The sequence below is a fragment of the Trichosurus vulpecula genome, chromosome 3 (genome assembly GCF_011100635.1).
Source record: "Trichosurus vulpecula isolate mTriVul1 chromosome 3, mTriVul1.pri, whole genome shotgun sequence".
NCBI lineage: Eukaryota > Metazoa > Chordata > Mammalia > Diprotodontia > Phalangeridae > Trichosurus > Trichosurus vulpecula.
Genome location: NC_050575.1, coordinates 46,301,620 through 46,373,708, shown reverse-complemented (window position 1 = coordinate 46,373,708; position 72,089 = coordinate 46,301,620). Strand labels below are relative to the sequence as shown.

The following is a 72,089-nucleotide window of genomic DNA, read 5'->3' as shown; positions in this document are numbered from 1 at the left end:
CTTCCCTAATCCCTCTTAATTCTGGTGCTTTTCCTCTTTAGCTATTTCCTATTTATCTTGTATAGCTTGCTCTATATATATTTGTATGTTGTCTCCCCCATTAGATTATAAGCTCCTTTAAGGGCAAGAAGGGTCTTTTGCCTCTTTTTGTATCCTCAGCATTTAGCACAGTGCCTTAAAAATAGTAGGCGCTTAAATGTTTTATGATTAACTCAGTGCTGATCTGTGAAGGAGAAGTGACACAGCATGACTAATACAGTTGAGAGGCAACATCTAAAAGGGTGGAAGAAAAGGTATAAAGAGAGAGCAAAAGGCAAATAACTGATGTGGTAAAAAAACAGATTCATTAGAGAAGCAAAGCTTGGGTTAATACAAATTTGTCCTTGGAAAAATTAAGCACTCATATGAAGACATAGTACTGAGGATATATAGTAATGTGTGCTTCAAAAGTAAACGAAATAATTTACCTCGTGCAATTCAGCAAATGTTTATTGAAAACGTACTAACTGTAAGGTTAGTAGTTACTAGGTTCTAGGAGTACAAAAAATAGTAATAATGGCAATAGGTAACATTTAGTGTTTTACATGTTATCCCATTTGATCCTCCCAACAATCCTATAAGACACCTGCTACTTAATACTCAAATTTTGCTGATGAGGAAACTGAGACTGAAAGTGGTTAACTGATTTGTACAGGTCACAGTAAGTACCTGAGGCACAATTGGGACAAGTCTTGGCTTCAAATACATCATGCTATCCACTGAGCCACCTAATAAAACAGTGCCTGTCCTTACGGAGATTGTAGTTGATTTGTGGACTTTCATAGAAAGTCATTCTTCTGTAGTTGAGGGTAAAATATCCCTCTTTTACATACAGAAAAACTAAAGCATACAGTTCCAAATGCTTCACTAAATGAACTGAACCAGTGACAAAGCTAGAAGCAATCATGAGTTGGCCTTACTTGCCCATAGTGAAGCCTCCTCTTAGGGATAAGTGATGTTCCTAAAGTGCCAGTCTGACCGTATCATCCTATCCCTTCCCCCATTCAGTATACTTAGCCACTCCAGTGGCTGGCTCCCTTTTACCTCCAGGAGCAAATATCAATTGCTCTGTTTGGCTTCTAAAGCCCTTTATAACTTGGTCCCTACCTACCTTTCCAATTTTTTATCCCTTCCTCCTCATCACAAACTACTTTGTGGTGACATTGACCTCATTACTGTTCTTCCCACATGACATTCTATCTCCAACTGCATTTTCACTGGCTGTCCCTTAGGCCTGGAATTCTTTCCTTCACCTCCACCTTCAAGTCTCAACTAAAATCCCTTCTGCAAGAAGCCTTTGCTGATCTTAATGTTGTGCCTTTCCTCTGATTTAACCTTCTTTGTACATAGTTTGAAAGCTGTCTCTCCCTTACACTGAGTTTCTTGAAATGCAAGGAAAGTTCTTTTGCTTTTCGTTATATTTCCAGGCTCAGCTGTGCCATTATTTTAACTGTTAAAACTTTGCAAAAGTAAAATCTAGCATTGTGCCTGTAGGATATCAGTGCTATTTTGGGTGGCATTTTAGCTGAACCTTCAAGGAAGCTAGGGAAACTAGGAAGCCCAATGCAAAGGCACAGGAAAATTGGGAAGAAGGTAGGGTTTGGAGAAATCTGGCTTCTGGTTGGAAAGTGTTATTTTGGGATACCTATAGAAGAGCCAAAAGGCAGTCAGTTAGTCAGGACTGGAACTCAGAAGACAGACTCAGGCTAGATAGTCAGTAAACGTTTATTGAGAGCCTACTGTGTTAGGGACTGTGCGAAGCCCTGGGAATAAAAAACATGATGAAAAATAGTCCCTAATATTAAAAGTAAGACATTCATAGAGTGCTTTAAGTTTTGCAAAGTGCTCTGTAAACCATTTCGTTTGGTCCTGACATTCCTCAGAACACTTTTGAACGTCCATTTTGAAATTTCTTTGAAAGATACTTTATTAGCCACATGAGAAAACCAGTGTCATTTTATAGTACCTGTGTATACACACAGTCCCTGGGTTAGATGCCTTTTTCTCATCCTCTTCCAAAGAAGGGAGGAAAAAGCGAAATGTGTGTGCATGTCTGAATGGGCCCATGGGGAATTAGAGAACACCATAGCCTGAAATGAAAGAATACTTAACCTAGGAAAGTATTAGAAAGTAGAATAAAACAACATCTCATCCAGTATAACTCCAGAATATGTCGTGTAGGTTAAGGGGAAATGATTGTCAGTAGCTCACTCCTGACTCAGTCAGCATTTATTAAGTACCTACTGCGTGCCAGGTGGTGTGCTAAGGGTTAGGGATACATAAAGAGACAAAAGACATTTCCTTCTCTCAAGGAGTTCACAGTTTAATTGGGGAGTCAACAGGCAAACAAATATGTACAAACAAGCCATATCCAGGATAAATAGGAGATAATTAAAAGGGAGAAGGCATTAGCATGAAGAGGGATTGGAAAAAAAGCTTTCTGCAGAAGATGAGATGTTAGTTGGGACTTAAAAGAAGCCACTAGGTGGAGATGAGAAAGGAAAGCATTCCAAGCATGAAAGAACACCAGAGGGTAAGGTATATGAAGACTTGAAAGGTAGGGTATGAAAACCTTTGAACACCAAACAGAGGATTTTACTTTTGATCCTGGAGGTGCTAGGGAGCCCTGGGCATTTGAATAGCCTGGTGACATGGTCAGACCTGCACTTTAGAAAATCACTCCAGGGGCTGAATAGAGAATGGATTAGAGTGGGGAGAGACTTGAGGCAGACAGATGCACCAGGAGGCTATTGCAGTAGTTCAGGTGTGAGGTGATGAGGCCCTGCGCCAGAGGAGTGGCAATATCAGAGAAGAGAAGGGGGCACATTTGAGAGATGTTGCAAGAGTGTTACCTTTTTTACCCTCATAAATACCTAGAAGTTTATTAGGCAACAGATTGGACATGGAGGAGGCCAGTGAGAAAGAGCAAGGAACTGAGAATGATACCTAAGCTGTGAGCTGGAGGGGCCAGGGAAGGTATTATCTACAATAATGAAGGTAGTATGGAGAGAAGAATTTAGGGGGAAAGATAATGAGTTTGGTTTTGGACACAAGTTGAAGAGGTTTACTGGACATCCAGTTCCACTGTCTTTTAAAGGCAGGTGGAGATAGGAGATTGGAGGTCAGCAGAGAGCTGGGGACAAGATAGGCAGATTTGGGAATCATCATTGTAGGGATGTTAATAGTATCCATGGAAGCTTCTGAGATCACCACTAAAGTAGCATAAAAGGGAGAAGAGAAGTGCACCCAGAGTAGAACCCTATGGGACACTGGGAGTTAGAAGAAGTGATCTGGATGAGGATCCAGCAAAGGAGTCTTGAAAGAGAGAGGCCATATAGGAAGGAGGAGAACCAGGAGACAGTGATGTCTTGAAAACCCAGAGAAAAGAGAGTATCAAGCAGAAGAGGTTAGGTTGATCAGAAGTATCGAAAGCAGAAAAGAGGTCAAGGAGAATGAGGACTGAGAAAAGGTCATTGGACTTCACAGATCATTATGGAAAGACTTGCATGAAATAATGCAGAGAAAAGTGAGCAGAACCAAGGGAATGTTGTATGTAGTAACAGCAATACTGTTCAAAGAGCACTGTGATTGAGTAAGCTATTCTGAGTGATGTGATCATTCAAATCAACATCGAAGGACTCATGAAAGAAAATGCTATCCACCTTTAGAGAAAGAATTGATATATGGAAGTATGTATTGTATGGTTCCACAAATATATCTATGTCAAATGTTGGCCTTCTCTGGCATGGGCGTGGAAGGGAGGGAGACAACTCAGAGCTCTAAATATAACCCAAAAATAATAATGATAAAATGAAAAAAGATCATTAGTAACTTTGGAGAGAGCAGTTTCAATGGAATGATGAGGTGAGAAGCCAAATTGTAAAAGGTTAAGAAGAGAGTGAGAGGGGAGAAAATAAAGCCACCTATGGTAGATGACAACCTTTTCAAGGAATTTAGCCCCACAGGATAGAAGGACAGTGGCAGGGGGGAAAGCATCAAATGAGGGTTTTTTTCAAGGGGGGAAGGGTGGACACGTTTGTAGGCAGCAGGGAGGGAGACAGTAGACAGGGAATGATTGAAAACAAATGATAAGAGTAGAGATGACAGAATGGACAGTATTGGAGGAGATGAGATGGATTGAGATCACATGTGCAGGTAGAGGGGTTAGCCCCTGGTAAGGAGTAAAGCCACCTTTTCATTTGAGACAGCGTAAAGGCAGAGATAGTGGAGGAGGCATATGAGTGATATGAAAGGAAGAAGAAGGAAGTCATGGAGAACACCTTCATTTTTTTTTCCCTGAAAAATGGAGTCATAGGAGATTTGAGGAGGGATAAAAAGGTTTGGGACAGCCACTGTGGAGAGTGGGAAAGTGGGCTGAAAAAGGAGGTGTAGAAGGATTGCCTAGTGGAAGTGAGGGCCCAGTTGAGGTTATGTAGTATTAATTTGTAATGGGCCCATTCAGAACAGTTGTGTGACTTTCTTTACCAACATTCAGGTGCCAGATGGTGGGAATCATCCAAGTCTGAGTGTTGGCAGGGTACAATTGGTGATATAATGGAGGTAGGGACTCAAGAGAAGAGGTCAATGTAAAGAACTGGTTCGCTAAGGGGTCAAGATGGGAAAAAAGGAGAGAATGGCTAGTGCAGGGAAAATGGACTGGGAGACAAGTTGAGGGATCAAGGCATTTGAGGTCACAGTTTGGATGAAGAGTAGGGTTTGGTAAGGGAAGGCAGAGGGAGAGGTGAAATGCCAATAGATTATTAATAGATAAGGGGATTGGGAAATACTTGAACAGGGATGTGGGTAATGGAAAGGTTGGAGGTATGGCTGAGATGGGGTGGAGGAATAGGTCATGGGAAGTGAATAGGTTAAGGAAGTAGTTTAAGTGAGAGGATGTCAGTATGTATGTTGAAGTTCCCAAGTGTGAGGGCAGGAATTAGAGAGGAGAGGAAAATTGTGAGCCAGGTACAAAACTCATTGAGCAAGCAAGGGGAGTAAGAAGATTTGTCAACAACAGCTGCCAGAATTTTGATTGGGTGGTAAATATGAGTTGCATGAACCTCAGAGGAGGAAAAGTGTTACTGAGTGATGGAAGTAGGGAGAGAACCAGTAAGTGGCAATGGTGGACAAGGAGTACTCCAACTTCCTCATCTGAACCAGTGAGCCAAAGGGTAATGAGTGAAGGTATAGCCAATACTGGAAAGGGTGGCCAGAGAAGGTGAGTCACTGAGGGAAGCCTGCTTTCAAATAGAGAACGGAAGGAGTAGGAGAGGAAAAGATCCATATAGGGAACTTTATTGCCTGTGGAACAGACATTCAGAGGCCATAGTAGAAGTGAATGGTGTTTGAGATGGGATGGTTGAGGGGAATAAGAATAAGGAGTGGTGGGGGATGGGAAATAGGGTTTGGAAGATTACCTACAGGGGTTCAGAATCACTAACATCTATAGGATTTGACCAGGTGTGAGAATTTTCAACTTTAAGCAGAAGGTACTACTTCTCTTTCCAGAGGAGACTGGAGTTCCGGCTGGGGAGAAATGCAGCATGAGATGGAAGGTGCACAGTCAAATGGGGGGACCTATTTTACTACTCCTCTACCCTCCAAAGACTGGAAAATAAGCCCAACATAGCCCAATTGGAAATGGAAGTTGAACCTGCATAACAAATTTCCTCTTTTCTCTTTCTCTTCCCTCCAGGGATGGACACAGCAGACGCAAGGCTGAGGTCCAAGGGTCCTCTTCTCTGTACCAGATCAGGCCTGCAGCAGGTGGTAGAAGTTGTCTTGTCCTGGCACAGATGGAAGTCATTCCACTAGCCTGTAGCAACTTCTCCTAAGGAATCACTCAGAGCAGGAATCAGAAGGCTCCTGGTTAGAGGAAATTCTTGGTCTTCTCACCTGAGGAAGTAGAAGTCTCTCAAGGGGGAAGTCACTATGGAGCAGATAGAAGTTGGTCTGTTGTGTTTATAATCCCCTGAGTTTTCCCTATCCACTGTGTTCCCCCAAAACTTAGCAGGCTCGACCCTGGACTTTATTAGACTTGATTGCCCAGTCCTGGACCCTGATATGGGCCAGGTACCTTCCTTTCTAGGGCTTCAATCATTGTGGCCTTATCTGGTACAGTCAACATTGTCATCAATATAATGGTGTACATCAATGCCGTCATGAAGGGAAGCCTCCCACCTTAATGGATCAATGAGAGGCACAGTTCAAGTTGTCCTATAGAAAGATAGCCAAAGTATACTTTCAGGTGAAAACAAAATGCTCCTGATTTGTCTCAGCCACAGAAATGAAGGAAAAACGTCGATGAGATCAGTAATTCCATGCCACTCATCCTAAGCTTGAGCTACTTGGTCAGTGACATTGAAGAGGTCAGGAACGACTGTTAGTTGTGGTGGACATGACTTTGTTCTGTTCCCTGTGGCAATATGCCACCTACCTTCCTCATGGACCACACAGTATTGTAGTGTGGGGAATTAGGAGGTGCTTCTGTTTTCTTCATCTCCATCACTAAAGAACAAATGTTTTACCACAAACCTCCACCCAGACAACACCTAGAGGTTCCCAAAAAGGGCTCATTACAGATGCTGACTCCCAAGAGCTCATGATACCCCTTCCCTTGAGGTTAGATGAAACTGCAGAGCCTTAACGCCTTGGTGTTACATTTCCTAGTACGGTTTTACTGGTACCTCCATAGGCTGGCCATCAGTTACTTTATCAGCCCTGTTTTAGGAACCTCATACCCAAAGCTCCCTCCCATAGAGGTTATCACCAGTCTTGGCAGTATGGTGGACTCTTTGCCTCCTCTCATGCCCAGAGTGTTTACCTGAATCAACTATTTCTAGGTCACATCTGGCCTGACCTGTTCTTCAGATTCTACTAGTTTATCAGACTACTCCTCTATGTATAGTAAAACCTTAAGTTATCTGAGTGGTATTCTACCAAGAAGGCAATATCTACTTGGCCCTGAGTTAGACTAGTTGCAGGTTATGGCAGGCCATATTAGGGCCTGCATAAATCTGATTTATCAAGCCCATTTCTTTCAGGTACTTAACCTTTTCCTGTGCAGAGCCTCATTGGTAAGCAAGGTACAGCAGCATGTTATCTTTATGGGGCCAGGTGTGTATGATACCCCATCTTATCTCCCTATAAAGGGATAAAAGGTAACTTCCATGTGGATTGGGTAATGATTTAACCAGCTTCTCTAGTCCAGTCTTCTGAGAGCTTCCCTGTGGATCTCTCTGAGGGAGAGAAGCTTCTCATTAGCTCTATTTGACCATCTCTCAGCAGCCATTTCTCCAGTGACTCATTAGGTTGCTACTTGAACTTCTCTTCCAACCTCCTCAGTTGCATCATCATCATCACATTTTAAGGTTTGCAAAGCATTTAATATACATTACTTGATCCTCACATCATTCCTATGTGGTCAGTTCTATTATTATTCCCAATTAACAGATGTGGAAACTGAAGCTGAGAGAGGTTAAGTGACTTGCCCAGTGTCACACAGCAATTTCGTGTCTGTGATAGGATTTGAACTTAGGTTAGTGGTGAAACCCCTAGTCCCTGGGTAGAAGAAGATACCCTTGGAGAAACAGTAAGTAGGAAATACCAGGAACTTTGTTACCACACTCCCAAGTCTCTGCCTCACTCCTATTCCAATTCTCCCCTCTGATGATTCTGTTTTCAGTTCAATGCAGTGAAACCTCTGAGGTTGGAAAATATACTTGCCAGTCTCAGTCCATCAGTTGCTCTTTTGTTTTCTGGTGTTGGTCCCCACCCCCATCAACAGAGCCCCTTTTATTTGTACTGTTATGGACCGCATTAGCCCCCTTTCAGCTTTTTTTGGATTCTTAGAAGCCAAGGGCTCTGTCTTCAGTTGCTGAATGCATTGAGCCAACGTAACTTTTAGTCTTACTGTGGTCGTTTACCTTTGTTACAACAAAGGAAAATCATCTGGAAGAACAAAAGGCCAAGAGTGTAAAAGGAAACAAAAAAATGTGAAGAAAAGTGGCCTAGCCATATCAAGATCTCAAACTGTATTTATTATAAGGTGGTAATTATATCATAAAATGTTAATTATCAACACAGTCCGGTACTGGCTAAGAAAGAGTGGAATAGATTAGATACACAGTGCATTGTAGTAAATGACCATAGTGAACTAGTGTTTAATAAATGCAAAGATTAAAGCTTTGGGAGCAAAAGCTCATTATGTGACAAAAATTTATGGGAAAACTGGAATGCTGTTTGGCAGAAACTAGGCAGAGAGTAAGATTTCACACTGTATACCGAGGTAAGAAAGTCAAAATGATTAGACATAAAGGGTGATAACATAAGCAAAGAAGGGGAGCATAAAAAAGTTATCTGTAAGACCCATGCATAAAGGAAGAGTTTATGACCCAACAAGATAGAGAGAGGGAAGCCAAAGAGGGAAGAGACAGGAAGCAAAATGGCTGACTTTGATTATATGAAATTAAAAAGTGTTTTTAAAAATAAAATCAATTCAACCAAAATTCTAAGGAAATTGGGGATAAAACGTTTTACAGCAAGTGTCTCTGTTAAAGGCCTCATTTCTCAGAAAGCAAACTGAGCCAAATGTATAAAAATAAGAGCAATTTTCCAATTGCTAAATGGTCAAAGAACACAAACAGGCAGTTTTCAGAAGAAGAAATCAAAGCTATCAATAGCCATATGAAACAATCTTCTTAATCACTAATGATGAGGGAAAATGCAAAGTAAAACAACTCACACCTGTTAGATTGGTTTGCATGACAGTAAAGAAAAAGGACAAATGCTGGATTAAATGAGGGAAAATTGGGACAATAATGTATTCTGGTGGAGCTGTGAACTGGTGCAACCCCTTTGGAGAACAATTTTTAACTGTATTCAAAGGGTATTATAAAAACTGCATGCATTTTGACCCAGCAATACTATATCTGTGGGGATACTGTCTGTATCCCAAAAGGATAAAAGGAAAAGGAGCTGTATGTGCAAAAATATTTGTGACAGTTCTCTTTGTGTCAGAAAGAATTTAAAAGAGAGAGGATGCCCATCATTGGGGATATGACTAAACAATCTGTGGTATATGATTGTTACGGAAGAAATTATGCTATATGACAAGCACTATGTTTATATGAACTCATGTCCTGGGGTAGAGGGCCCATCCCTCAGCTCCCAGCTCAGCTGGCTTGCCAATTGTTGTGATAAAAATCTGTAATAAAGAGAAACTGAGACACAAAGTTCTGAGCTGATCAGGCTAGCAATTGCCAGTAAAAGGGATCCAAAGCTCCTGAGTAGCCAAGGATACATCTGACAATCAAAGCATCTCTTTTATACAGTTAGCTACATAAGGCACCAGAAGCAGTCCAGTGATGCAAACTAAACTAAGACTGTGATCAGTCACACAAAGGTGAAGGGTGGACGTTGCTTCACTTGATTCAGTGGGGTGATATTTATAACCCTGCGCAACAGAAAAACATTTCGCTAATATCCTCTGAGATGTTTCCTGGTGGGCAAACATGACTAGATTGCCCACAATGAGACTTTTTAGGGGATGTGAGTCAAATATCCTGTGACCAGGTTGACTTGTCTCCCCCCATGGTCAGCATAAGCTCACATATTTGAATCTTTGTGGTTGGATTTAGGCCTATAGGAAGTTAAGCTCTTACAAGTTTTACCAGTGAGGCCTATACAATTAAGTCTATGTTTGATCCACAAATATTGATTCCAGTAATCAGATACAATTCTCAGTAACTAACAAATAATACAAAATAAAGTGGGCTATTATTTTTCAATTTCACATGGGCAAAGGTGGCAAGTGTTATATTTGCTAATATGGCACTACTATTGACCATGATATAATGTGAAAAGTCTAGTTACCTCTCAGTGTAGTAAGTCTCTGAATTTTGAAGGATCTTCATTCCATGTAGCTTAGAGATTATAAATATTTGGTATGGTGGCATCTTTTTAAATGTTCTTAAGTTGTTACGGATCTTTGCTATGGCATGGTAGCCAACAAGTCAAGTGTTTGATAATACTCAGATTTCAGTATGGTTTATTGCTTCAGTTCTTAAGTATATTTTGAGGCTTGTATTTGTAATATGGGCATTTATTATTTCTAAGTCCATGAAAGATAGTGAGCTTCAGATGTATAATCCTGATCACCAGGTCATATCTGGCTGGGTTTTCAGTAGGGGCAATCTGTAATGATGTGTTACACAGCTTCTACTTTTTCTTTGTGTAATCTTCCTTGACCACGAAGTCTAGGGTCCTTAGGAACAAACTTTTCTGCAATGCATATTGTTAGCTGAGTCCATGTAGATGCCACTCAGGAGCACCTTTTTAGTTTGCTTTTGAATCTTAACTGTTTCATAGGCTGTGTCATAGAATGCATTCGTAAGCCTTTACTCCTCACCATTTCTCACTCCCCATAGCCAATCTGTTGGCCTGTCAGTTTCACCTTTGCAACATTTCTTCAATATGTCCCCTTTCCATTGATATTGCCACCCCTCTGGTGTAGGCCCTTATCACCTCTCACCTGGATCATTGCGATGTTGTTGTTTGTCCTTTGTTCTTTTTGAAGAGGACCAGTGATGTCATGGGGTGATGTATTGACTGATGTGTGAATTAGAGTTAAATGAAGCAGAGTTTCACATAGTCAATAGTCACAATCTCTATGGAAGCATAGTCATTAAAGTCCAGTGACAAGACAAAAGTCAGGATGACTGGTGATGGCCTCCGCCTTCATGGCTATTGGAAAAAAAAATTGTTCTCATCTGTCCATACCACTGTGGGAAGTCTTCACATGCTGGGGATAGACAGCCCCACCTCCCTGATGGGTTTGAGACTTCTGCATTACCCTCAACCTGGTTTAGCCTATCTGCTGAGACAGTTTACTAGGGTGTAGCCACTGTACATGCTAGAGCTTTTTGGGGCCACAGGTGAGAGTTTAATACCAGGTAGACAATGAAGGTGGATGAGCAACCCAGAAAAGGGCTCGGAAAGCCCTCAAGCCAGAGGTACTATTCCTCCTTGAACACCCAGGATACCCCATTATTGCAATAATAGCCTGCTAATAGGTCTGCCTGCCTCCTCTCCCCCCTCCAATGCATCCTGCATTATGCAACCAAAATGATTTTCCTAAAGTGTAGGTCTAACCATGTCACTCCCCTGCTCATTAAACTCAAGTGACTCCCTATCACCTCCAGTATTAAATATAAAATTTTCCATTTGGCATTCAAAGCCCTTCATTACCTACCCCACCCTACCCTTCCAGTCTTCTTATACCGTAAGCTGACCTATCCACCACATACTCTTTAACTGACTCTGGGAATTTTCTCTGGCCTGGAATGCTTTCCTTCCTCATCTCTTTCTTGTGGCTTCCCTGGCTTCTTTTAAATACCACCTAAAATGCCACCTTTTGCAGGAAGCTTTCCCAAACCCTGTTAAAGTTAGTGCCTTCCTTCTGTTGATTATTTTCTGTTTATCTTGTATATACCTCATTTGTACGTAGTTCTTTGCATATTGTTTCCCCCATTCGATTATGAGCTCCTCGAGGACAGTCCTGTCTTTTGCCTTTTTTTGTATCCACAACACACAACACAGTGCCTGGCATATAGGAGGCACTTAAATCCTTATTGACTGACTGACAGGCAGGCCAAGCTAGCTTTTCCTCAGAAGATGTTAAAACCATCTCCAAGAATTAGTTGTGACATGACTAACAAGAAGGAGAACTTAACACTCTCCAAAAGCAATATTAGCATGAGAAGTAAAGCAGGTGGAGGTATCTACGTGGGCTAAAACACCAAAACAAAACAATAGCAAAACTAAGGAGATAGCCTGATGAATTGGAAGAAGGCTAATCCCTAACAGGCTCACTCACCACTACATACTCCATCAACCTCAACATTCTGGTAGGGGTGGTACAAAAGGACTCATGGGCTTGTGCTCTAGGATTCACTCAGCAATTCCCTTGCTACTCTTTCATTCTCTGCCAGCATACCCCCATGCCCTTGCCCTCACCCCACCATTCTGTGACATAAGTAATAGAACGCAACTGTGCCCTAACCCTGAACACCTGCATTTCAGAAGAGGTAAAGTTTTAGAAAGGTGAAGGCATGTTGTGCTTGGGGTGCCAGCATATCCACTGTGCTTGTGGCAATGATCAGGCAAATAATTTAAAAACAGGGAACTGAAGCAGAGCACCAGTTTCTGAGATTTGGGGAAAAGAAACAATACTAGGATTGAATAAAATGGAACTGTGATTCAGCTGGGACCAGTTTTGTCCCCTCTGAAGTCACAGGGATTGGTGTCAGTTGAAAGTGAATTCTCCAGCATGAGAGGAGGCTGAGATAGCCTTTAGGTCCAGCCCATGGGGAATCTACAGGAAAAACAAGAGAAAGAATTTTAGAAAGCGAGTGATTGGGGAATATAAGAGGAAAAGACAGAAGTTTCCAAAGATCTCTGAAGAGGAAATAAAATGGTCAAAAACCTTGAGCCTAAGCAGTCAATCAACAGCGAAAATGAAATCCAAGTATCTCTGAATAAATATTATAAGACAAAGGAAAATTAATCAATACCTGACAAGTAAGATGACCCTGTGGATTGCTAAGCATATGGATCCCCAACAGGATGTTCCTGAGTAGTTCAAGATAGAAATAAGAATTACAAGAGAAGAATTTATGACCTGCACAGCAAAAATAACTTGAATCCATGGTGGCAAAAACTCATTAAGAGTTTTCTTTCTAAAAGTGCACAAAGAGATATGGAAAAGTCGAACTTCAATAGAAGTGATGGTGGAGGAACAGAGCTGAAATACTGTGGAGGGGATCTCCCAACATCTACAGGTGAAGTGTTATCTGTGGGATTGAACAGCATAATGGGAGGGCATATAAAAGGAGAGGGGAGGAAGCAGGTAGAGGGCAATGTACAATTCAAAGTATAATTAAGTCAGTGGTAAATAAGGAACCTTAAAATGTGTATGACCTGCAGAGGTTTAGTGCTTGGAGAGATTCTGAAAGAGTGTTGTGCCTCCATAGACAGTATCCTGCCATAGGAGAAGAGGAAGCAGAACACCTTAGAGACACTGGTGTTTAGAAGAGTAAGAAAACATGATCCTAGCAAGGAGATTCCTTGGCAACTGGGGAAGAAATTTTCATGATGAGAGTAAAGGTTAGTAATGTTAAAAGGAAAATTCTAAGTTTGGGCCTTCACCCTGATTAAAGAGGCAAAACTCAGAGGGTGAGAGTTAAAAGGAGTTCATTAACACACCAAGGCAGCAACTGTTGATGGGCCAGTGGACCCAATTCCAGCTATAGGCAGAAGTAAGAAGCCTCTTGATAAGGGTGAAAAAAGTAAAAGCTGCCTTGAATCTAAAATTTTGAAGGTGTCTGGTCACACATTACCTGGCAAGTAGAGGGAGAAGAAATAGAAGATTTTATAGTCTTGGGCTCAAAAATCACTGCAGAGGGCAACTGCAGCCATGAAATTAAAAGAAGTTTGCTCCTATACCCAATTTTTGCCAGATTTCTTTACAGTTTTCCCAACAATTTAAAAAAAAACTTTTTTCTAATTTTCAACATTCACTTCGATAAGGTTTTGAGTTTTAAATTTTCTCTGCCTCCCTTGACAAGTTGGTGTGCAATCTGATAAAGGCTCTACATACATACTATTATTAAACATTTTCACTTTAGTGATGTTGTAAAGAAGAACTAGAATGAATGGAAGAAACCACGAGAAAGAAAAAAGAGAGGAAGAGTAAAAAGTATGCTTCGATCTACATTCACACTCCATAGTTCTTTCTCTGGATGTGGATAGCATTTTCCATCATGAGTCTTTTGGACTTGCTGAGAAGAGCTAAGTGTATCAAAGTTAGCCATCACCCAGTGTGCCTGTTACTGTGTACATTGTTCTCTGGTTTCTGCTTATTTTACTCAGCATCAGTTCATATAACTCTTTGAGATTTTTCTGAAGTCTGCCTCCTCATCATTTCTTATAGCACAATGGTATTCCATTACATTCATATATCACAACTTGTTCAGCCATTCCCCAATTGATGGATATCCCCTGGATTTCCAATGCTTGGCCACCACAAAAAGAGCTGCTATAAATATTTTTGAACATGTGGGTCGTTTTTCCCATTTTTGAAATCTCTTTGGAATACAGCCTGAGAAGTGATATTGCTGGGTCAAAAGGCATGCACAATATTTATAGCCCTTTGGGCATGATTCCAAATTGGTCTCCAGAATTTTTCCCAACCATTTTGACCAAATAGTGAATTCTTATCCCACAAGCTTAAATCTTTACATTTGTCAAACACAAGGTTACTGTTATAATTTACTACTGTGTATTGTATGTCTACTCTGTTCCAGTGATCCAACTTTCTATTTCTTAAGGCAGTACTAGGTAATTTTGATCATTACTGCCTTATAATACCGTTTAAGATCTGGTACTGCTAAACCTCCTTCCTTTACATTTTTTTTGCATTAATTCCTTTTGATATTCTTGACCTTTTGTTCTTCCAAATGAATTTTGTTATTATTTCTAGTTCAATAAAGTAACTTTTGGGTAATTTACTTGGGATGGCATTGAATAAACAGATTAGGTTAGGTAGGATGGTCATTTTTATGGTATTGGCTCTGCCCACCCATGTCAATTAATGTTTCTTGAATTATTTAAATCTGACTTCATTTGTATAAAAAGTTTTATAATTATGTTCATGTAGTTCCTGGATTGTCTTGGCAGGTAAAATCCCATGTATTTTATACTGTCTGGAGTTATTTTAAATGGGATGTCTCTTACAATCTCTCCTTGCAGGGTTTTGTTGGTGACCTAGAAATGCTGATGATTTATGTGGTTTAATTTTATATCCTGCAACTTTGCTAAAATTGTTGATTGTTTCAACTAACTTTTTAGTTGAATCTAGGATTTTCCAAGTATATTTCATATTGTTGGCAAAAAAGGGATAGTTGTATTACCTCACTGCCCATTCTGATTCCTTCAATTTCTTTTTCTCCTCTTAATGCTACTGCATTTCTAGTACAATATTGGTGACAGTGGGCATCCTTGTTTCACTCCTGATCTTATTGGGAAGGCTTGTAACTTATCCCCATTACAAAAAATGCTTGCTGATGGTTTTAAGTAGAAGCTTCTTATCATTTTAGGGGGAAAATCTCTTTATACTTATGCTTTCAAGTGTGTGGTTTTTTTTTTAAATAGGAATGAGTATTGTGTTTTATCAAAAGCTTTTTCTGCATCTATTGAGATAATCATATCTTGTTATCAATATAATAAATTATGTTAATAGCTTTCCTTATGTTAAACCATCCCTGCATTCCTAGTATAAATCCCACTTGGTCACCATGTATAGTCTTTGTGATATATTGTTGTAGTCTTCTGGCTAGCATTTTATTTAGGAATTTTGCATCCATATTCATTAATGAAATTGGTGTACAATTTTCTTTCTCTGTTTTTTCTCTTTCTGGTTTAAGGTATCAGCACCATATTTGTTTCATAAAGGGAGTTTGGTGGGACTCCTCCTTTACCTGTTATTCGAGATAACTTATGTAATATTCAAATTAGTTTATCTTTAAATGTTTGGTAAATTCACTTGTAAATACATCTGGTCTCTCTTATTGCCGGTTGAATAATTTTAATCCCCATATTAATGGTGACCACAAAGGGACAGTGATGTGTGGCCCCCTTCTGCCCAACTTCTTTAGGCCAGCCCCTTCAAGGGACCTAAAAAGGAAGTGCACACCAGGTTGAATTTTTGCCAATGGCTCCCCCTTGGATGCCAGCCCTGGAAGGTTGGACTCCCTTTGTTGTCTGTACCTAAATTCTCTGAGCCTGAGGTAAGACCTCTTCAAGAATGGTAAGTCTGCCTTGAATTACCCTACACAATGAATGAATAGTTGGTTCAAATAATAGCATTAAAAGATACAATTACATGAGTTTCCAAATGATATCCACTTATTATTAAAAATGTTTCCTTTTTCTGTTTTGGCTGGGAGAGGCCCTAGTGCCTCAAATGCTGTCAAGTTTCACAACACCCTGTCAGTAGGGTTCATCCCAAGGAACCTCACAGAAAAAGATCCCCTAAGAGGATTTTCCCATGTTTTTCTCCCAACAGTATGTCACTTACTACTACTACTACTATTATTTTCTAGGGTTTTTAAATAAAATATACTCCCATAATCATATAACAGATATATTTATAATGTAACGAAGAGGAAGAAAAGAGAAAAAAGAGGAAGAAACTTGCTTTAACAACTTCTCTTAGCCTTCTTGTACTTAAAACATCACCAATGAGGTGATATGTTTATTCAAATAGCTTTCAATCTTATGAAGTCATAGAATGTCATTTATCTTATTACCTGTGGCATTTTCATGCTAATCATAGTAGTTTATGTAGTGCCTACCTGTATTGGTAATTAAGGTGAGACTTTTTACTGTTTTAGAATGTTAATTAATTGTCTTTGATTTGCCTTACTAGGTGCAAAGCCCCAGGCCCAAACCCTTAACTACTGGGTGCTAAGCCCATGTGGGCATGAAGCCCTCAGGGTCCCAAGGGGAGTTACTAAGACCAGAGCCAATAGTATGAACCTAAGTTCTGGTCACTCAGATGACATTTGATCATGTCCAAAGACTGTATAAAAAGAGAGAATGGAGTTATTTGCTTGAGGCTCTCACTCCTGGAAGAGTGTTGGCATGGAACTCTGGGCAGCTGCTGTAAGAGCCTCCTCGCTCTTTAACCCAGATGTTGATGGTTTCTTGGTAACTATGAATTGTATTTGGTCTGTTTATATTTGCTCTGAAGTTAAGGGTGCTGGCTTTTTCCCCTGAACCAAGTGAATGGTATTTGTATGTTGAATTGAAATAAGATTGTTAACCCCTTAATGTTGCTTTCATTAGTAAAGTAGATCAAAAGAACCTGTGCTGGCAGTGTTCTTGTTGTTGGGCTTGTTGGCTATTATGACAGATAAGGAAAATGATAAATGTTGTAAGGGATGTGGGAAAATTGGCAACTGATCTGACCAGAGGGCTATAAAACTCTGCAGACCTTTTCATCCAGCAAAATTACTACTCTATCCCAATGATATATAAAAAAGGGGAGGGGTGGCAGGGAAAGGACCTACTTGTACAAAAATGTGTATAGCAGTGTACAGCAGCTCTTTCTGTGATAGCAAAGAATTGGAAAGGGAGAGGGTACCCATTATGTGGGGAATGGTTGAACAAGTTGTGATATCTATAAGAAATGATGAGTACAATGATTTCAGAAAAACTTCGAAAGACCTAGATGAACTGAAGCAAAGTGAAGTGAGCAGAACCAGGAGAATAATAATAGCAATATTGTATGATGATTAACTGTGAATGACTTAGTTTTTCTCAGCAATACAATGATCCAAGACGGTTCTGAAGGACCTAGGATGAAAAATGCTATCCACCTCTAGATAAAGAACAGATGGAATCTGAAAGCAGATCCAAGAATACTATTTTGCATAATTTTTTCTTTTTCTTAAAATTAGTTATTATTTATTACAAAGGAGAATATTTACTAAAATATGACGGTTTGATTCTTAATGCATTAGCCGGTAAGAGGCATGACAAAGAAACTCACAACAGCAATGATACAGTACTGTGTTCAAACATATAACCCAAAAGAAATCAAAGTTTGGCAGAGAAAAAAACAAAACTAAAAATCTCTAAACAGACCAGCAAGATACTCAAAACCAATTTTATATGCTGGTTAAAATAAACTTTGAAAAAACCCATACCTGTCAAAAATTTGATTACTGAGACAAGTGAAGTTCTCTCCACCTGTTTTTTTTTTCAGTATCTGAATACTGAAGCCACACAATCCTGATTTAAAAAATAGTCCATTGATAAATTCCATTGGATCTAAAATTGTCACTTCAGGGAAAAATGTTTCTAGAAAATATTTACTGCTATAAATTGATAATGTGGTCACAAAAAAGCTATGAAGTGCATACCCTAACACAAACCAGCACACACTGAGCAACGTAGTCCAAAAATAGCTAAACTTAAAGCTAAAAGTTCTGGCCCATTCATATCTCCTAAGGGTAATTATTCAAAAACCTTTTTATACATTCTGAAAATTTACACCCATGAGCAGCATTTCAGTTAAAATTATTAGAATAGATATACTAATGCTACAAATCTCAGCCTCAACATCTATAAAGTAAAAATGATAATTTTTTTTATAATTTAAATGTATTTATTTAACATATTTAGTTTTCAGCATTGATTTTCACAAGAGTTTTAATTACAAATTTTCTCCCCAGTTCTACCCTCCCCCCCACTCCAAGATGGCATATATTCTGGTTGCCCTGTTCCCATTCAGCCCTCCCCTCTATCACCCCCCTCCCCTCTCATCTCCTTTTCCCTTCCTTTCTTGTAGGGCAAGATAAATTTCTACACCCCATTGCCTGCATATCTTATTTTCTAGTTGCATGCAAAAACTTTTTTTTTTGTTTTTGAACATCTGTTTTTAAAACTTTGAGTTCCAAATTCTCTCCCCTCTTCCCTTCTCACCCACCCTCCCTAAGAAGTCAAGCAATTCAACAAAGGCCACATATGTATCATTATGCATAACCCTTCCACAATACTCATGTTGTGAAAGACTAACTATATTTTGCTCCTTCCCAACCCATCCCGCTTTATTGAATTTACTCCCTTGACCCTGTCCCCTTTCCAAAGTGTTTGTTTTTGATTACCTCCACCCCCATCTGCCCTCCCCTCCATCATCCCCCCCTTTTATTTTTTTATCTTCCTCCCTCTTCTTTCCTGTGGGGTAAGATACCCAATTGAGTATGTTTGGTATTCCCTCCTCAGGCCAAATATGATGAGAGCAAGGTTCACTCATTCATCCCTCACCTGCCCTCTCCCCTCCTCCACAGAACTGCTTCCTCTTGCCACCTTTATGATAATCCACCCCACTCTATCTCTCCCTATCTCCCTCTCTCAGTATGTTACTCTCTCATCCCTTAATTTCATTTTATTTCTTTTAGATATCTTCCCTTCATCTTCAACTCACCCTGTGTCTGCTCTCTCTCTGTTTTATATATATATATATATATATACACACACATATACACATACACACAGATATATACATACACATTCACTTATACATACATAAACATATATATATATATATATGCATATTCCCTTCAGCTACCCTAATACTGAGGTCTAATGAATCATACATGTCATCTTTCCATGTAGGAATGTAAACAAAACAGTTCAACTTTAGTAAGTCCCTTGCAATTTCTGTTTCTTGATTACCTTTTCATGCTTCTCTTGATTCTTGTGTTTGAAAGTCAAATTTTCTATTCAGTTCCAGTCTTTTCACTGAGAAAGCTTGAAAGTCCTCTATTTTATTGAAAATCCATATTTTGCCTTGGAGCATGATACTCAGTTTTGCTGGGTAGGTGATTCTAGGTTTTAATCCTAGCTCCATTGACCTCCGGAATATCGCATTCCAAGCCCTTCGATCTCTTAATGTAGAAGCTGCTGGATCTTGGGTTATTCTGATTGGGTTTCCACAATACTCAAATTGTTTCTTTCTGGCTGCTCGCAATATTTTCTCCTTGATCTGGGAGCTCTGGAATTTGGTGACAATATTCCTAGGAGATTTCTTTGTGGGATCTATTTGAGGAGGCGATCGATGGATTCTTTCAATTTCTATTTTGCCCTGTGTCTCTTGAATATCAGGGCAGTTCTCCTTGATTATTTCTTGAAAGATGATATCTAGGCTCTTTTGTTGATCATGGCTTTCAGGTAGTCCAATAATTTTTAAATTATCTCTCCTGGATCTATTTTCCAGGTCAGTGGTTTTTCCAATGAGATATTTCACATTGTCTTCCATGTTTTCATTCCTTTGGTTCTGTTTTATAATATCTTGATTTCTCATCAAGTCACTAGCTTCCACTTGCTACAATCTAATTTTTAAAGTAGTATTTTCTTCAGTGGTCTTTTGGACCTCCTTTTCCATTTGGCTAATTCTGCCTTTCAAGGCATTCTTCTCCTCATTGGCTTTTTGGAGCTCTTTTGCCATTTGAGTTAATCTATTTTTTAAGGTGTTGTTTTCTTCAGTGTATTTTTCAGTATTTTTTTGGGTCTCCTTTAACAAGTCATTGACTTGTTTTTCATGGTTTTCTTTCATCCTTCTCATTTCTCTTCCCAATTTTTCCTCTACTTCTCTAACTTGCTTTTCCAAATCCTTTTTGAGCTTTTCCATGGCCTGGGACCAGTTCATGTTTTTCTTGGAGGCTTTTGGTGTAGGCTCTATGACTTTGTTGTCTTCTTCAGGCCATATATTTTGGTCTTCTTTGTCATCAAAGAAAGAATCCAAAGTCTGAGACTGAATCTTGGTGTGTTTTCACTGCCTGGCCATATTCCCAACCAACTAACTTGACCCTTGAGTTTTTCAGTGGGGTATGACTGCTTGTAGACTAATGAGTTCTATGTTCCACGTTTAGGGGGGAGGTGCCAGCTCTGTCACACCAGCACTACTCCTTCCCCAAGAACCCCCAACCCGGACTGGGCTTAGATCTTCAGCAGGCTGTGCACTCCTGCTCTGATCCGCCACTTAATACCTCCCACCAGGTGGGCCTGGGGCCAGAAGCGGCAGCAGCTGTAGCTGCCCCACCTCCGCTGCCCCCGGGGCTGGAAGCCGAACCGCAAACTCCTTCCACTCCACAGCTTTTCCCACTAACCTTCTCCGCAGTCTTTGGTGTTTGTGGGTTGAGAAGCCTGGTAACTGCCATAGCTCACTGATTCAGGGCGCTAGGGCCCCCTCCTCCCGGCTTCTGGTCTGTTTGGTCCACGCTTCTCAGGCTGGGTTCTGCTCCACTCCGTTCCCAGCTCCCAGCTCCGTGTAGGATAGACCTCACCCAGAGACCATATAGGTTGTCCTGGGCTGGAGCCCTGCTTCCCTCTGCTGTTTTGTGGGTTTTGCAGTTCTAGAATTGGTTCAGAGCCATTTTTATAGGTTTTTGGAGGGACTCGGTACGGAGCTCACGCTAGTCCCTGCTTTCCAGCTGCCATCTTGGCTCCGCCCCAAAATGATAATGTTAATAATAATAAATTACACAGTTTACTAGATCTAATTTTGGTTGCTTTGATAAAAGCCTTACCAAAGTAATCTTACCTGCATTTTTGTAAAAGAAATTGAATTTACATAAAATTTAAGACCACAAAATGCATTCATTGGATGTTAAACAACTCATATTTTATACCATTTAGAAAGTCTTCCACTTAGCCAATTTAGGAAAGAATTTTTTTTTTGCTACATCTAATTTCTTATGTAGTTAATTTTCTTCAGGCTGTTCAGTACTAAAGTCAGCTTGTTCTTCTGTTCCTTCTTCCTCCTACTTATTCTTCTTCCTCCATAGGCTCATCAATCTTTTCTTCCTCCTCATCAGATTGTTCTCTGTGTTGCTTCCGACTTTGATCTGCAGCCTCAAAAGAATTCTTACTCATAACAAAAAGTTCATGCCATGCTTTTACCATTGGATTATACAAGATGCTGGCAGCAGTTAAGATGCTCTCTCTTTTTATTTGTTCCCTATAGGCTTGTTTCCCCTTGGTGTGGTTATCAGATTTTAAGTGCTGTTGAAAGAACCTGTGTAAAGCAGGTACATAGACCCTGCAATCACTGTAGTGAACAGTCTCTATTTTCATTATTTGGTCATCTGCAATAACCCTTTCCATTACACCTTTCTCAATTACTTTAACAGATTCTGAATAACTAGTAGTCTGTTGTTTACATACTGATGTTTTCTTGAATTTATTAAACATATATTCATGCAAAAATTCCATAACTATTTTATCAAATTTGATTTGTTTCTGAATATAATCTAAGGTTTCCTGGTGAAAAGAACTTTCTAGATGAACTTCAATTTCTTTTTCTTCAAATGCTTGGAATGTGCAAAGTGAACACTGACTGATCTCTCCTCTCTGCCTTTGTTTCTGTCTTTCTATTTCAACTAGTTTCTTCTCTTCTTCACTTTTAGGGGCCATTTTAGTAGGTGTTTTTTTCTGGCTCATTGTCTCAATCAGTTTTGCCAGTTTAGGTTTCTTGATAAACACCACTCCAGGCTTATTAGATGGCTGCATCAATTTTCTCTTGATTCCTCTTGCAGCAACTGCTATTTTACTGAGTTTGTTATGATAGTCTATAACTACTCCAGGTCTACACTTGCCTCTAAAATTGCCCATATGCTGCTGCTACCCCCTTCACTACAACTCCCACCACCACTATGACTGTCCATGTCATGTGACTGGTTTAGGTAGGAGATCATGGATCTTGGACCCCCATAAGAGCCATGGCCATAGTCACGATCCATCCCTCCATAAAATTCATGGCCAAAGTAGTGAATCCTGCTCTGGCTCAGGTGGCTGAGGTCTATTTTTCATATTATTTATTTTTTATGTGTTTGTTTGTTTGTTGGTTTGGTTTTGGTCTGTATTTTTTTTTCAGAACTTGACTGACATGAAAATTTTCTTTTAAAAAATGAAAAGGTTCTTTTTTATTTGTTGATTAAGAGAGCATTGGTGACTTGGAGTTTTGGAGTAATGAAGACATACTGCAGTTAAGAAGAGAGGGAGAGAAAACAAAGTGGAGCCACTAGATGGCCTTCTCAAGGAATTTTACCATGGAATGGAGAAGAGATATGGCATGATGAGCAGTTGGGATGGAGGGTTTTATGAGTATGGTGGGGGCAGGAGAGGGGAAGATATGAGCATGTTTGTAGCTAGTACATACAAAACAGAAAAGAATACAAATAAAAGGATTCTATATGAAACTGAATCTCCATTTCACACTCTCTGCTTTTTAAAAAAAAATCTAATAAAGTCTACATGTTAATTTTGAAATTTCCTGTTTGTCTTGGCCTTCTATCTGGACTTCCATCTGTTCTCTTCTGTGCATTTAAAAATATAATGACAATTTTGTAGGCACCACTGTTAATTTTTTCGAATAAAATTTCATTTATATCTTTTGTTTTTACAGTCAATTAAATTTCCTCAAGAATCCATCCCCACTCTCTCTCTTCCCAGAGGGAGTCCATATGACAATAATTTTAAGAGGGGAAAAAAAGAGAGGAAGAAGAGAAAAAAACTAGAAAAGCCAATCAATTTAAAAAAAATATGAAAACCTGAAATGTTCCACATCAGTGGATGTCTCACCTCTGCAAAGAAGTTGGGGAAGACGTTTTCTCATATCTCCTCTAAAATTTGTTTTATTTATTTATTTTTGCCACATTCACTTTCACTTGCTTTGCAGTGGTTGTTCTTTCCATTTACATTATTGTAGTCATTAAGCATATTGTTTTCTTGGCTCTGCTTATGTCACCCTATAACAGCATCTTTAGCTGATTCTCTGTATTTGTCATGTTCTTTATTTCTTACAGCACAGTAATATCCCATGAACCACAATAATATTCATGTACCACAATTCACATTCGACAATCAATTGTCATCTCCTTTGTTTCTACTTCTTTGCTACTACAAAAAGTGCTGTTATAAATATTTTGATATATGTGGGGACTTTCTTTTTATCCCTAACCTCCTAGGGGTATGTATATGTATAGTAGTGAAATCACTAGATCAAAGAGTATTTTAGTCATTTTAGGGGGATGATTCTAAACTGTTTTTCAAAATTATTGTATTAAATCATAGCTCCAATCAATCAATCAATCAATATTTATTAAGTACCTACCATGCCAGGCATTATGCTCAGTACTAGGGATACAAAAAAGACAATCCTTGCTCTCATGAAGCTCACTGCTTAATGGGAGACAACATAGCCAAGAGATCCGCTGTCTTGTTACTGGAATAGTCAGGAAGCTAGTGTCACTGGATCAGAATATGTGTCAGGGAGTAAGGTAGTGTGTGTATATGAGTGTGTGTGTGAGGCTGGGGGCGGGGGTTGTCATAGTAGAACTTGCATTTTAAGAAAATTATTTTATATTTTTGCAGAAAATTCTGGAATGCATCTGCCTTTTGATTTATTTATCGCTTAGGTAATGTAGCTTTAAAAATATTTTTGTATTCCAATTTATATTAAAGCAGTTACAAATAAACCTTGAAATTTCTTAAAACTGGTATCATTGTCCCATTAATCTTGTTCCAATCTCTATCATGCATTAAATACACATATGGTGTTAAAAATATCCTAATAAGTCTCTCCCCTAGCCAAGCATGGGTAGCAGGGCTCCTACAGATGTGGCAGTGATTCAGGGTTGGTTGTCTGTGCTAACTTGCCCTTTGAAACTTTATGCATATTTATAAGGAAGAAACACTTCATAATTTCTGACTTGACTGCACAGAAGCCATGAGGTGGTCTTCTCTCAGATGGCTGCTCTCTAGAACTACACTTGAAATTTCTATCGTGTGTGACCTGTAAACACTTTACTAACTTATTTTCATTTCTAGATTACTAAGAATTGGGGCAGCTAAGTGGCGCAGCAAGTAGAGCACCAGCCCTGGAGTCAGGAGGACCTGAGTTCAAATCTGGCCTCAGACACTTGACACACTTACTAATTGTGTGACCTTGAGCGAGTCATTTAACCCCAACTGCCCTGCCTTCCCCCTTCCAAAAAAAAATAAAAAATTTAGATTACTAAGAATTTAATTACTTAAAAAAAAGATAGCTAATGACATGATTTGCTTTATTTTTTAACCACAAGATACAACAGGAAATGATCAATGGCAAAGGTCAAGACAGGAGACAATAAAGCATTCATACCAAGATTCCTCAGCAGGCATAGGCTTTGGCACATGTAGACTCATCCCCTTTTTAAAGGGGTTGTGTTAACATGAAGTATGATACTGAGGCCCAGCAATTACTGGAGTGACCTTGGCAGTCTTCATTGTGTCACATGAGAAAAGGATCCAGGGTGTTAAATAATAAAGGGACAGCCTTTAACTAAGGTAAACCCGATGATGCCTGAAGGGAGAGAGACTATGTAGAAGATGTAAGAACTATGAGTAATAATTCAAATAAGTTAGCCCATACTACTACTATAAAGCTTGGATTTAATTGTGAAATCTAGTTGTGTAAAGTAAATTAGCACTCGGGGCAATAACTAAGTCTTTCAAAAAATATATATGTTAATGCACATAACACATACATCCTAATGAGACAATATATTTAGGAACTGTCAAATTTCAAACAATTTCATATTCTATGAATTTTTTTAAATTACCCAGTACTTATTTTTATAAGATTATTTGAGAATTACTCTAGCTTAATGAAACCAACCCTATTTGTGGAAAAGTACATATATGCTCTCATGGGATACAAAAATATTCCATAAGCCTTTTAGTGTCCAAACAGTGTCCTAAATTTAGTATCTAAATAGTGTCCTAGTACAATTTAGTATATAAATTTAGCATCTAAATGGGGGGGGGGGGAAAGAATGCCATATTATCCTATCAGGCTTCAGGCCATATGCAACCAACCCCCAACTGCAACAATTAAGGAAACATCCCTTACAGAGTCAGATCTTTCTTACCCCCACTATTCATGAAATCCTACTTTGCCATAGCTAAAAAACAACTAGGAAGAAGAACCTTAATTGTACTTGGGGTCCATGGATTTTTTTTTGAGGCCCAGGCTTCAGATTTCATGAATTGCATTGCTCTCATTGTGGAAACTCCACCAATGCTGATGTGCAACTCATCTGCACCTTGAGATCTTAGAGAATTGCCTGGGGATGCAATAAAAGGTCAGGTAATTTGCCCAAAGTCACACAGCTAGTATATGTCTGAGACAGGGCTTCCCAGCTTCAGAGCCAGCCACTTAATCCACTCCTCCATGCTGCCTCTTGTGTTTGAGATGTTAATACAATGTTCACCAACTTTTTTTCTAAAATGTATGATTCTATTAAATAAATAATTATCTAGATTTCCTACTTATTTGAGGACAGTTATTTGATTTTCTAATGGGTAGCTAGGTGGCACAATAGATAGAGGGCTGGACCTGGATCTGAGAAGACTTGAGTTCAAGTCCTATCTCAGACATTTACTAGCTGTGTGACCCTAAGCAAGCCACTTAACCCTGTTAGCCTCAGTTCCTCATCTATGAAATGAGCTGGAAAAACGAAATGGCAAACCTCTCCAGCATCTTTGACAAGAAAACCCCAAGTGGGGTCATGGAGAGTCAGACATGACTGAACAAAACAAGTTGATTTTCTTCTGGTTTCTCCCTTTTCTGTAATCCCATATAACAATAGCATCAAGAAAAGGAGAAGTTGCAAACAGAAAACAAGACACACCAGCCCAGGAAAGATGTCCAGCAGCTTATATATGCAGGCTCCACAGTGCTGCTCATCAGAGTAATCTCATTACTGAGATTAGAAAACAACTTTTCACCAATTTAGCAAGAACTTTAAAATTGGGGATGTGCCTCTGAACAGAAATAGAAAATTATTTTAATTGCAGTTCTTCAAGTATGTTTTTAAATTTTGAAAAAGAAGTTGTACTGGCTACTGAAAATGCTAGTGTGTTCACAACTGGGGCTATCGCCAGCCTGTTTTTCAAAAGATGAAGAAGCATGCTAAAAGTTGATACAAGTAAAAACCATATTGACATAGAAGATACTTCATTTAGAATTAAGCAGACTTGTAATGAGACCAAAAGAATGAATTTTTCATGTGCTTGGAAGGAGAATAAGAAAAATGACAACACATAGCTAACCAAAGTATATTTAAAGCTTCTGAGACTGGGCTGAGGAGTTAATTTTACACATGCAGGAAGCAGGCTCAGGAATGTAAAAGCAAAGCTGACTATCAACAGGGTGCAAGATGAGAGAAGATCTTTTACCTTCAGAAGAACATAGAAACTACACCGAATATTAGCAATGCTGTCCTCAAATAATAATCAACTGGGAAGTCTTCTTACTATTTGCAAAGTTTCTTCCAATTCTGTAAAGAATTGCAGCCTGCAAAAAGCAAAAGAAATAACCACTGTAAGAATCAGTTTAATGAATAGTAACAACCCCTTTCCTTTTAGACCTTTCTTCAAGCATTTGTCTAGCAAAAGCAAAAAAGAAAAAATGGCAAAGAAAGGCAAAGTTCCAAAGTCAAGCTGAAACTCACAGAATCATATTGGAAATATCCATACTCAAACAGAAGAAGGCCTGGAAATGCTCTTGCAAGAAGTAGAAGAAGGCCTGGAAAAGTTCTCACAAGCTTCGTTTTGGTTGGAGGTGGTTTTTTTTTTTTAGAAAAACAGTACATCACAACTGAAGGTATGTAAATCATTAAAATGACAATAAAAACTGTTGTACATGTGTAATTAACTTCTGTTGATTACTCTCATATCCCTATGATGTACGTAGTGAGGAAGATTAATTTTAATGCTGCCATTTAGTTATTAATATAAATTTGTAATATTCCCTTCTCTGTCAAAAAGCCATCTCTTACACTGGCTTAAAGAGAAGCCCCTGGCCAACTCTAGCTAAGGAATGTATTAAGTGTTTCCTGAAGGCATCTGCTCATTATCTAGGTTGGTCTGGCCCCAGCCCAACTGGGAACCTGAGTTCTGTTTGCTAGAGGGGGCTCAAAACTCGTAACTTAGCCTCATTCCTCAGCTGACCTCCCCCCTTGACCATGAAACTCTTAGCCCACTTCCTCATCAAATGTCTACCAATGTGGGGTCGCTTTTCTCTTGTCAGGGGAGTTCCCAGGAATTTGCTGTCAGGAAGACAGACTGATGTGGTACTCTCCCTTGGCATCTTTGGTTACCTATCATTACTGATCATCAATTTATTGATTATTGGCTAGCCTAGTTAACCAATTGATTGTTAATACCCAGACACTTTGTCTCAGAATTTTTATTTGTCACAAGAGCAATACAGCCTGGATTGATAAGTTCTGCAAGATAGGCTCATAAAAGACTGGATAAAAGACTCATAATGGAGCATGCTATCCACATCCAGAGAAAGAACTATGGAGTCTGAATGAAGATAGAAGCATACTGTTTTCTCTTTTTTTCCTTTCTCATGGTTTGTAATGATTCTTCTGTCACAACATGACTAATGTGGAAATAAATTTAATATGAAAAAAAAGACTGTGGTAAGCTGTAAGAGGTGGATAATCTAGTCCCCAGTATTGTATAATTTTATTGCTGCTATTGAAGTACCATTGCTTGACTGGTAAATTAAAAGTAATTTCTTGCTAGTGCCTCTGCTCTTTATAAACTCTAAACATAAGAGGTCTTCCAGACCCTGAATAAGAATTCTGAGAGACTATTCACCAGACTTCTAGTCCACTGAGGACCACAATGGTCAGCAAGTGCCATTCTTCCATAATTTCTGTTCCTTCAGGCTACACACAAAAAAGAATTTTCTGATGCTTTTAAGATGTATACCTTCAAAGAAGCACACTTTATTCCCCTCAAAACTCTTCTTGATCAAATGAAAATGTAAATATTCAAGGTGTTATCATTTCTCTGCAGTTGAGCTTCAGCCAACTTTAAGGGATGCCAGCCTTCTAAGTACGAAATCAAAAAGTGGTTATCTGTTATATCAATGCAGGAAGGATCCCTTGGTGCCCTCAGTGCCCCACTGTCCTAGACTTCCTGCCCACTGCCCAGAAAAATCATTTTGGTGGTTGAATTCAGGATAGACTAGAGGGAGGCAGGCAGACCCACTAGCAGGCCATTGCAATACTCTAGGGATGAGGTGATGAGGGCCTGCAGTAGAATGGTGGCAGTATCAGAGGAGACAATAGGGTGTATTTGAAAGACATGGCAAAGGTGAAACCAATAGGCTGTGGCAACAGATTGGCTATGGGGAATGGGAGATAGTGAGAAGTCCAGGATAATTCCCAGGTTGTGAGCCTGAGGGACTAGGAGGATAGTGTTGTCCTCTACAGTAATAGGGAAGGTAGATAGGAAGGAAGATTTAAGGGGAAAGATAATGAGTTTGGCTTGAGTTTAAGATGTCTCCACCAACATTGGGGCCTCACTATTGCTGGCCCTCCTCTCCATGCCCCACCTCCCAGGAAAAAAACCCTTGTAACAAATAATCATAGACAAGAAAAATGAATCCACTGAGTTGCTGCATCCAAAAGTATGTTTCTGCATTGTGTGTCCAACATTTCTCTGTCAAAAAGTGGGTAGGTCCTCTGGAGACATGATTGCTCACTGCTTGATCAGAGTTCTAATTTGGTTTTCTTTACAATGTTATTCTTGTACTAATTGTTCTCCTAGTTCTGCTCATATCACCCCTTGTCATTTTATAGTATCCAGGATTCTCTGAAATCTTCTCTTTCATAATTTTTTAAAGTGCAATAATACTCCATTAATTCATGTATCAGAATTTGTTCATCGATTCCTTAAATGTCTAAGAGGCCAACTAAGGCTGCCCCTTAGATTGTATTTCCTCTTCCTCCTCCTTCCCCTGTCCTTCCCCTCCTCTATTCTCCCTGTCCCCCTCCCCCTGGCCTTCCTCCTTCCCCTCCCCCTCCTCCTCCTCCTCCTTCTTCTTCATCATCTTTAAATCACTCCATGGTAAGTGTGTTTTGTTTATGATTAGTCCGTCTCTGGTAGTATCCTCCATCTTCCTCCATTTTACTCACTTTGGAGTGCGAGACTTGAGGCAGATAGGAATGAGGTGTCAGTTGCTGGTGGGGATGGGGAATGGAGTTTGGATGATAATTTACAGGACTTCAGGGTCACTGGGATATGAAGGGTGTGAGAATGTTCATCACTGAGTGGAAGCAGCCACTCCTCTACCCTCAGAGGACAGGTGCAGTAGGAAATGGGAGGCCTGAAATCAAAGAGAAGGTTGCTTTTCTTTACACTGGAGGTTTTCAACATCCAAGATGGGAGACTGAACTGGCAGCAGGAGGTAGAAGTTGCCTTGTGTTGACACAGTTGGAAGGGGTTATTTTGGGGCAGATGGAAAATGCCTAGTCCTGCCCCTTGCAACCTCCCCTTGGGACACAAAGAATACACAATAAAACTAAATAGTAAAGGACCTCAGCAACTTTAAAAACCTTTCAGATTTAAACAAATATAAAATGTAAACAAGAAAGAAAATTAAGGCTTTGACTAGAATTATATGTAGAAAACCGACAATGCATTAAGTCCTCTCCAAAAAAGCAAAAAAATCAGAAATACTAAACACATTCTTTACCCATAACAATATAATAAACTTAAATCCAAAGTAGGGCCTTTGAAAAACCAAACTAGAAAATCAACATATCAGAATCTCCCAATTCTACACAAAAATAGAAATTCTTGAAATTAAAGATGATATTAACAAATAGAAAACAAATATTGAACTCACTGAATACATTTTAAAAAACCAAGGCACTAGCTAGTCTGATTTTTTTTAAAGTGGAAAACAAAATCATTTATAACAAAAATGAAAAAGAAAAATTTATAACAAATGAAAAAGAAATAAAGAAAATGACTAGAAATTATTTTGCCCAACTACATTCCAACCAGACTGATAGTGTAGAAGAATACATTCCAACCAGACTGATAGTATAGAAGAAATAGATGAATATTTATATTTCTTATTGGTATTTATGTGGTCTTTGTGGAATTAAACTATCTTTCTAGAATTAAGAGAACATACATGCACACATGTGTGTATATCTGTGTGTGTTATATGTAATACACACACATGTTACATGAAAGTTTGGAAGACTTAATATTATATCAAAGAGAGGATGCTCATTATCATCCACTACTACTAAACACAGTGCTAGAAATGTTTGTATAATAATAGAACAAGAAGAAAGAAATTGAGGGACTAGAAGAATATGAATAAGAAATGAACCTAGAAATTTAAAATTAAGTAAAATCTTTGGAAGACAGAATTCTTGGAATAAGTGGCTTAGAAGAGAAAATGGTAAATCTTACTGAAGAAAAAAAATATATTTCTAAAGCTGAAATAGACCAAACAGAAATCAATGGCTCCATGGAGCACTTAGAATTATAAGAACAAAATTAAAAGATTGGAAAAAATAGAAGAGATTATAAGATATCTTATAAAGCAGCAGCCATTGAAAACACTTAGCATTGGTTAAAAACAGAGAAGTTGATTAATGGCACAGGAAGAATCGGAAACAATAACACTCAATGATTAACAGTTTAATAAATCCAAAAACATAAATTCTGTAGGAAAGAAATCTCTATTTTGTAAGAACTGCTGGGAAAACCAGAACTCAGTCTGGTAGACAGAAACTAGGCTAAAACCAGCACCTTATGCCATCTTACACAACAAATTCAAAATTGATAGATTAAGTGAATATTAAAGGAGATACAAAAATCGTTTGCCTTCTCAATGAGGTGGGGAGAGGAGGAGGTAGAGAATCTGGAATTCAAAAATTAGAAACAAACGAATATTAAAAATCGTTTTTACATATAATGGGAAAAAATAAAATATTAATTGTGTCGGTCAGAGACCACTACTCACATTAAAAACAGATACCGTTCTTGAGAAAACGCAAAAAGGAATTTATTATTTTCTCATGAGAAAGTACACACCTTAGTGTGGCCCAAGATGATGCTAGTGTGTGTGTGTGTGTGTGTGTGTGTGTGTGTGTGTGTGTGTGTGCGAGATGCAGCTCAAAGCAAGTTATATAGACCCTAATGCAGAGTTCCCTCATCCCCTACTGGCTCCTCTTCCCATTGAATGAGTTTGGAGCTCACATTCTAAACCCAGAATCTTTTCCCAGCAACAGAGAACAAAGAACAAAAAGAAATAGGTATGACACCAAGGCCTAGTATTCAATATGAAGGGAGTAGTGGTTAGATAAAATAGGACCTTGCAGGTGTCTGTCTACTGATATAATTTCTTATGTCTACTTTCTCAGCAGAGCAGTTTCTAAAAATATAGGAGGCTGTGCAGGGTTGTGGATGGTAGGAGAGACAGTGTCTTTTCCCATGCTGAGGGGGAGAGAGGGGCTTCACTATTTCAGCATTCCACTCATTAACGAAAATAACAACAGTCCTCTTAGGGGGCTAGAGCTCCAGCTACCGCTGGACCTCGATGCTCCACTATTTGCTACCTCCCCTGCCCGCCCTGCCTGGCCAACCCTGGCCTCTCCCTCCCTGTTCCTGTCCTTCCTCTCCGCCCCTCCCCGCCCACCAGGCCTGGCCTCTCCCTCCCTGTTCCTGTCCTTCCTCTCCGCCCCTCCCCGCCCACCAGGCCTGGCCTCTCCCTCCCTGCTCCTGTCCTCCCTCTCCGCCCCTCCCGGCCTACCAGGCCTGGCTTCTCCCTCCGTGTTCTGGTCCTCCGTGGCCTCCCCTCCTTGCCCCTCCCCGCCCTTCCCACCAGGCCTGGCCCAGCCTGGCCTCTCCCTCCCCCACTCCTGTCCCCTCCCCTCCCCTTCCTGTGAGGTACTTGCGCAGGCGCAGTAACAAGGAAGCGGAAGCGCGTCTAGCTGCAGCTCTCAGAAAGTACACTTCCGATCTGGTGTTTCGGTGGATTCGTACTTCAGGGCTGTGCTGGGCCTCGTCATGAGCTGGCTTTCTGAAAATGATGACCCGTATGTAGTTGAAGAGCCCAGCGACGAGGAACCAGCTTTGAGCAGGTAGGCCTGGCGCGGGGCCTGCTCAGGGTAGGCAGGACGTCTCCGACTTCTCCAGCAATTGGCCCAGGCTTGCCAGTATCTGTTCCCACCGCGGCCCCGGGATAAAGCACAATGGCAGATGTAGGCTTGATGTTAGAGCTGTTCAAGAAAGAAATGGAGCCTCGGGAGGTAGAGTGAGTTCCCCGTCCCCGGAGGTCTTAGGGCAGAGGCCGGGAGTACGCTGTGTTGGGGGTGCTCCTGAGGAATAGGCACTGAAACCACCCAAACGAGTGGGAAGCTTCTCCTGAGCTCATAATTTAAGAAAAAGCAAGGGGATAGTTGGGAGCAAAGCTTGCTGGTGTCTAGTCAACAGGGACCTACTGTGTGCCAGTCACTGTGCTAAGCGCTGGAGCCAAAAGGACAAAAGACAGTTCCTGCTGTCAAGGAGTTCCTGGTCTGGTGAGAATGAAAAAAACGCTGCACAAACGAGCTATATACAGAATAAATTAGAGATAATCTTAGAAGGAAGGCAGTAGTATTACAAGAGATTAGAAAAGTCTGATTATTTTTTAATGTAAATAGTATTTTATTTTTTCCAATTACATGTAAAGATAGTTTTCAACATTCATTTTCAATGAGATTTTGAGTTCCAGTTTTTTCTCTCTCCTCTCACCCCTCCGCAAGATGCCAAGCAATCTTGTTAAACATATGTCCACATTAGTCATGTCATGAAAGAAGAAACAGAGCAAAAGGGGAAAAAAAACACACAAAAAACCAAAGCGAAAATGGTGTGCTTCCATTCGCATTCAGACTCCATCAGTTCTTTCTCTGGATGTGGATAACATTTTCCCTCCTGAGTCTTTTGGAATTCTCTTGGATCATTGTATTGCTGAGAAGAGCTAAGTGTCATAGTTGATGATCACACAATATTGCTGTTATTGTACACAGTGTTCTCCTAGTTCTGCTCACTTCACTCAGTATCAGTTCATTTAAGTCTTTCCAGGTTTTAGAAAAATCTTTTTGCACAGTGTAGGATTTGAAGAAAGCAGGGAGGCAGAGATGAGCATACTAGGCAGAGGGGACAGCTAGTGAAAATGCACAGAATTGGAAAATGGAGTTGCCTTGTGAGTGGAACAGCAAGGAGGGAGGTGTTATTAGAATAGTGGAGTATGTGGGGACTAGAAAGGTAGAAGGGGGGCAAGGTTATAAAGAGCTTTGAATGCCAAGCAGAGGATTTTATGTTTGACCTTAAAGGTGATTGGGATCCATTGAAGTTGATTGAAAAGGGGATGGGGGGCAGGAGAAGGGATAGGGAATGGGTAGGGTGGTAATGTGGTCAGATTTGTGCTTTAGAAAGATACGTTTGTCAGCTGAGGTGAATATGGACTGGAGTGGGGAGAGACTTTTGGCTTTTGCAGTAGTCCAGGCGAAATCAGTATTTCTATGGCTCCTACTAAGTGCCAGGCACCATGCTAAGCACCTTATAAATATTGTCTCATTTGATCCCCACCAAAACCCTTGCAAGGTGTATGCTGTGTTATCCTCATTTTGCAGTTGAGAAAACTGAGGCAAACAGGTTAAATGACTTGCCCAGAGTCACACACCTGCTTAAGTATCTGAGTCTAGATTTGAAGTAAACTTATTGACTCCAGGTCAAGTGCTCTATCTGCTGTGCCATCTTGCTCCCTTATAGGGGCCTTTGGGTACCAGGGTAGCTGCAGTGTCAGTAAGTTGAGATGAAGGAAACTAGTTGAGCCTAGTTGAATGAAATTTATAAATAACCTTTCAAGTCTCATAGCATCCAAAAGTTCAATCAGACTTGTATGTAAGGGCAATATGGTTAAAAGATAGGAGACTGGATGGGAGGATGTGGAACGTTGCACATATTTTCAGAACTAGTGGATGCAGCTATTAGTTTTGATGAACTACTTTCTCCACTTCTTTTAACGTCTTTGTTTCAAGGGTTGACTCACTAGATAGGTAAGACTAAAGGGATATATTATGTGTTTGTATGTGTATGTGTGTATAAGCTAGCATTTATATAGCACTTTAAGGTTTGAAAAACATTTTTACATATTTTTATCTCACTCGATCCTCACAACAGTTTTGGGTTGTAGGTGCTATCATTATCCCTGTTTTACAGATGAGAAAACTGAGGCTGAGAGGAGTTAAGCGACTTGCCCAGTGTCACACACCTAATTAAATGTATGAGGCAGAATTGGATCTCAGATCTTCCTGACTCTGAATTCCAGTACTTTATCACTGTGCCATTTGGCTGGTATAAATATAAAGGACACTAAAAACAAGATTTTTTTTAAGAGACAGATTTGTGGAATAGAAATTATACTGGACTTAGAACCAGATGATCTGGGCCTAAAGGTGCCAATTTCATTACCTACACATTGTGTTCACTCTCACTTGTCCTTAACCCCCTCTGGATCTAATACACTGCTCTGTAAAAGAGAGATGATGTTGGCTTTCTACCTCACTGGGCCTTTATGAAAGGCTCAATTAACAAGCAATTAAGTGCCTATCATGTATATTATGTTGGGTGCTTGGTATACAAAGACAAAAATAAACTAATCCCAGCCCCTCAAGGAGCTTTCATTGAGTAGCTTACTTTGATGAAATTGAATATGTTTGTAGAAGTGCTTTGAAAACCGAACCTCTATATAAGTAAATGTAAGAGAGAAATAAATGTATCAGAAATTTCAAGTCTCACTTCTGTTGTTCTCCCAGCCCTCCTCACCAAAATTTGGAGACTCAAGATTCTATACTCTAGGAGACAGAAGCAGAGACCCTGGATAATCCATATGCTGATTAAATATCCCCTAATAATTGATGTAATTGTGAACAAAATTTTGTAGAAGAGAATTTTGACACTTAATTTCTTCTAGAAAATTGATCTCATTTGCCTTAACATCTCTTTTAAGTTTATGACTGGTTGGGGAAACCTCAACAAAGAGAATGAAGAGAAAAGTAATTTGATTGAAAGTGCTAATAAAGATTCTACATAGAATTAAATGCTTTCAATTCCTATTTCTCTTAGTTCCTCTATACTCCTCAGTCTTCTTTATTGGATCCAGATCATGTCCACTGTAGATGGATGGGTGATTCCCCAGCACTTAGTCCTGGGCCCTCTTCTCTTTTCCCTCTGTATTGCTTCACTCGGTGATCTCATCAGCTCCCATGGATTCAATTATCATCTCTGTGCTGATGATTCACAAATATACTTATCCATCCCTAGCCTCTTTGATAATCTCCAGTCTCCAACTGCCTATTGGATATCTCTAACTGGATGTCCTATAAACATCTTAAACTCAACATGGCCAAAATGGAACTCACCCCTTTCCTTGTCCCTCTAAGCCCTACCCCCTTCCAAAGTTCTCTGTTTCTATTGAAGGCACCACCATTCTTCCACCCCCCTAAGCTGATGACCTATGTGCCATCCTTTGCTCATTATCTCTCACCCCTGCCCCCCATATCCAATCTATTGCCAAGACCTGCCTATTTCACCTTTACGACATTGTTTGAATTCCCTCTGATATGGCCACCGTCCTAATATAGGCCCTCTTCTCTTCATATCTGTACTATTGAAGTAGCTTGCTGATTGGTGTGCCTGCCACAAGCCTTTCTGCACTCCAGTCCATTCTCCAGTCAGCCATCAAAGTGATTTTCCTAAATATTAGTCTGATTATGTCATCCCATTAAACTCCACCTTCAGTATCTAATATAAAATTATTTTTTGTTGAAAGCTCTTCATAACATAACATTCTTTCCCACTTTTCCAGTCTTCTTATACCTTACCCCGCCACGTGTTCTTCAGTCCAGTGATGCTGACCTCCTTACTGTTCCTCAAAAAAAGGTGTTCAGTCTCCCAGTTCGATGTATTTTCACTGGCTATCCTATATGCATGTCCCACATGCTCTAAGGAGAGTAAGGACTCATCTCCACCTGTTGCCTGCCTTCAGGTGCTGGCCAGAATCCCATCTTTTACAAGAAGCCTTTCCCAGCCCTTCTTAATTCTAGTGCCATCTCTTTGTTGATTATGTCTTATTTATTCTGTACGTAGTTTACTTGTATGTAATTATTTACTTATTGTCTCCACCGCTAGTTTGTGAGCTCCTCAAGAGGAAAACTGTCTTTTACCTTTCTTTTATTCCCATGTAATAGGTGCTTAATAAATGTTTATTGACTAATTGGCTTGTTTCCTCTGTCATTGTGCCTTTAAAAACTGTAAGCTCTACTATGAAACTGTATACTCATATACCAAGGTCTGCTAATTGTCTATCTTTAAATATTAGTTCTGAAGATGAAGTAGAAGTGCTTTTACATGGCACTCCTGACCAGAAGCGAAAATTTATCAGAGAATGTCTTACTGGTGAAAGTGAATCATCCAGTGAAGATGAATTTGAAAAAGAAATGGAAGCTGAATTAAATTCCACCATAAAAACAATGGAAGATAAATTGTCATCACCAGAAACAGGTAAATCTTCAACTCAGTATTTTACACACTTAGTTTATTTTAAACACTTAGTTTAAAGAGCTGAGTCAGGTTTTTTTTTCCCAGAAATTTAGCTGAGGTTTGGCATTCATTACCCACAGAAGTTTTGCTTGTGTTGTTGCCAGGATATCAGTGCTATTTACTTGTATGATATTATTTACTCACTAGACTTTGTGTTGGATTAGGGACGGGATGATGTTGGGGAGGGGGAAAAAAAAAGCTCAGAAATACCTGTAGGATTAAGTTTCGTAAGGAAGATTTGAGGATTTACCATACTTGATTTCCTTATTGTTCTCCTCATTGAAATTTGTTCTACATTTTGTATAGTCCAAGAATGGGGAACCTTTTCTTGTTGGAAAACTACATTAATATTTAGTTGTAATCGAATAAGACCGCATTCAAGAAACTTCAATTAGGTATACTTTAAGACATTATTTTGTAAAAATCCAACTACTATGTACTTAATAATTTCAAAAAATGAAAACTATTTGTTAATTTTAAAGTTAACTAACCTTTTAATGACTGTTTTGTCTGCTTTTTGTTGGAAAGCATTTGAATATTTGATTGCACCATGGATGTCCAAAGTTTTAGTTTATCCTCTAGATGGGTATCAGTGATTTGTAACCTTAAGGATGTCTTGATTTGGGTTAGGTAGGAGAATGTAGATTCACAGCAATAAGTGGAAAGGAGGAAAGCATTTTTTGGGCATATTGCCAAAGGCACAGTATCCTACTGTATTTTTCCATATTTCAGTTGGATCTTTCTTAGCGTCAGACGCTGACTTTAAAATGTCATCTAATGAGAGCTCAGTCATTTCCATCTGTAGTTCTTTAGGTGCTTTGGTGATATCTGTTAGGTGAGGCTGACATGCTAATTTGAGTACAATGTTGTGATTCTCCAAGTCAGTGAACCTTTCATTGTATTCTCCAGTTATTAGGTTTATAACAGCTGTGTATTCTTCAAATGATTCACGTATATCATCCTGCTCATCAGTGACCTTTGCTTACTGGGGAAAATGTCCATCTGAAATTTCTTGCTGAAGAAGAAATGTTTTGAAAAAAAGATAGCTTTTTTCAAAATGCTTGGATTTTTTGCCACATATCATATATGGACTTAGTTTTACCTTGCAAAGAAATATTCAAGTCGTTTTGATTTGACATGATGCCACACAGAAATACAGGATTCTTGTGGAAATATTCTTTCAATAACTCACATTGCTGATTCTGTTCTTCATAAAATTTAACCACGTCTTCTCGAAGAGATAAAATTTTTGTTCATACCTGTGCCTGCAATAGCCTGTGCACTTTGGAATGATATCTCAAATCCATACTGAATGCCTCAGATTCAACTTTAGCATGTTACAGAACGGATGATGCTGTGTTGCATTTGCCAGAATATAGTTAACAGTACTTATAACTTGTTGCAAAGTATCACTTAAAATAGTAGCTTTAGCACAGAGATTTTGTTGATGTAAGATACAATGAAAAGAAATGAGAGCATCTGGATCTGTTAATACTTTTTTTTTTATTTGTGCAATAAATCCTTCACGTTTTCCTGTCAGGAAAGGTGCACTTGTCTGTACATACACTCACTAAATTTACCATATTCAGTCCAACTTCACCACATTTATCTTGAAAGTTGTTGAAGATATCTATTCCCCGTGTTCTGTTCCCAAGAGTGGCCAAAGTGAGTAACTCTCCGTAGCAAAGAAAATTTTCTGTTATGACCTGAATGAAATATAAAACCTCTGCAGAGTCAGTAGTTTTAGTTGATTCACCCAAAGCAATTGAATAATACATATTTTCTTTTTGAAGTATTGCATGAAATTGTTCTATTAAGTTGAAGGTTAATTCATGCTGCCAATCAGTTGTGGGTCTCCTTGAAAGAGGCAGTTGTTTGTACTTTGAAACATTATTGGGGTTTAAGCATCCTACATCTTGGATAATGCATTCTTTCACAATTTCTACATCACTAAATGGCTTCCTTTTTTCCCAAATATAAGCTACTTTACAGGTTGCTTCAGTGGCATTATTTCCATGTCTTTTGCTGCTTGAAAGAATTGTCTTTGCTTTTGCTTTTCATCTTTTGACTTCTGCAATGCAACCTTTTGCGCCATTCCCTCTAATTTAAAATATTTGTGGTCCTTATGAATGTTATAATGCTGATGAGCACTGAATTTCATTAATGTTGATATTGCAATATTACTAGCAACCAAATCATCTTATCTTGAGCAGAAACAAGATGATATTACAATTCCCAATGCTCATTAAAAAAAAATCTGTTTTCTTCAGTGTTCTGTTGATCTTTGACATGATGGGCTGTTAAGCAGACAGAATTAAAAAATATGGTCGAGCTGTGCAACTATTCACAAATTCCACTTCAAACAGAAAAACCGTTATCAAAAGATGATAACAGCTGTACTTGACCCCTATAAATTCTCGCCAAACAATCTAGTGTAATAGTGGCGCCAGTTAGGCATAGCAGCTGTCAATTTAGCCCTTATGGCTTAACTAATGTTTTAATCGTTCCAGTCAATCTGGGAGGATTATTTTATTGAAACTTATTTTATTCTTTGGTATCTTAAATATGTTCATTTTAAAAATAAAAATGTAAAAGATGAACAAAAATGTATTAATAGAAATAAAAGCGTTTATTCTGTAAAATTTTGAGTCAGTCAAAAGGCTGCACTTAAGGACCTAAAAGGCCACATGTGGCCTTAAGGCTGCAAATACTCCACCCTGGTATAGTCCTTGAAAAACAAGGACTTTTTCCTTTCCTTTTTTGAGTTGGTAACAGTAAATAATTCTGTGAAATCTGATAGTTACTCTATAACACTAACCCAGATTGGACTAAGGAGGTATCATTTTATTACTAAATCCTTGGATAAAATGTGGTTTGTACCCTAGACAATTAGGTTATCAAGTTCTTATTTGTATGGTAAGAGGAGTTTGGTAGGACCCCTTCTTTCCCTATTTTTTACAAACAGTTTATGTGATTGGATTATTCTTTGAATGTTGGATAAATCCATCTATAGCAATGTGTATGTGTGTTTATTTGTTTTTCATCTCCTGGCTTTTATTTTTAAAAACAGGTTCTTCCTTAGGAACTGTGAAAACTTCAACGGTTCTGTCAAAGTATTCTGATGACATATACTCTGATTCTGATTCTGAGGATGAAGATACAGGTAAGGACTGTATACTATTCCAGCAAAGTTGTTTTTTCCATTTTTTAAAAAATTCATTTAAATCTTTATTGCTAGAAGCTGTTAGTTCTTAATTGCCAGCATTGGGGGGGAAATTCATTAATTCCAAAGAAACTGAAAGGTAGTACATTTAAACTTGCTATTTACTTTTCATATAGACATTTTCAGTCAATGTAAAACAGGATCTTGAATTGATAAATAAGCTATGTAATAACAAATAAGCTTTAAACTAGATTTCTTAAGCCATAGCAAATATTTGCATTTCCTTTAGCATTTAATAGTTGTGATTGTATTACATTACTTAGGTCCAAGTTCTTACTTTAAAGAGCCATCAGAGCAGTGGTGGTATTCATCTGGTTTGCACCAGTTCAGCAGAACTGATAATCTAATTTTCTGTTGAGCTCGGCAAACAGGTTGTTAAAATGGCACTTGTAATCACGGCCAGGATCCTGAGAAAGGCAGGGCATACATAGTTAGAAGGACATGCGAGAGCCAGAAGGGTTGAGGTGGATCCAAATGGAGTGAGATTAATTAGAGAAGGCTTTCTGGAGGAGAGTGGAAGCAGAGCTGGGAAAGTCAAGGAAAGGGACACAGAGCCAGGATGAGGAAGGAGGGAGCACTGGTCTCTGCCAAGCTTGGGAGGTGAGAGAAGTCAAGATTCAGAGAGGCAAGGGGGCATGCCCTTAGGGCAGTGTCTGTCTGCAAAGAGGGCGTGGGAGGGGGCCAGGAAGGGGACACTGACAGCTGCTTAGATAGTGGAGGGAAGGTGAGCAGGGGCTCCCCAGTGATAATTAAGGAACAAAGAGGCCAAGAGCAGGGAGTCTCTGTAGCTTAGCTCCAACAGGCAGGTTAATAGGAGCCCCAAGGAAATAACAGGGTAATAACAAGTGGAGGGAACGGTGCAGACAGCCTGGTGTCATTACACCCAATACTGATCATCAAGAAAGCTATAAGTGCTTCAATTTTTGGCTCAAGGAGGATTTGCCTCTTCTTAAGACACCTGATGTCTCTCCCCACTATTCCCCCCCCCCCCCCCCCGCCCGCCCCAATCATATCTGAGCCTGACTCCTGGGCTTAATAGAGCCACCAGAAGGATGTTAGTCTTAGTAAGAGAATTTCTGCTCTGTCCCTGGAGTGGTCACTAGGTATGGGGTTAGAGAGGACACTTTCCAGGCACCCAGGGATGTACAGGAAAGCTAAGAGATGAGGTTTCCTAGGACAGCTGACTGAAGGTCCTGGGGGGTAGTCAGGCTTGCCTAGCCACTTTTGCACACAGGTTCACTTAATCATATATGCACATACATGCATATATAGATACATATAGTTCCTCCTGCACAATAGAACCCCAGCCCTCATCAGTGCCACACACAGGTGTATGTACACACGCCTGTGAAAGCAGATGAATATGCAATCAGCCAGAAAAAGCAGTGTTCCCCCAGAAGTGTTTCTTTAAACAAAATTTAATTTGCCTTTTTTTCTCTTTTTTAATATTATTTTTCTTTTTTACCCAAAGTGTTTCTTCAGTGAACTGTCAAAACCACAACCTGAGTTGAATCATGGCAGACCAGAACTGGACTAGACTCACAGCTCAGCTATCCAGATATAGATACACTTAGTGCCCGAGGAACTGGGTTTAAGTAGGAGCTCAGCCAGTTACTCCTGTTTGACCTTGGGCAAGTCACTGCCTTTCTGTGGGCCTGAGGTTGCTTTCTCTGTAAAATGAAGGGATTGGGTACAATCTCTGAGGTCTCTTCCAGCCCTTAATCCATACTCTGACACAATTCACACAGGCATATACTTGGTTCTTTATGTATAATCACACACATGTTCTTACACCGATAGCATGGTGGAAGAGAATTGTTGAGGTCATCTGGTCCAGCACTCTGCCTCCAGATGGCTATAGATTCAAAAAATTTCTGTTCTCTTATAGCAGATCACCACATCCATACATGTAAATGAATACACATGCAATGTATACATGTCACTAACTGGTTTCTCTACATCCAGACCATCACCTTCCACTCAAAGGATCATAGGATCATAGGTTTAGACCAGGTAGGGATCTTAGAGACTGTCTGGCCCTTTTACCTCATCCCATTTTGTGCCTACAGACTACAGTGCCTTGTACTAGTAAATAGCTGGGGCAAGATTTGAACTCAGGTCTTCCTGATTCCAAGACCAGTACTCTATCCACTACTTAAAATGGTCATTAGGGCAGAGAACTGGTTGTTAATTTATTTGAATCCCACCATTGCATCAGAGTAACATGGATTGAAGAGATTTTTGAACACTTGCCATTTCTTGCTGCTCAGTGCCCATCATAATTTTCTTTTGTAATTTGGTAATTTCTTTTCTAAGTTCATTTTGTGCACCTGTAAAGGCTTTCATGATTCTTCTCTAATTCTTCCATATTTTATTTATTTATTTATTCATTTATTTATTTATTTGTTTGCTTTTTGGCAGGGCAGTCGGGGTTAAGTGACTTGCCCAAGGTCACACAGCTAGTACGTATGTCAAGTGTCTGAGGCCGGATTTGAACTCAGGTCCTCCTGACTCTAGGGCCGGTGCCCTACTCACTGCACCACCTAGCTGCTCCATCTTCCATTTTTTTTAAGAACTGTTCATATAGTTGTTTAATAGTTTTCAGTCCCTGGCTCTGAACTGTTCTGGCTTGTTGAAAAACCTTTTGCTGTTGCTGAAACATATTAGTTCGTTTTTCTTCCTATTCCTCAGCTTTCTGAACACCCACATCCCACTGCTGAAATAATGTCAGAAACTGCTGAGAATATTCATGGTTGAGTTTTTGCTGCTGGTTCTTGTTGTGTTTTTCAAACATGCTCAATTTTCTGATGACTAGTTTTAAAAGAAGCCTTAGTATACATTTCCAGTCTTTTCCTCTTTGTAAGAAGAGCCTTGTTAATGTCAGCTCCAAATCTTTCCAACATGTTCTGTACTTCACTCCCACCCCATATCTTCTTCAACTGCTCCATGAGTAATGACTGTAGAAAGTCTTTTTCTCCCCCATACTATTCAATTACTGTAGTCTCTCCTTCCCTAGCATCTTCCTCAGAACCACTCAGATCTTTCTTGTCTTCTTTGTCACAGTCATAAGCTTGGCTCACCTGAGCTTCCATTGCTGGTTTCCCAGATTTTCCTGCATATTTTCTTTCTGAGGGTACCATACTTAGGCAATTTCTTACTCACTTGCCGGAGGTTGTGGGGAGGAATCTCCCTGAGGCCTCCCCAACTCTGGTTGGGCTGGCAGCCTCTTACCCAGGACCCCAAGCTGGGCCTCAGGCCTCAGACACTGAGAGGAGGATATCTTTTTTCTTTTTTCCTTTTGAGAAACAAAAAAAGTTAGCCAGTTAGTATTATCTTAATGTAACTGGTTTTAAATAGCTGCAAGATATTTGCATTTAGGACAGCTAGCTGACACATTGGATAGAGTGCCTGACTTGGAATCAGAAAGACTCATTTTCCTGTGTTCAAATCTGGCCTCAGACGCTTACTGTGTGACTGGGTAAGTCACGTCACCCTGTTTGCCTTAGTTTCCTCATGAGGTGAATGAGCTGAAGAAGAAAATGGCAAACTACTTAAATATCTTTGCCAAGAAAACCCCAAATGGGATCATGAAGAGTTGGACATGACTGAAAATGATTGAACAAGACATTTGCAAAGATAAAGGAGATAAAAGTATTTATATTGTTTCAGTCTTATAGTTTCATCATTTCTACTTGGTCAGATTTTATAGCCGTCATCGTTTCCTACCAGTTTCCCTTTCTCTTAACTAGATTTTTATGGAAGACACTCAATAGCAAGCATGATGGCATTCTCCAGCCTTTGTTTTTTAAAATTTTTTTCTCCAATTACACATAAAAACAATTTTTAACATTTTTTGAGTTCCAAAATTCTATTTATCCCTTCTTTCCCTTCCTGCTCTCTGAGAAAGTAAGCAATGTGATATGTTATAAATATGCAATCATGTAAAATGTATTTCCATATTGAATCTCACTTCTTAAAGAATGTAGGTAATAACATCAGAATATCTGAAGAATTCATGCGATAAAAATATAAAATTTACTGTTTTTCTTGTTAATTATGTGTTTATTATCTTAGCTGTATTTAGATGCTTTGAGTATGAAGAAAAATAGTTGAATTAATTCCTATTACAGTATTTACAGATCAAACCAGAAGTTTTCAGTTGTATATTCTAAAATTATTTTCATTATAAACTTATCTGTCAACAAAAGTAACAAAATAAACATGTAAAATAAAGAGGTAAGATCATGAGCTAAAAAAGTAGCAACAAACTTATTTACAAACAACAGACAAGCAAAGAAAAAAGTTTCTCCTCTGTCTGCTTTATGGTCTTCCAGAAGTTTCCCATTTGGCCCTATCTTCTTCCTTCCTTTCACTCTGCACTACCTCATATTCTGTTTTTCCTTGAATATTTCATATTTATCATTTTTATGATACTATAATTTTCTGTTTCACTATGTGACAATTCAGCCATTCTCTCAATTATTGCCATAGAGGTTATCTATAGTATTTTGTTATTACAAATGAAGCAGTGGTGAATATTTTTATACAGGTAGACCAGTAAAATTTCTTAAATGATGTTTCTGGTATCTAACAGTGAAATCGCTGGATCAGATTTTATTTTACATTTCGAAGCACTTACACGTGAGGACTTAAGGAAACTTTAGGCTCAGAGAAATGAAGTAATTTCTCTAGGATATCATATTGAGTAACTCAGCATTTAAAACATTAGTTACTGGGATTTTTGTGGAGAGTTTTGTGTTGGCATGTGGATTTATCCCATGTATGATTTTAAATATCTTTATTAGCTGGATAAGAACTTGGGACTGAGCCAGGTTGTGAGGGAAGAGGTATTGTCTTTTTCCTTTTTTTCATTTTTAGGGAAAATACAAAAACAGGAAAAAAATAACAAAAAGAAAATATTTAGCATAGCATGTTTAACACATTCTGTGTTAAAAGGACATGACTATTTTAAATGGTATTAAGGTACTTCCTTTACACTTTCAGTAATATCACAGGTGAACAAGAAGAAAAAGCAGTGTCGGATTCCAACAAATGATGAATTATTTTATGATCCTGAAAAAGACAACAGAGATCAGGCCTGGGTGGATGCACAAAGAAGAGGGTAAGAATTTTAAACCAAAAAAGAAATTATGCTAGAAGACCGAGGGAGAAATTCAAAATAATTACCTCGCTAAGTCCCTTAAGATCATTGGAAAGTGAAAGTATACTTTTGTGCTTTTTGAAAGAAGTTTATCTTTAAAATAAATGATTTAAATGGTTGAATTTAGTCCAACATATGCTTCGTAATAGGTTATTTTAATTTTTCCCTAGATTTTTTAAAAAAGAATGTTTTAAAGATTTCTCATAATCTCACACATATAACATACAACATTAAATTAGTCTAGAATCAATCATTACATAAGGCAAATTATTGTTTTCCAGCTTTTTATCTTTCATTGTCTTTATGCTTCTTTTTGTATTCCCAAAGTTCCCCACCATGACCTCTGATATATTTGACTCCTCTCTTTCAACCGCCAGTACACTTGTCATTTGCCAAATCATACTAACTCTGTCTCTGCAATATTCCTTAAATTTATCCTTTCCTCTTTTATTCTTATAGTTCAGTCCAGTTCCTTTTGCTTCAGCTGTAGTCATCTGACCTTTTCCTTTGATGTTCCATTCACACTGTTGTCAGGATGGTCTTTTTCATGTACAACCCTGATCATGTTATCACTCTGTTCAGTACCCTTTAGTGGCTTCCTTTTGCCTACCAAATAGAGACCACACTGTCTCTTATCCTAGTATTCAAGTTTTTCCTCGTCTTCTGGGAAGAAAACATTAATCCTGGCTTTCCACACCTTATCAGGGCCCTTCCTCCCCCTTATAGAAGAGAGTGGAGGGTGGAGAGCAGAGAGTTCCTCCCAGATCCTTTGCTAGGAGGGTGTTCAAGCCAGCTATCTCTTCATTTCCTATCTTGCTACACATCTGGACTTCATCATGCCCCCAAGCCAGGTACTTCCCAACCCCCAACCCCCCTTTACCACCCCACTCTTCAACTTCTTTTTTATGTGTTCTCTTCCCTCACTAGATTGTGAGCTCCTTGAGGACAGGGACTGTATTTTGCCTTTTTCTGTATTCCCAGCACTTAGCACAGTGCCTGGGCACATAGTAAGCACTTAATAAATGTTTATTAACTGACTTTCACAATCTGGCCTCAATGTGCTTTTCCAGCCTTAGCTCACACTATTTATTTTCATACTTAGCCTTTCCTATACTTTCCTGTGTCCATATCTTTGTTCTTTTGTGTCTGGCTACTTCCTGTCTTTCCAGTCTTCTTACATCTTACTTCTTCCCATCTACTTTTCAATTGAGTGACTCTGCCCTCCTTGCTGTTCCTTTCATACTTCATCTCCCTACTCTTAAGCATTTTCAGTGGCTATCCCTTCATGCCTGGAATTCTCTCCCTCATCTTTGCCTACCAGCTTTCATGACTTCTTTCAAGTCTCAGCTAAAGTCCTGTGTTATATAAGAAGCTTTTTCTAATCTTCCTTATTCTTAGTGCCTTTCCTCTGACACTAACTGTAGTTCATCCTTGTGTATATCTTTTTTTGTATAAAGTTGTTTACATGTTATCTCCTTCATCAGACTGTGGTTTCTTGAGAATAATACCTTTTATTTGAGGCAGGGGGGCAGGCTTTCTTTGAATCCTTAGTATTTAGTACAGTGCTTGGCATGTAATAGGAGCTTAATAAATTCTGTTTAACTTGACTTGAAATATTCTTTTCCCCTTACCAGCCATTTCTGCCTAGTGACATCTTGTCTTTAAAGGCCAAGTTCAACTGCCACCTCCTCCGTGATTTCTGCTTTCTTATTGTCAGCATGAAGTGAAGTTTTTTTTCGTATTTAATTCTTTGGTGCTTTATCATATTTTAATTTGTGTTAGAGTTATTTGTGCAGGTCCCCTGCTTGATTTTAAACTCCTTAAAGGGCAGGAACCAGTCTTAATTGTATTTTCATCTCCCTAAGATATAGTGCCTTTTATATTAACAAAAAAATTAATTAAAAAAAACATTAAAGGGTTAAGGAAAGTAGATTTCCAGGGGGTGTTGAGTAATTTTTTTTTTTTGAAAAGGCCAATTAAGTTTGGGAACCTCTCTACTAGGCAATTTTTTAGGGCACTAGATAGAGCAAAGTACAACCAGGTAGCTCTCATTCTTGTGTTAAGATCATATAAGAATCCCTGATTGTTCCAACCACAATTTGGTCAAGGATCCTCATTTACCATTATCAGGCAAGGAGAATATTAATCAATCAGTATTAAGCTAAGTACTGGGATACAAAAAGAGGCAAAAGACAGTTCTCACCTTCAAGGACCTTACAGTCTAATGGGAGGGAGAAATTAGGGAGATTCCAATGCTTCATCATTGTCATGGAAGATGTTCTAAACAAAGTCCAAATGGAAGAGAGATTCCATATATATACATGTATCCTTATGTGTATATGTATATGTGTGTGTATATGTGTATATATATTTGTGTGTGTGTGTGTGTGTGTGTGTATGGAAGGTCCTTTGGGTGCTTTTGCATGCAGATGGCATTGTGCTGCTTTTATCAAAGTCCAGAATACTGCAATACCTCCTCAGTAAGATCTATTGCCACTCAAAAAGTTGGTTTAACAATTCAGTCAAGAAAAAAACAAGTGGATAGAAAATCTCTGTTATCCAAATTATGACATATAATTGGATGATGAATTAACAACAGCCAGGAGTCACAGTGGGGCAGCTAAGTGATGCAGTGGATAGAACACCAGGCCTGGAGTCAGGACGACCTAAATGCAAACCCAGCCTCAGACATTTACTAGCTGTGTTACCCTGGTTAAGTCACTTAACCCCTATTTGCCTCAGTTTCTCATCTGTAAAATGAGGACACACTGGAGAAGGAAATGGTAAACCATTCCAGTATCTTCCCCAAGAAAACCCCATAGACAAAGTCCATGAGGTCACGTAGAGTTGGACACGACTGAACAAGAAAGCACAGTGAGTGCTAGACTTAGGAAGATCTGAGTTCAAATCCTGTCTTAGTCACTTACTTAGCTTTCTCACCCTGGGCAAGTCATTTAACCTGTCTGTCTATTAAATTGCAATAATAATAGCACTTGCCTCACAGGATTGTTGTGATGCTCAAATGAAGATAACATATGTAAAGCACTTTGCAAATCCTAAAGTGCTATGTAAATGCTTGCTGTCATCATCATCATCATCATCTTCATAAATAATCATAGTTGATTCAGTCTGTTTATCTTGGGACAGATATTAAATATGAAGACGCGTGGACTGGATTGCATTTGAGAAATTGCTATGTGCTTTTTGTATGTCTCTAGATACTCTCTCCCTTCAATCCCTTTTTTGTTGGGGGAAAGAGATTGGACTTGTGGTTTCATCAATGAAGGAAACTTGTGGTTAGGAGACTCCTATCAGTGAAGATCAATTATTCTTTGATTTATCATCTTAAAGATTTGCCTGGGGCTTCTGAGATTGACATAACTTTTAGATACCATTTATTCACCTGATGAATCCGTAGTAAGAATCATGCAACACTGTGATTTCTGAAAAGTCAAAATAAAAAGTGATCCATAGTGGAATAGAGGGACATAACATGGTGGGGCTAACCAGCCTCTAACAAAATATTAATGAGAACATAACAGGGAGCTCTCCTGAGTGCTAAGCTAGTACCTATGAAATATTAAAAGACCTGGGCTGATCCTCAATTCCACATGGAATTTGGAAGGACATGGTAAGAATTATACAAGATGAGAAAGCATAGAGATGAGTGGGATGGTAAAGCCCTCTCATGGAATCTGGATCTCGGCCTTTCTGTGAGTTGAGTGGGATGAATGGGGGTGGGGATTTTTCAGCATGGCTCCGGGCTTCTGATTGTCAGATAGGCCTAAGTTTCAAGTTACTACCTGTAGGAATCTTAAACTTAGAGCATCCTGAACACCCTGCCCCACTCCCCGCCAGCATGAGTCTCGCCAAATAAAGATAAAAATGTTTTTAAGACTTGGCATTGGCTAAATTGTACCTGGGGTAGTAGATTTCCACGTTTAGATTGTGAACCTGGACTCCACCAGTGAGAGTAAAAGGTCAGTGGTGGGGTGGGGGTTGTTTGCATTAGCTAAGTTCTGCCCTCTGGGCACTGCCTCTCCCTACCAATTGTCTGTCCCTTCAGAGACTGCCCTTTCCTGCCAGATTGTAATAAAATTCATTTGTGCTTTCTACCTGAGAAGCCTCTGAGTTTAATTTTGGGTGAAGTAGGTTGCTGTCCCACACAGAGGGATTATGAGCTTTACTGGTAAAGTGAAGAGTCACATTAATGAGATCCCAGATTCTTTGAAGTATTGAATGATTTTTGTGAAAAATGGCAAGAATATTATCCACTAATATTTTCAACTTACTGGAGTTTAGGTACCACTAACATGTTAGTTTCACAAACATTTCACAGACATATGACGTTGCATATAGTAAGGTATTTCATTTCAATTGCCCAGGTTTCAGTAAAAAATAAAAGTAGTAATATTTGAATACAGACTGTAAATACATAAATTTTCAGTCATATAAAATTATGTTCTTACTGCAAATGCAGAAAGAAGCATGTAGTAATCAATAAATAAACATTTATCATGTACTTACTATATGCCAGGCACTTGCTAACTGCTGGGGATACAAAAAGAAGCAGAAGATAGTCTCTGCCTTCAAGAGGCTTATAGCCTAATGGGGGAGACAACATGTAAATAAATATATACAAAGCAAGCTATGCAACATAAATTAGAAATAATTAAGAGGGGTTAGGGAAGGAAGATTTCCTGTAGAAGGTGAGATTTTAGTGGGAACTTAAAAGAAAACTAGGGATGTCAGTAGGTGACAATGGGAGACATCCAGAGAAAATTCCTGCATCTGAGAGATGGACTGCCTTATTGGGAAAACAGCCAGGAGGACATTGTCATTGAATCAAAGAATATGAGTTGGGCATTAAGGTGTTAGAAGACTGGAAAGGTAGGAGGGGGCTAGGTTATAAAGGATTTTGAATGTTAAACAGCATTCTGTATTTGCTCCTGAAGGCAATAGGAAGTATATTGGGGGGTGGGAGGAGAAGGGGTGGTGTGGTAACATGATTGGACTTGTGTTTTAGGAAAATAACTTCAGTGGCTAAATGGGGAATGGATCAGAGTGGAGCAGGCATTTGAGGCTGGGCAACCCATCAGCAGACTATTGCAATAATCAAGGCCTAAGGAGATGAGAGACTGCACCTGAGTAGTAGCTGTGTCAGAGGAGAGAAGATTGTGTCTTTCAGAAATGTCGCAAAGGTGAAATCATGAAGTCAGCAGGCCTTGGCAACAGCTTGGATATGCAATGTGAGAGAAAGTGAGGAATCCAGGACGATTTCCTAGGTTTCAAGCCTAAGAAACTGGGAAGAGGGTGTTGTTCCCTACAGTAATAGGGAATAGGAGGATAGGGTTTTGGACATACTGAGTTTAAGATGTCTACTGGAAATCTGTTTTAGAATGCTTGAAAGGGCATTGGAGAGGTGAGATTAGAGGTCAGCAGAGAGATTGGGACAAGATAAGTAGATTTGAAAATCCTTAGGGTAGAGATGTAATTAAATCCATGGGAGCTGATGAAGTAGTATAGAGGAAGAAGAGAAGTGGACTCAGGACCCAAACTCGAGGGACACCATGGTTAAGAGGGCTCGATCTGGAGGAGGATCCAGCACAACCAGGAGAGAGTGGTGTTCTGAAAAGAGAGAGAGAGAAGAGAATATCAAGGAGGTAAGAGTGAGCGACAGTGAGAAAGGTTATGGAAAGGTCAAAGAGAATGAAGATTGAGAAAAGGCCATTGGATTTGGTAACTTTGGAGAAAGCAGTTTCAGTGGAATAATAAGGTCAGAAGCCAGATTGTAAGGGGTCAAGAAGAAAGTGAGAGGAATATAGGGGTACTCTTTGTGGTAGAATTTAGCTACAAAGGGCAGAAGAGGTATAGGGGATGGTTAGTAAGGATAGAAGGATCAAGTGATATTTTTTTTCAGTATAAGGGGACATGGGCATCTTTGTAGGCAAAAGGGAATGAGCTGCTAGAGAGGGAGAGATTGAAAATAAGTGAAAGAACGGGGATGGCAGAGGGGGCAATCTATTGGAAGAGATGGGATGGAATGGGATCACTTGAACAAGTTGAGGGGTTAGCCTTGGTAAAGCTATTTCATCATGTAAAACTGAGGTAAAGGAGGAGGAGGTGGCAGAAGGTACTTTAGAGCCTCCATGAGTGAAGTCATTATATTTTATATGTTTTCATATGATATAAATATAGTTTAGCTATACATCTTAATGTTATAGTAATCTTTTTTTTTCACTTTTTCTCTAATAGATACCGTTGTTTTGGAATGCAATTCTGTCACCAACAACAGGCTGTTCCAAATAGTGATGCTGTCTTGAATTGCCCCGCCTGCATGACTACACTGTGCCTTGACTGCCAGAGGTAATGAATGAAGGGGAAAATGTTGGTGGATTTTGTTTTTAAGCAGAAATAAGCTTTATATTTGGGGACAGCTGAGTGGCACAGCAGATTGAGTGTTGGGCCTGGAATCAGGAAGACCTGAGTTCAAATTTGGCTTCAGACACTAGCTGTATGACTCTGGTCAAATCACTTAACCCTGTTTGCCTCAGTTTCTTCATCTGTAAAATGAGCTAGAAAAGGGAATGGCAAACCACTCCAGCATCTTTACCAAGAAAACCTCAGCTGGTGTCATAGTCAGACATGACTGAAACGACTGAACAACAAAAGAGCTTTATATTTATATTTACATAATTTATAATTAGATTTCCATAAATTCCTTGAGGACAGAGACATTTTGTGCAAGCTCAGAAAATCTTTTAAAAATGTTATTAATAAATATTTTTTCTTTATGACCTATGTTTCTAAATGTATTTGCCTTTCTACTATCCCTCCTCCCACCAGTCCCTTACAACAAAAAGTAAATGTGAGTGACAGGAAAAAGCAGTCCAGCATATCGAAAAAAATCTTAGCATATGCAGTGTTTCCCACTCATCAGACCCCACTTCTGCAACAGAAGCCATGGGAAATGCTTTCTCAATATTTGGGCGGGGGGGCGGTCAAACTTTGTCATTATAATTTTGTAGCATTCAATTTCAGTTGTTTTATCTTTTTTCTACTTATATCACTGTATATGTTGTTTTCTTGGTTCTGCTTACTTTGCTTTGCATCAGTTCACATAAATCTTGCTTCTCAGAATTGATCATTCTAATTCCATTGCTTATCCTTTCCCCATTTGTGGTAACCTTAACCTCTCCTTCTATTCAAGTTAAGCTAGTTTTTCCTTAAACGGTATTGAGACATTCTTCAAAACTTGGTTGGCTCAAAATATTGATGTCACTTCCTCATGTCCTGAGTACAAAGCAGCCAGTAGGACTTCAGGCAGAGAGAGAGACTTAGAGGTTTGACCAATGGATCAAGATAGATGCAGACAAGAGAGCTTTGATTAGCTGAATCAATTCAAGGTTTCTCCCACACCATATCCATGCTTGTTTGAGTATCTTTCTCCTGCTATGGCTAAGTAAATCTCCCTTTGTTAACTGTTAAGTGATCCACTCTATTACTTCTTTTGTTTCACTCTGGAATCTAATCTATGAGGGGGCTGACCTGAGAAAGCCCCAACAGATTGAGCTCTTAGAGTGGGCAGTGGACCTTATGGAGAAGGGCATTTATGGTTCTGGTGGTACTTTTGGTAATACCAAAAGATAGTTCCTTAGTATGAGGCACTCTCACTTCTGGGAAACTAGAGATTAAACTGTCTGGGACCATTCAGTGAGAAGAGAACTTTATATCGGGCGTGAAACAAGGGTGTCCATTATCACCCTTACTATTCAGTTAGGTACTAGAAATTTACCTTTAGCAATAGGAGAAGAAAAAGAAATTGAAGGAATTAGAATAGGCAAAGAAGAAACTAAATTATCACCCTTTGCAGATGATATGATGATTTACTTAGAGAATCCTAGAGAATCAAGTAAAAAACTACTTGAAATAATAAAAAACTTTGCAAAGTTGCAGGATATAAAATAAACCCTCATAAATCCGTGGCATTCCTATACATTACTTACGAAGCCCAACAGCAAGGGATAGAAAGAGAAATTCCATTTAAAGTTACTACAGTAACTTTACAGTTACTACAGACATTATAAAATATTTAGGAGACCACCTGCCGAGACAAACCGGGGCCCATGTGAACACAATTACAAAACACTTTTCACACAAATAAAGTCACATTGAAATAAATGGAAAAGTGTCATTTGCTCGTGGTTAGGCCAAGCTAAATATAATAAAAATGAGAATTTTACCCAAATTAATTTATTCAGTGCCATACTAATCAAACTTACCAAAAATTATTTTACAGAGCTGGATAAAATAACAAAATTCATCTGGAAGAACAAAAGGTCCAGAATATCAAGGCAATTAATGAAAAGAAATGCTAGGGGAGGTGCCCTAGCCATACCAGATATTAAACTGTATTGTAAAGCAGCAGTCATCAGAACTACTTGGTACTGGCTAAGAAACAGAGTGGTGGATCAGTGGAATAGGTTAGGTACACAAGACACAATAGTCAATGACTATAGTAATCTACTCTTTGATAAACCCAAAGAATCCAGCTTCTGGGCGAAGAATTCACTATTTCACAAAAACTGGTGGGAAAATTGGAAAATAGTATGGCAGAAACTGGGCGTAGACCAATATCTTATTCCATATACCAAAATAAAGTCAAAATGGGTTCATGATTTAGGAATAAAGGCTGATACTATAAGCAGTTTGGGAAGAATTCATGACCCAACAAGAGATAGAGAGCATTACAAAACGCAAAATGGTACTTTTGACGATGTTAAATTGAAAAGTTTTTCTATAATCAAAGCCAATGCAACAAAGATTAGGAGGGAAGCAGAAAATTGGGAAAAAATCTTTACAATCAGTGTCTCTGATAAAAGGCCTCATATCTAAAATATACAGGGAACTTAAACAAATGTATAGGAATACAAGCCATTCCCCAATTGAGAAATGGTCAAAGGATATGAACAAGCAGTTTTCAGAAGAAGAAATTAAAGATATCTATAGTCATATGAAAAAATACTCTGAATCACTATTGATTAGAGAAATGCAAATCAAAACAGCTCTTGGGTACTACATCTCTCCTCTCACATTGGCTAACATGACAAAACCAGAAAATGATAAATGCTGGAGAGGAAGTGGGAAAATTGGAACAGTGCTACATTGTTGTTGGAGTTGTGAACTGATCCATCCATTCACGGGAGCAATTTGGAACTGTGCCCAAAGGGCTATAAAAATGTGCATATCTCCTTTGACTCAGGAATATCACTTCTAGGGCTGTGTCCCAAAGAGATCAGACAAGTGGGAAAAGGACTTCTGTGTACAAAAATATTTATAGTAGCTCTCTTTGTGGTGGCAATGAATTGGAAATCAAGGGGATGCCCATCAATTGGGGAATGTCTAAACAAATTATGATAGATGAATGTAATGGAATACTGTTGTGCCATAAGAAATGAGGAGCAGGCAGACTTCATTATAACTTGGAATGACTGATATATGATACTGATGCTGAGTGAGGGGAGCAGAACCAGGACATCAGTATACATGATTACAGACACACGATATCATAAGGACTAACTTTGATAGACTTGACTCCTCCAATGCAAGGTTCAAAGACATCCCCAAAAGACTCAAGTTACTTAACCCTGTTTGCTTCAGTTCCTTACCTGAAAAATGAGCTGGAGAAATGGAGTATCACTACACTGTCTGTGCTAAGAAAACCCCAAATGGGGTCATGAAGAGTTGGACACGACTGAAAAGCGACTCGATAGCAAGAGTGCTCAGGCCTTGCTGGGAATGGATGCCTTTGGAATGGATGCTATTGGTCACTTTAAAGCCTCCTAGAAAAAGTTTCCTCTTAGCTTTAGGGGAGTCATTTGTAGGAACTGTTTGCATGCCTATGGCTTTTTGAAAATGATGTTGCAGTTGAACCAGCAGACCTCGGTCTTCTAATTGTATATGGATGTAGCCAACTTTTGAGGGGTGGGTATGAGGGACCCCTTCCCCCCAACAATGAGACAATATAAACCAAGGCAAATTTCTGGTATTTTAGAACTACCTAATAACTGTGCTGAAGAAACAAATTACTTGTTTTTAATTTGGAAGGACAATTACAATTTTGCCACATGAATTTTATTGTGATTCTTTGGCGCAAGGTATTGGGGGAGGCACTTATCAGTACAATGCTAAAGATCTGTTTAGGAACCCAGGTATATTTCTGGAGTTGGGGATGGAAAAAAGGAAGAAAACAGCATTTATTAAGTGCCTACTATGTGCCAAGCACTGTGCTAAGTACTTTATAAATATTCTTTCATTTGATCCTTACAGCAGTTCTTGGAGGTAGATGCTGTTATTATCCCCATTTTACAGTTGAGGATTCTGAGGCAGACAAGTTAAATAGCTTGCCCAGAGTCACTGGATTTGAACTCAGACATTCCTGACTCCAGACTTAGACCTCTAGTCACTGTACCAACTAGCTACGTCTTTGGATATGGACAGATGTGTCAACTGCACTCCTATTGAATTGGCTGAGAACAGGCAGGGTGCTGCATAAGTTTTTAAGTTACCCTTTTGTTGACCCTGGCAAAGTGGGCAGCAGGTTCAGACGAGAACTCCAGTGTTAGCAGATTGGATCAGCTCCCCATTTAGTTGTAACAGCCCAGTGGCAGAAGAGGGGGCACTAACATGGTTAGTGACCAAATGACAGGTCCACACTGCTGCTAATCCAATCCCTGGTAATCATGGTACAACTCCACTGCAAGGAGATGGAGAATGAAGGAGATGGTGGTGATGGGAAGGAGCTTGCTTTCTGACAATTAGGGAAAAGTGAAATTATCTAACCAGCCCCCACATAAGAAATGAGTCTGCCCTTTAGAGACCTCAGATTTTGTATTCCTCCTTTTCTCATCCCAGGGAAGGGGGAGTTCCTGGCTGGGAACACTAAGTGAGTTGCAGACAGTTCTCCCTGATTTATGAGGATTAGTGATTATGACAGAAGTGTCATCATTTTTTGCAGTAAGTCTGATCTTCCTAGTGCTCCTAATTATGACCTTTTTATACTTATGTACTTTTTGTATTGAGAGACCCATTGGGAACTGCAAAGATTTGGCATCACCTCCCACATGGACATGATTATTTAGCCCCTGGGCTCCATCCTTCCTGGTACTCTCCTAAATTCAGTCCCTCCTTCAAGGAAACATTACATTTTTTTGGTTATATTTTTGTTTGAATTTTTTTCTTCTTTAGTGCTGCCTGTATCAAGTTTTCTCGAAAATAGGTCGGGGTAGACTATTAATACCCCTAAGGTCATTTTAAGTGTCATTGAAGTCATAAAAGTCATTTACGATGGGCCTCTTGAACAGAAGTTCGAGCAGGAGGCCTCAGACACCATAATTGGGAAATATTTAACAAAATAAATAAGAACACGGTAAAACATAGATAATGTTAGTATGTGATTTTGTAAGTCAAATATGCAGCCTGCAGGGGTCCTTGTGTACAGGTTAGTAATTTTGTTTAACAACTCTGCATCTAGGTTAGGCTAATTTTTCCTTAAACAGTATTAAGATATTTCTTGAGACTTGGTTGGCTGTGTGGACTAAGGACTTAGCCTCATCCTCAAAGCAACCAAGAAGACTGGGAGTGGTGTTGGGGAAAGAGGCTTAAAGGTTTGACTAGCTAAATCAACTCCAGATATCTTCAGTGCTTCTTGTTGAATAGCCTTTTGCTGTGGTTAAGTAAATTTGCCTGTTAGCTGTTGAATGACTTAAGAGTCTCATTTTGTTTCAGTATCAAACCTAAATTGAGTCAGGCTAAGGTCAGAACAGCATTTGTTTTCCTGGTTTGTTCACTTCACTCTGCATTACTCAGGATTTTCTGAAATCACATGTTTTGTTATTTCTTGCAGCATAATAATATTCCATTACATTCACATGAAACAGTTTGTTCACTCATCCCTTAATTGATCAGCATCCCCATAGATTCCTCTCCTCTCATCTCCTCTCAAAAGGGAAACAAGTGGGAAGGGAAATTGAGAGAGAGGGTAAAAGAAAGGAAAGGATAAAGGATATAAAGAGGGAGGAAGCATTTCTCTGTTGAATTTAATTCATTTCCATACTAAACTAATGTGTTACTTTTGCCCTCCATTCTCTTTTCCCTCTTAAAATCCTCAGAAAAAGAATAATCTAATGTTTTTCTTAGCCTTTACTATCCTTTGAAGAAATTAATGTTTCAAAGGAAGATTTGTGTCTTCTTACTCTATTAGTATGTCAGTACTACATCATCATATAACTCCTCTTTATTGCTCAAATAAGTTTACCTTTCTAGGTTTCTCTTGACTCTTGTTTTTGCATTTCAAAATTCCTACTCAGCTTTGGTCTTTTCATCAGAAACAGTTAAAAGTACTCTATTCTACCAAAGGACCATTTTTTCCCTGTTTTGCAGGGTAAATAATTATTTTTGTTGTAAGGTCATATCTTTTGCATTTTGGGATATGGTAGTATAGGCTCTCCCATTATTTATATTTTTCTTGGAGGCTTTGGTTGTAGGAGCTTTGACTTTGTTGTCTTCTGAGTGTGTTTTGGTCTTCCTTGTCACCATAGTAACTTTCAGTAGTCAAAGTTTTTTTCTGTTTGCTCATTTTCCCAGCCTATTAGTTGACTTCTAACTCTTTGTTAAAGTAGGGCTCTGCTTCCAGGGTGAAGGGCACACTGTCTCAAGCTTCAGGGCATTTGTGCTGCTATTTTCAGAGATACTTCTAGGGTCCTGCATGTAAGTTTTCAGTTCTTTCAAGGTGGTATGATCTAAGAAGAAGTGTTTACTACTCCCCTGCCCTGTGCTTTGGTCTGTGAGTGACCACAGGCATTCTTTTTTGCCCTGGAACTATGAGGAGGGTCCCCCCTCCACTACTGCCACAAGCTCTGTTATCCCTGGGACTGTGGGCAAAGCAACAGAGTCCTGCTTCAGTGTTAGCAAAAAAGACCCTTGTAATATTCTGACCAGTTTGACCCACTTGCCATCTGTGGGCTGAGAGCTCCAGAGGCAGCTGCCACTTGTGAGTCTGTCACTCCCAAGGCATGCTCTTGGTTTGCTGGGGCTGGGCTGTGTTGGCAGACCTTGCATTGGACTATACTCCACACTCACCCAGCTGAGACAGGCTTTTTCTGCTTATCCTCTAAGTTGTCTTTGGTGTCTCTGGGCTGAGAGTTCTGGAAACCACCACTGCTGCCAGTGATTCAGTAGCCCTGGGGACTACTTCAGACTTTCTGCGGCCTGGTCTGCTTTGGCATGGTTATGCTCCTCCCTCACTCTGGTGCAATAGATATTCCTTACAAATTGTCTTGGGCTGGAAATTTGTTTGACTTCATCCTTTTGTGCGTTATGCTGCTCTAGAATTGGTTTAGAGTTGTTTTTTAAAGGTGTTTGGAGGGGTTTGAGGGACAGCTCAGGTGAGTCCCTGCCTTTACTCCACCATCTTGACTCTGCCTCTCTCCTATTATTTATTTTAGAAGCTGCATGGTTTTGCATAATTGAAACTGTGGCTCCTTGACACCTGAAGTCCTTGCTTCTGGTTACCTATAGCATCCTTTCTTTGACATGGAAACTTTGCATCTTGGCCACAGCGTTTCTAAGACTTCTCCCCTTGGGGTTTCCTATAGGAGGAGATAGGTAGATTATTTTTTAAAAATCATTATTTATTTAATATTTTTAGTTTTCAGCATTAATTTTCACAACAGTTTGAATTACACATTTTCTCCCCATTTCTACCCTCCCCCCCACTCCAAGATGGCATATATTCTGATTGTCCCATTCCCCAGTCAACCTTCTCTTCTATCACCCCACTCCCCTCCCATCCCCTTTTCCCTTACTTTCTTGTTGGGCAAGATAGGCTTTTATGGCCCATTGCCTGTATATCTTATTTCCTAGTTGCATGTAAAAACTTTTTTTTGAACATCTGCTTTTAAAACCTCGAGTTCCACATTCTCTCCCCTCTTCCCTCCCCACCCACCCTTCCTCAGAAGGCAAGCAATTCAACATAGGCCACATGTGTATCATTATGCAAAACCCTTCCACAATACTCATGTTGTGAAAGACTAACTATATTTTGCTCCTTCCTATCCTATCCTATCCCCCTTTATCCAATTTTCTCCCTTGACCATGTCTCTTTTCAAAAGTGTTTGCTTTTGATTACCTCCTCCCTCTATCTGCCCTCCCTTCTATTGTGCCCCCTTTTTTATCCCCTTCCTCCTCTTTCCTGTGGGGTAAGATACCCAATTGAGTGTGCATATTATTCCCTCCTCAGGTCAAATCCGCTGAGAGTGAGATTCACTTATTCCCCTTCACTTGCCCCCTCTTCCTTCCCAACAGAACTGCTTTTTCTTGCCACTTTTATGTGAAATAATTTAACCCATTCTATCTCTTCCATTCTCCCTCTCTCAATATATTCCTCTCTCATCCCTTAATTTGATTTTATTTTTTTTAGATATCATCCCTTCACATTCAACTTACCCTGTGCCCTCTGTCTATATATATGTGTGTATATTCCCTTCAGCTACCCTAATACTGAGGTCTCATGAATTATACACATCATCTTTCCATGTAGGAATGTACACCAAACAGTTCAACTTTAGTAAGTCCCTTATGATTTCTCTTTCTTGATTACCTTTTCATGCTTCTCTTGATTCTTGTGTTTGAAAGTCAGATTTTCTATTCAGCTCTGGTGTTTTCACTGAGAAAGCTTGAAAGTCCTCTATTTTATTGAAAGTCCATATTTTGCCTTGGAGCACGATACTCAGTTTTGCTGGGAAGGTTGACCTCTGCAATATCATATTCTAAGCCCTTCAATCCCTTAATGTAGAAGCTGCTAGATCTTGTGTTATTCTGATTCTCTTTCCGCAGTACTCAAATTATTTCTTTCTTACTGCTTGCAGTATTTTCTCCTTGATCTGGGAGCTCTAGAATTTGATGACAATATTCCTAGGAGTTTTCTTTTTGGGATCTTTTTCAGGAGGTGATATGTGGATCCTTTCAATTTCTATCTTACCCTCTGGCTCTAGAATATCAGGGCAGTTCTCCTTGATAATTTCTTGAAAGATGCTATCTAGGCTCTTTTTTTGTTCATGGCTTTCAGGTAGTCCAATAATTTTTAAATTATCTCTCCTGGATCTATTTTCCAGGTCAGTGGTTTTTCAATTAGGTATCTTACATTGTCTGCCATTTTTTCATTCCTTTGATTCTGTTTTATACCATCTTGATTTCCCATCAAGTCACTAGCTTCCACTTGCTCCAATCTAATTTTTAACGTAGTATTTTCTTCCGTGGTCTTTTGGATCTCCTTTTCCATTTGGATAATTCTGCCTTTCAAGGCATTCTTCTCCTCATTGGCTTTTTGGAGCTCTTTTGCCATTTGAGTTAGTCTATTTTTTAAGGTGTTGTTTCCTTCAGTATATTTTTCAGTATTTTTGGGGTCTCCTTTAGCAAGTCATTGACTTGTTTTTCATGGTTTTTTTTGCATCACTCTCATTTCTCTTCCCAATTTTTCCTCTACTTCTCTAACTTGCATTTCCAAATCCTTTTTGAGCTCTTCCATGGCCTGAGACCAGTTCATATTTTTCTTGGAGGCTTTTGACATAGGCTGTTTGACTTTGTTGACTTCTTCTGGCTGTGTGTTTTGGTCTTCTTTGTCACCAGAGAAAGATTCCAAAGTCTGAGTCTGAATCTGAGACCGTTTTGGCTGCCTGTTCATGTTCCCAGCCAACTACTTGACCCTTGATTTTTTTTGTCAGGGTATGACTGATTGTAGAGTAGAGAGTACTTTGTCCCAAGCTTGAAGAGTTGCGCTGTTGTTTTCAGAGCTATTTCTCTGCAGCAAGTTTTGCCACACCAGCATTCCTCTTCTCCCAAGAACCACCCACCTGGACTGGACTCAGATCTTAAGGAGGCTCTGCACTCTCCCTCTGATCCACCACTTAATTCTTCCCACCAGGTGGGCCTGGGGCTGGAAGCAACTGCAGCTGTACTTCTGTAGCTTCACCCCCTGCGCTGCCCCTCCCCCCCCCCCCCCCCCCCCCCCCCCGCAGTGGCGGTACCTCGAACTCCTTTCACTCTCACCGCAGCTTTTCCCACTAACCTTCTCTGTTGTCTTTGGTGTTTGTGGGTTGAGAAATCTGGTAACTGCCACAGCTCACTGATTCAGGGAGCTAGTGCCTGTTCTGCCGGGCTCCCGGTCTGGTTGGTCCTGCCACCGCCCACGCTGGGCTCTGTTCCACTCTGCTCTCAGCTCCGTGGGATAAACCTTACCCAGCGACTATCCAGGCTGTCCTGGGCTGGAGCCCTGCTTCCCTCTGTTATTTCATGGATTCTGCGGCTCTAGAATTTGTTCTGAACCAATTTTTGTAGGTTTTTGGAGGGATCTGGGAAGGAGCTCACGCAAGTCCCTGCTTTCCAGCTGCCATCTTGGCTCTGTCCCCCCATTGGTAGATTCTATATATACTTCTCTTGCCATCTAATTTCAAAAGATCTGAGCAATTTTCATTAATAGTTTACTAAAATACAGTGGTGAGACTTTTCAAATTAAAAAAATTTTTTTCAATCGGCAACCCTCATCCCCATTGAGAATGAGAGAGAAAGAAAACCTCTGTAAGAAGCATATGGTCAAGCAAAAAAAATTTCTACATTGGCCATGTTTAAACAAAATCATTTTTTATTCTGCACTGAGTCTATCACCTCTGTATCAGGTAGTGGATAGCAAGTTTCATCATTGTGCCTTTGGAATCGTGGTTGTTCATTAGACTGCTCTAGAGTTTTTTTCCAGAGTTGTTTGTCTTTACCATATTGATGTAATTGTATAAATTGTTCTCTTAGTTATGTTCACTTTGTATCTGTTAACTGAGATCTTCTCAAGCTTCTTGGAAACCATCCCCTTCATCATTTTGTTAGAAAGGGCCTCCACAGAAAGAAACATCTAGGAGCCATGATTAGACGGAGTTCTGAGAAAAGAAGAAACAATTCTCAGAAAAGGGAAAAACCAGTTTCAACTGGATCTGTAATCATAAGTAGGGCAAAGGGTAAGCTAGACCTGTAGCACGCATGCTTAATAGCTTCATGCATAGTACCTGACACACCCCACATAAAATTAGAGCCTCATTATCTGTACATGCATCACATGACCAGGAGGGAGATAATGTCAGGGAGCAATACATAATGGCAGATTGTAACCTGGAAGAACTGGGACCGATCCCAGCTCTGAAGTGATGGACCAGGAATAATTAACCTCTATTTCGGTATCCTGGCCCCTGGTGCATTCCCGCCTGCGTGGCCTGCTTCTCGAGAGTCGCATTAAATCTTTCCTTCACTCACTCCTGTGTAAAAATTTTATTTATGGGCGTTTCCAACAATTTCTTACAGTGCAATAGTGTTCTATCACATTTATATACTGTAACCTGTTCAGACATTCCTCAATTAATGGATACCCCCTCTGATTCCTGTTCTTTGTGCCTCAAAAAGCTACAAATATTTTTGTATATCCTTAGAGTTTATTTTGCTTAGGAATAATCCCTTCCCTTATCTACTCATTCCTCTAATTCCTTCTTCTTCTCTTTCCCACCTATTTCTCTATTGAGTGAAATGTATTTCAGTACCAACTGTGTGTGTTTGTGTGAGATAATTTTCCCTCATCTTCCTTTCCCTGCCTCCTGGTATGTATTCTTCCCATCTCTTTCCATTTTTCTTTTTTTCTCTTAAGATCATCAAGACATAGCAGAGTATATTATGAAGGCAGAATTCATGATTTCAAAGAAAATCATATATATGCCTGAATGGTTCAGAACCACAGGATATAAGGAATTCTCGAAGTAGAAGACAGAAGAATTAAAGCATTTATTCAAGCTCCAAAGTAGCAGACCCACAAACCATTGTCCCCAGTTCAATATTCTGGCCAAAAGCTTCCAGGCCTAGTAAGTCCGCCTCACAAGAGTAAGCAGGAGGTTACAGAAAAACATGATGACATTAAACCGAATCATTTTTGTGCTTCCCTCCTCTGGTAAGAATATTACCCGCTGGCCTCAAGCCCTTGCTCATCACTCTCCTGTCTGCACTCAGGTCAGCCCTGCTTCAGCTCTGGCTTCGGCTGCTGCTGTTGCTTTTCCTGCCTTCCACATGTCTCAGTCTCCAAGCTGTGTTCTCTCTTTTTATACAGTTTCAGACATCATCAAGCGTTGTCTGAGCAACCATGAGCTCCTATGATTGCCTCTGGTCTTAGGACCCTGGGAGCTTCCCGCCCACAAGGGCTTAGCACCTAGTAATTAGGGGTTTGGGGCAAACTTAGGAGCAAAGATCTAATCAGATCTCCCTTAGTTGGCCCCACCTGGGGCCCCACCTTAAGCCTATTCAAATGGGTGGGAAAGGGCTTCTTATTTATTAATTGCCTTAACACAGAGTCATTTCCAGACCTTCTAACTAGACTCCCTCTTTGACCCCAATGATGATAGGGTTCAGAAGGGACAAACATATCATCTCTTAGTGTTTGAATGCAAGTGAGTAGTTCTTGTTTAGTCCTTTATGATCATTCATGTTTACCTTTTTATGTTTCTCTCATATTTGAACTTTAAACTTATCTTCTCAGCTCTGGTCTTTTCATTAGGAATGCATAGAAGCCCCCTGTTTCATTAAAGGTCCATTTCCTACCCCCCTCCCCTTGATTATGTTCAGTTTTGCTGGGTTATTCTTGGTTGTAAGGCTATATCTTTTGCCTTCTGGAATATGGTGTTCGAAGTTTTTTGCTTCTCTATTGTACAGGAATGTGTGATACTGATCATGGCTCCTCAGTACCTGAATTCTTTCTTTTTGGCTGGTTGAAGTATTTTTTTCTTTGACTTGAAGATCTGCATTTTGCATTTGGCTATAATGTTCCTGGGAGTTTTCATTTGGCACTTTCTTTCAGTAGATAACCAGTGGATTCTTTTTCTACTTTGCTCTCTGATGCTAGATCAGGAAGTTTTCTTTTAATATTTCAAAAATTTTGCTGTCTAGGTCCTTTTTGGGCATGGCATTCAGGTGGTCCTGCAATTTTTAAATTTTTTTTCTCCTCAGTCTATTTTCCAAGTCATTTATATTTGCTGTGAGATAATTTATATTTTCTTCTATCTTTCCAGTCTGTTGACTTTTTTTTTTCGTAAAGAGAGTTTAGTACCTAAATGTACCAAGGTGTGTTCAGAGGACAGTATATAAATTACAGTATGTGAAACATCCACTTTGGGTGAGGCAAAACACCTCGCACATCTTTTAGAGAAAAAAAAATCTTTAAAAAAAATCTCACCAGCTTATAAAAAGTATCCCCAGTACATATTTTCTTTTTCATATTTCTAAGTGAAGAGATTATAGGTCCCTTCCTTCACACTGAGGGAGATAATGGGTGTGAAGAACATAGGAAAAGCAATGTACCTGCCTGCTACATGCTTAATTTTCACCCCCTAACCTGCAATCAAAGCTCTTCCCCCTTGACACCCACTTCTTCTTCAAGGCTTTATCTAAGGTTGTTCTTGATTGTGGTCAGGAAGCCTATGGTATTAAGGTAGTGCTTATTCAGGTTCATATTGCTTAGAATATGGATGCAGCCTATGAAGTCCTTAGTCATAGCTTCACACTATCCTGTCTTTTTCCAGTCTGTAAGTTTGATTAAGTCTGTATTACTGCCCAGCTTCCCTCAATGCTCTAATCTTGTCCAAGCAAAGATGCTGGCAGTAGGATTAGTGTTGGTGAGTTGGCCCTTCTGGTGTTCTCAGTAATGGCAGGTGACAGTTCCATGGGTAGTCTCTGCCTCAGTGGTCTTTCATCTGGGCAGACCAGCACTGAGGTCATTGGGCCAAGGCTTGTATATCAGACACCATCAGATGGTGACATCATAATTCTTACCGGTCCAGACAAAATTACCTGAAGACTTCAGTACTTGGCCTACCATGTCATCAGTGAGTTGGTGCTCATACCAAATCTTGTTCTTATCAAAATGTGTCTTATAAAGCTTGTTAAAGATTTCCTAGAAGCTGTCTTTGAAGTGACCATCATAGGCCTTCAAGATGGTATTCATGGTGCTCGTATATAGGGGTCACTTCTGAATGGCATGATGAAAGCAACTGCGCACAAAATCTGAGATAGATTCAGCAATCTTGTACATGCTTATGCCTGCATCTCCAGTGGGGAAATTTCCACATTCTTTTACACCACTGCCATCCTTTGGAGTAAACACCATCTTGAAAGTGCCCTCATCCACAGTAAAGTCGATGACCATGTGCTGGTCGCCATTCACATCCCTTCTAATCGTGTTATATTTGGTTCAACCAGGGACTAGATTGGGGGAAGTGGGGTGTCTTTATACAAATGATAGATTCCCTGAATACTCTTCCTTCCTATGTTCTTAATAGTCCCTTTGGGGTTTTTCTACATCTTCTTTACCTTCCATTTGGGCATATCTAGGGTGATGGTAGCACACTTGATGGCTATACTATGTTTCTTAGTGTCTAATACTAAATCAGTAGTGACCTGATTGTCTGGTCATGGTACTCAATGTATATGAGCTGTACATCCACATAGGGTAGGATGAGCTTTTCTTTTGATGAATTGCTATGTGGTATCCATTAGCTCATCTCCATCCATCTCCAAAACAGACTTCTCCACTTTGATCCATTTGTCTTCACTTGTTGCACTATTGCTGCCCTCCTTGTAGTCTCCGGGCCTCCTGGGCCAAAGCGCTATGGATTTCTGCTCAGGACTGAGGTGAAAATTCTGTCAAAGTTGTACATGACCTCTAGGTAACTGACTATCCCTAGTAGACAGAGCAATGAGAAGTCTATCTCTTTTTGTCTAATGGAGTCATTGCTTCTCTTTGATCTATTCACATTTTCAAGAAATTTGCTCCTTGGGAATGGTTTTTGTACCTCTTGTGCCAAGCTATTGATTCCCTTTCCAGTTCTTTCTTCCATAGCTCTCGTTGATTTTCTTTTTCCTCCAATGTTCTCATTTCATTTATAAAAACATTTTTAATCTTTTTAAAAAATTTCTTGCTTCATTTCTTCTTGGAATTAGAATTGAGTCTGTGACCAACCTGTTTTCCTTTGAGGCTTTGTTTGTAGATATTTTGGAGTCATTCTTTCCATCTGATTTGTGTTTTGAGTAACCATATCACTATAACTTTTTTTTTGTTTGCTCATTCTTCCAGCTTACTTCTTGAATTTGGATTTGATGTTAGAGCTAGGGTCTGCATACTTCTGGAAAGAATGTCTGGGCTGATCCTTTTACTTCTTTCTTGAGCCATTCAGTGTTGTGTTATTCAGGGATTTCAGGGACAGCCCAGGCTGGAGACTTGCAAGGTTTCAGTGCTTGCAGAGTGCTCTGATGTAGAAACCCACTGTTGCTCTTTTGGTCCACCAAAAGCCCTTCCTGAGAAGGAGCTGTCAAATGACCACTAAGTACTGTAGTGGTAGCAGTGTGGAGGGGCCTATTAATCCTAGATTACAGTAAAGAGAGGACTCTATGGGTCTACCTTTGTTCCAGTGCTCACTCATACCAGTACTCATCTGCTGTGACCTAGATCTGTCATTCCACTACCCCTTTACCCCACCCTCCCCCCCATGCTGGGACATTTTGCTTCCCACCCATCATGCCAGGACCAAGCATTTCCAGAGGCCTGAGTGCTGCTTTCAGTGTTCCACCATGCTGGGGCAGGAGCAGTGCTATGGGTGTTGTCACTGGTGGAGCCTAACTTCTCTCCCTTTACTCCCCATGCTGGAGCTCTCTTATTCAGGGTTAGATCATATACCTCTCCCCCTGGCCCCCCACCATCCTCAGCCAAACTGCCCCGGCCAATTACCAGGGCTGCTAGTGTCACAAGTAAGGAGGTCATTGTCTGTGGCCAATACATCATGTTGATGAGGTCAGGAGTGGTCCCAGAGCTCGAGTTCCTCCTGTAGTCCTTATTCTTAGAGTCTAATGTTGGCCATGCTAAGGGACTCAGGAGTTACTGATGTCTGAAACTAACAAGGCTGCTACCATTTGCTGAGAGTGTACCTCTCAGGGTTGTCTGCCTGTATGTCAGGAAAAGAGAAAAAGCAAAAGAGTTGCCTAGGACATGTGCTCTACCTCCTTTTTGAAAGCAGTTCTCATTTCTGCCAGGGTAGAGGAGAGCACCAGGGGTCTAATCTCCTTAGAGGCCCCTGACCCATCTCTCAGGAAGGAGTGGAGAGAGACAGAGTCAGACACTGACTAGAAGGGAGAGAGAAGTGGAAGAGTGGGGACAATAGGGAGAGACAGATTAATGAAGTAGGGAGAGAGAGAGAGAAACACACAGGGAGAAACTCAGCAACAGACTGGTTGGAAGGGAGATAGAGACCAAGAAGTAAGGGTAGCATCAGAGTGATTGACCAGGAGAGAGTCTGACTGGAAGTGATAGGGAGAGAGACAAATAGAATGAGAGGGAGAGATAGACAGATAGACACACTGACTGGAAGGTTGTGGGGAAAAGAGGTAGACTTGTTGGAAGGGCACTAAAAAGGCCAAGGATTTTAATAAGCTTGAAAAAACTCAGCAATTATACATTTTTTTGGAATAGAATATATTATCAAATTTCATCCTCATAACAACCCTTTCATTTAAGTGGATACTATTTTTATCCCCATTTTACAAATGTGGAAATTGAGGCTCAGAGAAATTATGTGCTTTGCTCAGGCTTAAACAAATAGTAAATATTTAAGGAGGGATTTGAATCTAGGTCTGTTTGGCTCCAAACCCAGCACTAGATCTGCCATGTCACATTCTATACCTGTCTGTAAAGGGGCAGTATTAATAATTTATTATTTACCTAATAGGATTGTCATAACACTCACATGACATAATGTTTTTAACGTACTTTGCAAAGTGCATCATAAATGTCAGTAGGAGTTTTGGTGAGAAGTTGATTCTAGTCTCACCCAAATTCCATCCAGATAAGCATATTTGTAGCATTTGATTTCTTTTCCTCTTTCCCCTAGGCATGAATATTACAAAACTCAATACAGAGCAATGTTCGTGATGAATTGCTCTGTCAACAAAGAGGAGGTTCTAAGATATAAAGCCTCAGGGAATCAGAAGAAAAGGCGGGGTCATAAGAAAATGAAGTCTGACAGTGAAGATTCCACAGTTCAAGCAGAGAATGAAGAAGTATATCATCCAGTAAAATGTACTGAGTGTTCAACTGAAGTAGCAGTTTTTGATAAGGATGAAATCTTCCATTTCTTCAACGTTTTAGCAAGTCATACATAAAAGCACAGTGGACAATTTGCACACCTGCTACTATATAAAATATAAATAATAGAGTATGTAATCTTCTTGCTAGTTTGTACATGTAAGAAAATCTAAAATTATCATCTGAGGGAACATTTTTAATCTTGATAAGAAGTGGTTACTGTCAGGCCAGTTTGATTGAAAGCTAATTTGGGAGTCATGGTGTTTAGGGAGTAGCTTTACGTTTATTAGAGCTTTCTGGAATAAACATTTTCCTGAATTACAGCAGTTCTTTTCCTCTATGAAATTATTTCTCCCATGCCCTTTATGTTACTAGAAGCTATTGTGTTCATTAGTTGCTAACAAATGTGTCACTTCATAGAATCTGTTGTAACCTTTGCTTTCTTAGAAAATTCTTTCAGCTAAATTTTCAGTAACAAGTACAGTATCTGAAGGTAGTGATAAATTCGGTTTTTGAAACTGTGTCATTGATTATTGTCAGTTAAAGAATTCATATAGCAGGGTTTTAAACTTAATGAATTTATTCATTAATAAATTCATTCAAATGATCCCATAAAATGTATAGATCATTGTCCACCTCATGGGTAATCACAAGGTATCTCTGCAGTGACCTTTAATTGGAGTTACAACTTTGGATTTGCGGGGCATTTAGGTGGCACAGTGAGTAGAGCACCTGCCCTGGAGTCAGGAGGACCTGAGTTCAAATGTGGCCTCAGACACTTGACAGCACTTACGAGCTGTGTGACTAGTCACTTAAACCTCAATTGCCTTGGCTTCCCCCCCAAAAAAAAAATTTTAGATTTGTAGTAATATGTTTTTTAGTTTAAATGTGGGGAAAATTAAATAGCTTTTTAGAATTTCCTGATTGTACATCAAAATAGCTTTTAAAAAGCAAACAATATTTTGAAAACTGTTCATGTGCTTCCATTCTACAAGATGACAGTAACGAGAAAGATGAAAGGTCTCAAAAATAATGGCCTATATTGGGACATGGGAGTGTCGCATAGGAAGGGGACTGGAGGTATGGCAGAGGGTGGGAGGTATTGGCCATATGGGCATTGCAAGGGAAAAGCTGCCTAATACAGTTCACAAGCTGGTCTGTTGACCTGCCTGAGGCCACAAGTATATGAGGCTGCAGAGACCATTACGGCCCCTAGACTTTCTCCTCACTTAGACCTCTGACCCACCCACAGCTGACCAGGCATACATATGAAGACCAGCCCCACCAGAGACAGACATATAAGCACCAGACCTGTGTGGTACATTATACTAGGATGCTTAAAGAGAGGAAAAAGTTTGATTCTTCCTATGACGGAAATAAGCCCTTCAAGTTTGTGCTGGGTAAAAAAAAATTTCTATTGAAGTCTTCTATTTATTACATCATCATAGTTATCCCAACTATCTGTTCCCCAACCCCTTACAGAGAGCCATCCAACATAACAAGTAGTATTTTTTAAATAGGAAAAAAATCAGCACAACTGATGGATACATTGGAAAAAGTCCAAAAACATGTACAATATGTAACACTTGTTGACTCCCACCTCTTCGAATGAGTGGGTTAGGAGTTTCCTCTCATATTTCTTCATTAGAGTCCTTCTTGATCTTTATAATTCTATTATATTCACTTTTGATTTTTTTGGTATGAGGTTGTTCTTTCCACTTTCATTATTGTAGTTATTGTGCTCTCTTGGTTCTGCTTACTAAACTCATCAGTTCATGTAGATCTTTCCATGCTTCTCTGTATTCATCACATACATCATTTCTTATAGCACAACAATATTTTTATTACATTTATCTACTACAGTTTGGTTAGCTATTCCCCAAATGATAGTTATCTACCTTGTTTCCAATAATTAGGTATCACAAAAAGCACTGCTACAAATTTTGGAGTATATGGGGATTTTCTTCTTATCAATAACTTAGGGTCCAATAATGGAGTCTCTGGTTCAAAGAGTATAGACACTTCAGTCACTTTAATAATTCCAATTTGCTTTCCAAAATGATTACCATTTCCCAGCTCCCGTATTTCACAAATATCTCAAAAGCTGAAAAAAATATTCTCTCCTTTATGAGACAAATTTGCTGAAGTGGGAAAAAAAGTTTGCAAGAGAGAAGGTTTAAGTAAATAGAAATGGGAGGTGACTGGATGGAAAGTTAAAGAAAATTGAAGTCTATTTGCACTGACAGTGTGAATAGAGGGTTTGAAAGTCAAGGGTTTGGAGTTTTGGAAAGAGGTTTGGGGGAGTTTTTTAATTCTATTGAGATAAGGAGGATTAGAGAAACTTTGGGGAGAAATACTTGTCAGCAATTTCAGATAGACAATATTCTATCAATTTGTAACATTAACCAAATGGAATCATAGAAAAAAACTGGCAGCACGGAATCATTCGAGCATAGGATACTAAAATTCTGCCCTTGAAGGACCATAAGAAGGGCATGTCCCAATGCTTAGAGCCTCATGGGCTTGAAAAAGAGGGGATAGGAATGTAACTGCCACCATGTATCTTTGAAAATGGGCTAACTGAAAGCAGTGTGCTCTCTAATTTGGGTTGTGGCCCATGGGAAATTTGAGATGTTGAATGTTACCATTAATGATTGTAAATCTAGATTTGATTTGGTTCTGATACTAATTTATACTGTGATCTCATTTAAAGTAACATGTCTTCTCCTATTAGGATAATTGGATAAGTCAGAACTTAATGCAAAATAGATTTGATATTTGGCATTGGGGTAATATGATTGGAACCAGAGATCAAATCCAGTCTCAGAAATGTAGAAGCTATGTGAGTCACTTCACCTTTTTGCCACAGTTTCCCCATCTGTAAAATGGAATAATGGCACCTACCTCCCAAGGATATTGTGAGGATAAAATGAGACAATAATTATAAAGTGCTTAGTACAATCCCTGGCACATGTTAAGTGCTATATAAGTGCTAGCTATTGTTATATTAAATGTAATTATTCTATACTGGTTTTTTAATATGATCAGTACAGAATGCCAAATTGATAGATGATGATCTATATGAGAGGATTTGGAAATGCATTCAAATGAATTGATATTATTTGACTTGCAAAAAGTTTTGTTTTAGAAATCCATAATACTATTTAGAATTCTAATTTTTCTTGTATTGTGATATACAAAGGTTGTGGATATAAGTTGACTGATGTGATGATAAAAAAATTAAGGGGTGGAAAAAAGGATTATACTGGGAGAAGAGGAAAGGAGGAGGCAGAAAAGGGTAAATTAAATCACATGAAATGGCACAAATACCTGTTACAGTAGAGGGAAAGAAAGGAGGGAGGCGACTATCGTTTGAGTCT

At 39.4% G+C, this 72,089-nt stretch overlaps 2 protein-coding genes and 2 pseudogenes across 2 annotated transcripts; 1 reads left to right on the top strand and 3 right to left on the bottom strand.

The window, feature by feature from the left end:
- Positions 1–21,429: 21,429 nt before the first annotated feature.
- LOC118843338 (DBIRD complex subunit ZNF326-like) lies at positions 21,430–22,406 on the bottom strand. Its single transcript, XM_036750937.1, is given in 2 exon segments — positions 21,430–22,280; positions 22,283–22,406. Coding segments are annotated over 2 exon segments (972 nt in total). The 5' UTR covers positions 22,404–22,406.
- Positions 22,407–32,420: 10,014 nt separating this feature from the next.
- On the top strand, positions 32,421–69,035 carry LOC118843187 (E2F associated phosphoprotein). The gene is made up of 6 exons (XM_036750671.1): positions 32,421–32,612; positions 36,896–37,077; positions 40,187–40,279; positions 45,344–45,461; positions 51,756–51,866; positions 68,516–69,035. Exons 1-6 carry the CDS (start codon positions 32,539–32,541, stop codon positions 68,784–68,786), a joined length of 849 nt encoding a protein of 282 aa, XP_036606566.1. The 5' UTR covers positions 32,421–32,538; the 3' UTR covers positions 68,787–69,035.
- LOC118841143 lies at positions 42,554–43,479 on the bottom strand (annotated as a pseudogene).
- LOC118841142 lies at positions 64,978–66,262 on the bottom strand (annotated as a pseudogene).
- Positions 69,036–72,089: the final 3,054 nt, after the last annotated feature.

Bases quoted from the DNA above. Each gene is read 5' to 3' on its own strand.
- LOC118843187 (XM_036750671.1), top strand. From the start codon at position 32,539: ATGAGCTGGCTTTCTGAAAATGATGACCCGTATGTAGTTGAAGAGCCC. The intron at 32,613-36,895 runs GTAGGCCTGGCG...TTTAAATATTAG, and splicing joins GAGGAACCAGCTTTGAGCAG to TTCTGAAGATGAAGTAGAAG. The intron at 45,462-51,755 runs GTAAGAATTTTA...TTTCTCTAATAG, and splicing joins GTGGATGCACAAAGAAGAGG to ATACCGTTGTTTTGGAATGC.